This window comes from Homo sapiens, chromosome 19 (assembly GCF_000001405.40).
Source record: "Homo sapiens chromosome 19, GRCh38.p14 Primary Assembly".
Lineage (NCBI taxonomy): Eukaryota > Metazoa > Chordata > Mammalia > Primates > Hominidae > Homo > Homo sapiens.
Window position 1 is genome coordinate 26,603,784 of NC_000019.10, and position 72,089 is coordinate 26,675,872.

General features: G+C 39.2%; 1 annotated feature.

Annotated features, from left to right (window-relative positions):
- Positions 1-72,089: part of a centromere (Linear centromere model derived predominantly from reads generated in PMID: 17803354. This region does not represent an actual centromere sequence, as long-range ordering of repeats and unmapped WGS contigs is not provided by the model. For details of model production, see http://arxiv.org/abs/1307.0035.) that runs on past both edges of the window.

Here is a 72,089-nt window from a genome sequence, read left to right on the forward strand (position 1 = left end):
ACTCTGTTTGTAAAGTCTGCACGTGGAAATTTTGACCACTTAGAGGCCTTCGTTGGAATCGGGTTTTTTTCATGTAAGGCTAGACAGAAGAATTCCCAGTAACTTCCTTGTGTTGTGTGCATTCAACTCACAGAGTTGAACGTTCCCTTAGACAGAGCAGATTTGAAACACTCTATTTGTGCAATTTGCAAGTGTAGATTTCAAGCGCTTTAAGGTCAATGGCAGAAAAGGAAATAACTTCGTTTCAAAACTAGACAGAATCATTCCCACAAACTGCCTTGTGATGTGTTCGTTCAACTCACAGAGTTTAACCTTTCTATTCATAGAGCAGTTAGGAAACACTCTGTAACGTCTGTAAGTGGATATTCTGACATCTTGTGGCCTTCGTTGGAAACGGGATTTCTTCATATTCTGCTAGACAGAAGAATTCTCAGTAACTTCCTTGTGTTGTGTGTATTCAACTCACAGAGTTGAAGGATCCTTTACAGAGAGCAGGCTTCAAACACTCTTTTTGTCGAATTTGCAAGTGGAGATTTCAGCCGCTTTGAGGTCAATGGTAGAATAGGAAATATCTTCGTATAAAGAATAGACAGAATGATTCTCAGAAACTCCTTTGTGATGTGTGCGTTCAACTCACAGAGTTTAACCTTTCTTTTCATAGAGCAGTTAGGAAACACTCTGTTTGTAAAGTCTGCAAGTGGATATTCAGACCTCTTTGAGGCCTTCGTTGGAAACGGGTTTTTTTCATATAAGGCGAGACAGAAGAATTCTCAGTAACTTCCTTGTGTTGTGTGTATTCAACTGACAGAGTTGAACTTTCATTTAGAGAGAGCAGATTTGAAACACTCTTTTTGTGGAATTTGCAAGTGGAGATTTCAAGCGCTTTGGGGCCAAGGGCAGAAAAGGAAATATCTTCGTATAAAAACTAGACAGAATCATTCTCAGAAACTGCTGCGTGATGTGTGCGTTCAACTCTCAGAGTTTAACTTTTCTTTTCATTCAGCGGTTTGGAAACACTCTGTTTGTAAAGTCTGCACGTGGATATTTTGACCACTTAGAGGCTTCGTTGGAAACGGGTTTTTTTCATGTAAGGCTAGACAGAAGAATTCCCAGTAACTTCCTTGTGTTGTGTACATTCAACTCACAGAGTTGAACGTTCCCTTAGACAGAGCAGATTTGAAACACTCTTTTTGTGCAATTGGCAAATGGAGATTTCAAGCGCTTTAAGGTCAATGGCAGAAAAGGAAATATCTTCCTTTCAAAACTAGACAGAATCATTCCCACAAGCTGCGTTGTGATGTGTTCGTTCAACTCACAGAGTTTAACCTTTCTGTTCATAGAGCAGTTAGGAAACCCTCTGTTTGTAAAGTCTGCAAGTGGATATTCAGACCTCTTTGAGGCTTTCGTTGGAAACGGGATTTCCTCATATTCTGCTAGACAGAAGAATTCTCAGTAACTTCCTTGTATTGTGTGTATTCAACTCACAGAGTTGAACGATCCTTTACACAGAGCAGACTTGAAACACTCTTTTTGTGGAATTTGCAAGTGGAGATTTCAGCCGCTTTGTGATCAATGGTAGAATAGGAAATATCTTCCTATAGAAACTAGACAGAATGATTCTCATAAACTCCTTTGTGATGTGTGCGTTCAACTCACAGAGTTTAACTTTTCTTTTCATAGAGCAGTTAGGAAACACTCTGTTTGTAAAGTCTGCAAGTGGATATTCAGACCTCCTTGAGGCCTTCGTTGGAAACGGGATTTCTTCATATTATGCTAGACAGAAGAATTCCCAGTAACTTCCTTGTGTTGTGTGTGTTCAACTCACAGAGTTGAACTTTCATTTACACAGAGCAGATTTGAAACACTCTTTTTGTGGAATTTGCAAGTGGAGATTTCACGCGCTTTGAGGCCAAAGGCAGAAAAGGAAATATCTTCGTTTGAAAACTAGACAGAATCATTCTCAGAAACTGCTCTGCATTGTGTGCGTTCAACTCTCAGAGTTTAACTTTTCTTTTCATTCAGCAGTTTGAAAACACTCTGTTTGTAAAGTCTGTACGTGGATAATTTGACCACATAGAGGCCTTCGTTGGAAACGGGTTTTTTTCATGTAAGGCTAGACAGAAGAATTCCCAGTAACTTCCTTGTGTTGTGGACATTCAACTCACAAAGTTGAACGTTCCCTTAGACAGAGCAGACTTGTAACACTCTTTTTGTGGAATTTGCAAGTGGAGTTTTCAGCCGCTTTTAAGTCAATGGTAGAAAAGGTAATATCTTCCAATAAAAACTAGACAGAATCATTCCCACAAACTGCGTTGTGATGTGTTCGTTCAACTCACAGAGTTTAACCTTTCTGTTCATAGAGCAGTTAGGAAACACTCTGTTTGTAAAGTCTGCAAGTGGATATTCAGACCTCTTTGAAGCCTTCGTTGGAAACGGGATTTCTTCATATTCTGCTAGACAGAAGAATTCTCAGTAACTTCCTTGTGTTGTGTGTATTCAACTCACAGAGTTGAACGATCCTTTACACAGAGCAGACTTGAAACACTTTTTTTGTGGAATTTGCAAGTGGAGGTTTCAGCCGCTTTGAGGTCAATAGTAGAAAAGGAAATATCTTCGTAGAAAAAGTAGACAGAATGATTCTCAGAAACTCCTTTGTGATGTGTGCGTTCAACTCACAGAGTTTAACCTTTCTTTTCATAGAGCAGTTAGGAAACACTCTGTTTGTAAAGTCTGCAAGTGGATATTCAGACCTCCTTGAGGCCTTCGTTGGAAACGGTATTTCTTCATATTCTGCTAGACAGAAGAATTCCCAGTAACTTTCCTTGTGTTGTGTGTGTTCAACTCACAGAGTTGAACTTTCATTTACACAGAGCAGATTTGAAACACTCTTTTTGTGGAATTTGCAAGTGGAGATTTCAAGCGCTTTGAGGCCAAAGGCAGAAAAGGAAATAGTCTTCGTTTCAAAACTAGACAGAATCACTCTCAGAAACTGCTCTGCGATGTGTGCGTTCAACTCTCAGAGTTTAACTTTTCTTTTCATTCAGCAGTTTGGAAACACTCTGTTTGTAAAGTCTGCACGTGGATATTTTGACCACTCAGAGGCCTTCGTTGGAAACGGGTTTTTTTCCTGTAAGGCTAGACAGAAGAATTCCCAGTAACTTCCTTGTGTTGTGTACATTCAACTCACAGAGTTGAACGTTCCCTTAGACAGAGCAGATTTGAAACACTCTTTTTGTGCAATTGGCAAGTGGAGATTTCAAGAGATTTAAGGTCAATGGCAGAAAAGGAAATATCTTCGTTTCAAAACTAGACAGAATCATTCCCACAAACTGCGTTGTGATGTGTTCGTTCAACTCACAGAGTTTAACCTTTCTGTTCATAGAGCAGTTAGGAAACACTCTGTTTGTAAAGTCTGTAAGTGGATATTCTGACATCTTGTGGCCTTCGTTGGAAAGGGGATTTCTTCATATTCCGCTAGACAGAAGAATTCTCAGTAACTTCCTTGTGTTGTGTGTATTCAACTCACAGTAGTTGAACGACCCTTTACACAGAGCAGACTTGTAACACTCTTTTTGTGGAATTTGCAAGTGGAGATTTCAGCCACTTTGAAGTCAAAGGTAGAAAAGGAAATAACTTCCTATAAAAACTAGACAGAATGATTCTCAGAAACTCCTTTGTGATGTCTGCGTTCAACTCACAGAGTTTAACCTTTCTTTTCATAGAGCAGTTAGGAAACACTCTGTTTGTAAAGTCTGCAAGTGGATATTCAGACCTCCTTGAGGCCTTCGTTGGAAACGGGATTTCTTCATATTCTGCTATACAGAAGAATTCCCAGTAACTTCCTTGTGTTGTGTGTGTTCAACTCACAGAGTTGAACTTTCATTTACACAGAGCAGATTTGAAACACTCTTTTTGTGGAATTTGCAAGTGGAGATTTCAAGCGCTTTGAGGCCAAAGGCAGAAAAGGAAATATCTTCGTATATAAACTAGACAGAATCATTCTCAGAAACTGCTCTGTGATGTGTGCGTTCAACTCTCAGAGTTTAACTTTTCTTTTCATTCAGCAGTTTGGAAACACTCTGTTTGTAAAGTCTGCACGTGGATAATTTGATCACTTAGAGGCCTTCGTTGGAAACGGGTTTTTTTCATGTAAGGCTAGACAGAAGAATTCCCAGTAACTTCCTTGTGTTGTGTGCATTCAACTCACAGAGTTGAACGTTCCCTTAGACAGAGCAGATTTGAAACACTCTATTTGTGCAATTTGCAAGTGTAGATTTCAAGCGCATTAAGGTCAATGGCAGAAAAGGAAATATCTTCGTTTCAAAATTAGACAGAATCATTCCCACAAACTGCGTTGTGATGTGTTCGTTCAACTCACAGAGTTTAACCTTTCTGTTCATAGAGCAGTTAAGAAACACTCTGTTTGTAAAGTCTGCAAGTGGATATTCAGACCTCCTTGAGGCCTTCGTTGGAAACGGGATTTCTTCATATTCTGCTAGACAGAAGAATTCTCAGAAACTTCCTTGTGTTGTGTGTTTTCAACTCACAGAGTTGAACGATCCTTTACACAGAGCAGACTTGAAACACTCCTTTTGTGGAATTTGCAAGTGGAGATTTCAGCCGCTTTGAGGTCAATGATAGAATAGGAAATATCTTCCTATAGAAAGTAGACAGAGAACGATTCTCAGAAACTCCTTTGTGATGTGTGCGTTGAACTCACAGAGTTTAACCTTTCTTTTCATAGAGCAGTTAGGAAACACTCTGTTTGTAAAGTCTGCAAGTGGATATTCAGACCTCTTTGAGGCCTTCGTTGGAAACGGGATTTCTTCATATTCTGCTAGACAGAAGAATCCCCAGTAACTTCCTTGTGTTGTGTGTGTTCAACTCACAGAGTTGAACTTTGATTTACACAGAGCAGATTTGAAACACTCTTTTTGTGGAATTTGCAAGTGGAGATTTCAAGCGCTTTGAGGCCAAAGGCAGAAAAGGAAATATCTTCGTATAAAAACTAGACAGAATCATGCTCAGAAACTGCTCTGCGATGTGTGCGTTCAACTCTCAGAGTTTAACTTTTCTTTTCATTCAGCAGTTTGGAAACACTCTGTTTGTAAAGTCTGCACGTGGATAACTTGACCACTTAGAGGCCTTCGTTGGAAACGGGTTTTTTTCATGTAAGGCTAGACAGAAGAATTCCCAGTAACTTCCTTGTGTTGTGTGCATTCAACTCATAGAGTTGAACGTTCCCTTAGACAGAGCAGATTTGAAACACTCTATTTGTGCAATTTGCAAGTGTAGTTTTCAAGCTCTTTAAGGTCAACGGCAGAAAAGGAAATATCTTGGTTTCAAAACTAGACAGAATCATTCCCACAAACTGCGTTGTGATGTGTTCGTTCAACTCACAGAGTTTAACCTTTCTTTTCATAGAACAGTTAGGAAACAGTCTGTTTGTAAATTCTGTAAGTGGATATTCTGACATCTTGTGACCTTCGTTGGAAACGGGATTTCTTCATATTCTGCTAGACAGAAGAATTCTCAGAATCTTCCTTGTGTTGTGTGTATTCAACCCACAGTAGTTGAACGATAGTTTACACAGAGCAGATTTGAAACACTCATTTGGTGGAATTTGCAAGTGGAGATTTCAGCCGCTTTGAGGTCAATGGTAGAAAAGGAAATATCTTCGTATAACAACTAGACAGAATGATTCTCAGAAACTTCTTTGTGATGTGTGTGTTCAACTCACAGAGTTTAACCTTTCTTTTCATAGAGCAGTTAGGAAACACTGTGTTTTTAAACTCTGCAAGTGGATATTCAGACCTCTTTGAGGCCTTCGTTGGAAACGGGTTTCTTCATACTGTGCTAGACAGAAGAATTCCCAGTAACTTCCTTGTGTTGTGTGTGTTCAACTCACAGAGTTGAACTTTCATTTACACAGAGCAGATTTGAAACACTCTTTTTGTGGAATTTGCAAGTGGAGATTTCAAGAGCTTTGAGGCCAAAGGCAGAAAAGGAAATATCTTCGTATAAAAACTAGACAGAATGATTCTCAGAAACTGCTCTGCGATGTGTGCGTTCAACTCCCAGAGTTTAACTTTTCTTTTCATTCAGCAGTTTGGAAACACTCTGTTTGTAAAGTCTGCACGTGGATAACTTGACCACTTAGAGGCCTTCGTTGGAAACGGGTTTTTTTCATGTAAGGCTAGACAGAAGAATTCCCAGTAACTTCCTTGTGTTGGGTGCATTCAACTCACAGAGTTGAACGTTCCCTTAGACAGAGCAGATTTGAAACAGCCTATTTGTGCAATTTGCAAGTGTAGATTTCAAGCGCTTTAAGGTCAACGGCAGGAAAGGAAATATCTTCCTTTCAAAACTAGACAGAATCATTCTCAGAAACTGCTCTGCGATGTGTGCGTTCAACTCTCAGAGTTTAACTTTGCTTTTCATTCAGCAGTTTGGAAACACTCTGTTTCTAAAGTCTGCACGTGGATAATTTGACCACTTAGAGGCCTTCGTTGGAAACGGGTTTTTTTCATGTAAGGCTAGACAGAAGAATTCTCAGTAACTTCCTTGTGTTGTGTGTATTCAACTCACAGAGTTGAACGATCCTTTACACAGAGCAGACTTGTAACACTCTTTTTGTGGAATTTGCAAGTGGAGATTTCAGCCGCTTTGAAGTCAAAGGTAGAAAAGGAAATATCTTCCTATAAAAACTACACAGAATGATTCTCAGAAACTCCTTTGTGATGTGTGCGTTCAACTCACAGAGTTTAACCTTCCTTTTCATAGTGCAGTTAGGAAACACTCTGTTTGTAAAGTCTGCAAGTGGATATTCAGACCTCTTTGAGGCCTTCGTTGGAAACGGGTTTTTTTCATATAAGGCTAGACAGAAGAATTCCCAGTAACTTCCTTGTGTTGTGTGTGTTCAACTCACAGAGTTGAACTTTCATTTACACAGAGCAGATTTGAAACACTCTTTTTCTGGAATTTGCAAATGGAGATTTCAAGGGATTTGAGGCCAAAGGCAGAAATGGAAATATCTTCGTATAAAAACTAGACAGAATCATTCTCAGAAACTGCTGCGTGATGTGTGCGTTCAACTCTCAGAGTTTAACTTTTCTTTTCATTCAGCGGTTTGGAAACACTCTGTTTGTAAAGTCTGCACGTGGACATTTTGACCACTTAGAGGCCTTCGTTGGAAACGGGTTTTTTTCATGTAAGGCTAGACAGAAGAATTCCCAGTAACTTGCCTTGTGTTGTGTACATTCAACTCACAGAGTTGAACGTTCCCTTAGACAGAGCAGATTTGAAACACTCTTTTTGTGCAATTGGCAAATGGAGATTTCAAGCGCTTTAAGGTCAATGGCAGAAAAGGAAATTGTTCGTTTCAAAACTAGACAGAATGATTCTCAGAAACTCCTTTGTGATGTGTGCGTTCAACTCACAGAGTTTAACCTTTCTGTTCATAGAGCAGTTAGGAAACACTCTGTTTGTAAAGTCTGCAAGTGGATATTCAGACCACCTTGAGGCCTTCGGTGGAAACGGGATTTCTTCATATTCTGCTAGACAGAAGAATTCTCAGTAACTTCCTTGTGTTGTGTGTATTCAACTCACAGAGTTGAACGATCCTTTACACAGAGCAGAGTTGAAACACTCTTTTTGTGGAATTTGCAAGTGGAGATTTCAGCCGCTTTGAGGTCAATGGTAGAAAAGGAAATATCTTCGTATAAAGACTAGACAGAGTGTTTCTCAGAAACTCCTTTGTGATGTCTGCGTTCAACTCACAGAGTTTAACCTTTCTTTTCATAGAGCAGTTAGGAAACACTCTGTTTGTAAAGTCTGCAAGTGGATATTCAGACCTCCTTGAGGCCTTCGTTGGAAACGGGATTTCTTCATATTCTGCTATACAGAAGAATTCTCAGAAACTTCCTTCTATTGTGTGTATTCAACTCACAGAGTTGAACGATCGTTTACACAGAGCAGACTAGAGACACTCTTTTTGTGGAATTTGTAAGTGGAGATTTCAGCCGCTTTGAGGTCAATGGTAGAAAAGGAAATATCTTCGTATAAAAACTAGACAGAATCATTCTCAGAAACTGCTCTGCGATGTGTGCGTTCAACTCTCAGAGTTTAACTTTTCTTTTCATTCAGCAGTTTGGAAACACTCTGTTTGTAAAGTCTGCACGTGGATAACTTGACCACTTAGAGGCCTTCGTTGGAAACGGGTTTTTTTCATGTAACGCTAGACAGAAGAATTCCCAGTAACTTCCTTGTGTTGTGTACATTCAACTCACAGAGTTGAACGTTCCCTTAGACAGAGCAGATTTGAAACACTCTTTTTGTGCAATTGGCAAATGGAGATTTCAAGCGCTTTAAGGTCAATGGCAGAAAAGGAAATATCTTCGTTTCAAAACTAGACAGAATCATTCCCACAAACTGCGTTGTGATGTGTTCGTTCAACTCACAGAGTTTAACCTTTCTTTTCATAGAGCAGTTAGGAAACAGTCTGTTTGAAAATTCTGTAAGTGGATATTCTGACATCCTTGTGGCCTTCGTTGGAAACGGGATTTCTTCATATTCTGCTAGACAGAAGAATTCTCAGTAACTTCCTTGTGTTGTGTGTATTCAACTCACAGAGTTGAACGATCCTTTACACAGAGCATACTTGAAACACTCTTGTTGTGGAATTTGCAAGTGGAGATTTCAGCCGCTTTGAGGTCAATGGTAGAATAGGAAACATCTTCCTATAGAAACTAGACAGAATGATTCTCAGAAACTCCCTTGTGATGTGTGCGTTCAACTCACAGAGTTTAACCTTTCTTTTCATAGAGCAGTTAGGAAACACTCTGTTTGTAAAGTCTGCAAGTGGATATTCAGACCTCTTTGAGGCCTTCGTTGGAAACGGGATTTCTTCATATTATGCTAGACAGAAGAATTCTCAGTAACTTCCTTGTGTTGTGTGTTTTCAACTCACAGAGTTCAACGATCCTTTACATAGAGTAGACTTGAAACACTCTTTTTGTGGAATTGGCAAGTGGAGATTTCAGCCGCTTTGAGGTCAATGGTAGAAAAGGAAATATCTTCGTATAAAAAATAGACAGAAATGATTCTCAGAAACTCCTTTGTGATGTCTGCGTTCAACTCACAGAGTTTAACCTTTCTTTTCATAGAGCAGTTAGGAAACACTCTGTTTGTAAAGTCTGCAAGTGGATATTCAGACATCCTTGAGGCCTTCGTTGGAAACGGGATTTCTTCATGTTCTGCTAGACAGAAGAATTCCCAGTAACTTCCTTGTGTTGTGTGTGTTCAACTCACAGAGATGAACTCTCATTTACACAGAGCAGATTTGAAACACTCTTTTTGTGGAATTTGCAAATGGAGATTTCAAGCGCTTTGAGGCCAAAGGCAGAAGAGGAAATATCTTCGTATAAAAACTAGACAGAATCATTCTCAGAAACAGCTCTGCGATGTGTGCGTTCAACTCTCAGAGTTTAACTTTTCTTTTCATTCAGCAGTTTGGAAACACTCTGTTTGTAAAGTCTGCACGTACATAATTTCACCACTTAGAGGCCTTCGTTGGAAACAGGTTTTTTTCATGTAAGGCTAGACAGAAGAATTCTCAGTAACTTCCTTGTGTTGTGTGTATTCAACTCACAGAGTTGAACGATCCTTTACACAGAGCAGACTTGAAACACTCTATTTGTAGAATTTGCAAGTGGAGATTTCAGCTGCTTTGAGGTCAATAGTAGAAAAGGAAATATCTTCGTAGAAAAACTAGACAGAAAGATTCTCAGAAACTCCTTTGTGATGTGTGCGTTCAACTCACAGAGTTTAACCTTTCTTTTCATAGAGCAGTTAGGAAACACTCTGTTTGTAAAGTCTGCAAGTGGATATTAAGACCTCCTTGAGGCCTTCGTTGGAAACGGGATTTCTTCATATTCTGCTAGACAGAAGAATTCTCAGTAACTTCCTTGTGTTCTGTGTATTCAACTGACAGAGTTGAACTTTCATTTAGAGAGAGCAGATTTGAAACACTGTTTTTGTGGAATTTGCAAGTGGAGATTTCAAGCGCTTTGGGGCCAAAGGCAAAAAAGGAAATATCTTCGTATAAAAACTAGACAGAATGATTCTCAGAAACTCCTTTGTGATGTGTGCGTTCAACTCACAGAGTTTAACCTTTCTTTTCATAGAGCAGTTAGGAAACACTCTGTTTGTAAAGTCTGCACGTGGATATTTTGACCACTTAGAGGCCTTCGTTGGAAACGGGTTTTTTTCCTGTAAGGCTAGACAGAAGAATTCCCAGTAACTTCCTTGTGTTGTGTACATTCAACTCACAGAGTTGAACGTTCCCTTAGACAGAGCAGATTTGAAACACTCTTTTTGTGCAATTGGCAAATGGAGATTTCAAGCGCTTTAAGGTCAATGGCAGAAAAGGAAATATCTTCGTTTCAAAACTAGACAGAATGATTCTCAGAAACTCTTTTGTGATGTGTGCGTTCAACTCACAGAGTTTAACTTTTCTTTTCATAGAGCAGTTAGGAAACACTCTGTTTGTAAAGTCTGCAAGTGGATATTCAGACCTCCTTGTGGCCTTCGTTGGAAACGGGATTTCTTCATATTCTGCTAGACGGAAGAAATCTCAGTAACTTCCTTGTGTTGTGTGTATTCAACTCACAGAGTTGAACGATCCTTTACACAGAGCAGACTTGAAACACTCTTTTTGTGGAATTTGCAAGTGGAGATTTCAGCCGCTTTGAGGTCAATGGTAGAATAGGAAATATCTTCCTATAGAAACTAGACAGAATGATTCTCATAAACTCCTTTGTGATGTGTGCGTTCAACTCACAGAGTTTAACGTTTCTTTTCATAGAGCAGTTAGGAAAAACTCTGTTTGTAAAGTCTGCAAGTGGATATTCAGACCTCTTTGAGGCCTTCGTTGGAAACGGGATTTCTTCATATTATGCTAGACAGAACAATTCTCAGTAACTTCCTTGTGTTGTGTGTATTCAACTCACAGAGTTGAACGATCCTTTACACAGAGCAGACTTGAAACACTCTTTTTGTGGAATTTGCAAGTGGAGATTTCAGCCGCTTTGAGGTCAATGGTAGAAAAGGAAACTATCTTCGTATAAAGACTAGACAGAATCATTCTCAGAAACTGCTGCGTGATGTGTGCGTTCAACTCTCAGAGTTTAACTTTTCTTTTCATTCAGCGGTTTGGAAACACGCTGTTTGTAAAGTCTGCACGTGGAAATTTTGACCACTTAGAGGCCTTCGTTGGAAACGGGTTTTTTTCATGTAAGGCTAGACAGAAGAATTCCCAGTAACTTCCTTGTGTTGTGTGCATTCAACTCACAGAGTTGAACGTTCCCTTAGACAGAGCAGATTTGAAACACTCTATTTGTCCAATTTGCAAGTGTAGATTTCAAGCGCTTTAAGGTCAACGGCAGAAAAGGAAATATCTTCGTTTCAAAACTAGACAGAATCATTCCCACAAACTGCGTTGTGATGTGTTCGTTCAACTCACAGAGTTTAACCTTTCTGTTCATAGAGCAGTTAGGAAACACTCTGTTTGTACAGTCTGTAAGTGGATATTCTGACATCTTGTGGCCTTCGTTGGAAACTGGATTTCTCCATATTCTACTAGACAGAAGAATTCTCACAATCTTCCTTGTGTTGTGTGTATTCAACTCACAGAGTTGAACGATGGTTTACACAGAGAAGATTTGAAACACTCTTTTTGTGGAATTTGCAAGTGGAGATTTCACCCGCTTTGAGGTCAATGGTAGAAAAGGAAATATCTTCGTATAAAAACTAGACAGAATGATTCTCAGAAACTCCTTTGTGATGTGTGCGTTCAACTCACAGAGATTAACCTTTCTTTTCATAGAGCAGTTAGGAAACACTCTGTTTGTAAAGTCTGCAAGTGGATATTCAGACCTCTTTGAGGCCTTCGTTGGAAACGGGATTTCTTCATATTCTGCTAGACAGAAGAATTCCCAGTAACTTCCTTGTGTTGTGTGTGTTCAACTCACAGAGTTGAACTTTCATTTACACAGAGCAGATTTGAAACACTCTTTTTGTGGAATTTGCAACTGGAGATGTCAAGCGCTTTGAGGCCAAAGGCAGAAAAGGAAATATCTTCGTTTCAAAACTAGACAGAATCATTCTCAGAAAATGCTCTGTGATGTGTGCGTTCAACTCTCAGAGTTTAACTTTTCTTTTCATTCAGCAGTTTGGAAACACTCTGTTTGTAAAGTCTGCACGTGGATATTTTGACCACTTAGAGGCCTTCGTTGGAAACGGGTTTTTTTCATGTAAGGGTAGACAGAAGAATTCCCAGTAACTTCCTTGTGTTGTGTGCATTCAACTCACAGAGTTGAACGTTCCCTTAGACACAGCAGATTTGGAACACTCTATTTGTGCAATTTGCAAGTGTAGATTTCAAGCGCTTTAAGGTTAACGGCAGAAAAGGAAATATCTTCGTTTCAAAACTAGACAGAATGATTCTCAGAACCTCCTTTGTGATGTGTGCGTTCAACTCACAGAGTTGAACCTTTCTTTTCATAGAGCAGTTAGGAAACACACTGTTTGTAAAGTCTGCAAGTGGATATTCAGACATCCTTGAGGCTTTCGTTGGAAACGGGATTTCTTCATATTCTGCTAGAAAGAAGAATTCTCAGTAACTTCCTTGTGTTGTGTGTATTCAACTCACAGAGTTGAACGATCCTTTACACAGAGCAGACTTGAAACACTCTTTTTGTGGAATTTGCAAGTGGAGATTTCAGCCGCTTTGAGGTCAATGGAAGAATAGGAAATATCTTCCTATAGAAACTAGACAGAATGATTCTCAGAAACTCCTTTGTGATGTGTGTGTTCAACTCACAGAGTTTAACCTTTCTTTTCATAGAGCAGTTAGTAAACACTCTGTTTATAAAGTCTGCAAGTGGATATTCAGACCCCTTTGAGGCCTTCGTTGGAAACGGGATTTCTTCATATTCTGCTAGACAGAAGAATTCTCAGTAACTTCCTTGTGTTGTGTGTATTCAACTCACAGAGTTGAAGGATCCTTTACAGAGAGCAGCCTTGAAACACTCTTTTTGTCGAATTTGCAAGTGGAGATTTCAGCCGCTTTGAGGTCAATGGTAGAATAGGAAATATCTTATTATAGAAACTAGACAGAATCATTCTCAGAATCTGCTGCGTGATGTGTGCGTTCAACTCTCAGAGTTTAACTTTTCTTTTCATTCAGCGGTTTGGAAACACTCTGTTTGTAAAGTCTGCACGTGGATATTTTGACCACTTAGAAGCCTTCTTTGGAAACGGGTTTTCTTCATGTAAGGCTAGACAGAAGAATTCCCAGTAACTTCCTTGTGTTGTGTGCATTCAACTCACAGAGTTGAACGTTCACTTAGACAGAGCAGATTTGAAACACTCTATTTGTGCAATTTGCAAGTGTAGATTTCAAGCGCTTTAAGGTCAATGGCAGAAAAGGAAATTTCTTCGTTTCAAAACTAGACAGAAATCATTCTCAGAAACTGCTCTGCGATGTGTGCGTTCAACTCTCAGAGTTTAACTTTGCTTTTCATTCAGCAGTTTGGAAACACTCTGTTTGTAAAGTCTGCACGTGGATAATTTGACCACTTAGAGGCCTTCGTTGGAAACGGGTTTTTTTCATGTAAGGCTAGACAGAAGAATTCTCAGTAACTTCCTTGTGTTGTGTGTATTCAACTCACAGAGTTGAACGATCCTTTACACAGAGCAGACTTGGAACACTCTTTTTGTGGAATTTGCAAGTGGAGATTTCAGCCGCTTTGAAGTCAAAGGTAGAAAAGGAAATATCTTCCTATAAAAACTAGACAGAATGATTCTGAGAAACTCCTTTGTGATGTGTGCGTTCAACTCACAGAGTTTATCCTTTCTTTTCATAGAGCAGTTAGGAAACACTCTGTTTGTGAAGTCTGCAAGTGGATATTCAGACCTCTTTGAGGCCTTCGTTGGAAACGGGATTTCTTCATATTCTGCTAGACAGAAGAATTCCCAGTAACTTCCTTGTGTTGTGTGTGTTCAACTCACAGAGTTGAACTTTCATTTACACAGAGCAGATTTGAAACACTCTTTTTGTGGAATTTGCAATTGGAGATTTCAAGCGCTTTGAGGCCAAAGGCAGAAAAGGAAATATCTTCGGTATAAAAACTAGACAGAATCATTCTCAGAAACTGCTCTGCGATGTGTGCGTTCAACTCTCAGAGTTTAACTTTGCTTTTCATTCAGCAGTTTGGAAACACTCTGTTTGTAAAGTCTTCACGTGGATATTTTGACCACTTAGAGGCCTTCGTTGGAAACGGGTTTCTTTCCTGTAAGGCTAGACAGAAGAATTCCCAGTAACTTCCTTGTGTTGTGTACGGTTCAACTCACAGAGTTGAACGTTCCCTTAGACAGAGCAGATTTGAAACACTCTTTTTGTGCAATTGGCAAGTGGAGATTTCAAGCGCTTTAAGGTCAATGGCAGAAAAGGAAATATCTTCGTTTCAAAACTAGACAGAATCATTCCCACAAACTGCGTTGTGATGTGTTCGTTCAACTCACAGACTTTAACCTTTCTTTTCATAGAGCAGTTAGGAAACAGTCTGTTTGTAAATTCTGTAAGTGGATATTCTGACATACTTGTGGCCTTCGTTGGAAACGGGATTTCTTCATATTCTGCTAGACAGAAGAATTCTCAGTAACTTCCTTGTGTTGTGTGTATTCAACTCACAGAGTTGAACGATCCTTTACACAGAGCAGACTTGAAACACTCTTTTTGTGGAATTTGCAAGTGGAGATTTCAGCCGCTTTGAGGTCAATGGTAGAATAGGAAATATCATCCTATAGAAACTAGACAGAATGATTCTCAGAAACTCCTTTGTGATGTGGGCGTTCAACTCACAGAGTTTAACCATTCTTTTCATAGAGCAGTTAGGAAACACTCTGTTTGTAAAGTATGCATGTGGATATTTGGACTTCTTTGAGGCCTTCGTTGGAAACGGGTTTTTTTCATGTAAGGCTAGACAGAAGAATTCTCAGTAACTTCCTTGTGTTGTGTGTATTCAACTCACAGAGTTGAACGATCCTATACACAGAGCAGACTTGAAACACTCTTTTTGTGGAATTTGCAAGTGGAGATTTCAGCCGCTTTGAGGTCAATGGTAGAATAGGAAATATCTTCCTATAGAAACTAGACAGAATCATTCTCAGAAACTGCTGCGTGATGTGTGCGTTCAACTCTCAGAGTTTAACTTTTCTTTTCATTCAGCGGTTTGGAAACACTCTTTTTGTAAGTCTGCACGTGGATATTTTGACCACTTAGAGGCCTTCGTTGGAAACGGGTTTTTTTCATGTAAGGCTAGACAGAAGAATTCCCAGTAACTTCCTTGTGTTGTGTACATTCAACTCACAGAGTTGAACGTTCCCTTAGACAGAGCAGATTTGAAACACTCTTTTTGTGCAATTGGCAAATGGAGATTTCAAGCGCTTTAAGTTCAATGGCAGAAAAGGAAATATCTTCGTTTCAAAACTAGACAGAATCATTCCCACAAACTGCGTTGTGATGTGTTCGTTCAACTCACAGAGTTTAACCTTTCTGTTCATAGAGCAGTTAGGAAACACTCTGTTTGTAAAGTCTGAAAGTGGATATTCTGACATCTTGTGGCCTTCGTTGGAAACGGGATTTCTTCATATTCTGCTAGACAGAAGAATTGTCAGTAACTTCCTTGTGTTGTGTGTATTCAACTCACAGAGTTGAACGATCCTTTACACAGAGCAGACTTGAAACACTCTTTTTGTGGAATTTGCAAGTGGAGATTTCAGCCGCTTTGAGTTCAATGGTAGAATAGGAAATATCTTCCTATAGAAACTAGACAGAACGATTCTCAAAAACTCCTTTGTGATGTGTGCGTTCAACTCACAGAGTTTAACCTTTCTTTTCATAGAGCAGTTAGGAAACACTCTGTTTATAAAGTCTGCAAGTGGATATTCAGACCCCTTTGAGGCCTTCGTTGGAAACGGGATTTCTTCATATTATGCTAGACAGAAGAATTCTCAGTAACTTCCTTGTGTTGTGTGTATTCAACTGACAGAGTTGAACTTTCATTTAGAGAGAGCAGATTTGAAACACTGTTTTTGTGGAATTTGCAAGTGGAGATTTCAAGCGCCTTGGGGCCAAAGGCAGAAAAGGAAATATCTTCGTATAAAAACTAGACAGAATCATTCTCAGAAACTGCTCTGCGATGTGTGCGTTCAACTCTCAGAGTTTAACTTTTCTTTTCATTCAGCAGTTTGGAAACACTCTGTTTGTAAAGTCTGCACGTGGATAATTTGACCACTTAGAGACCTTCGTTGGAAACGGGTTTTTTTCATGGAAGGCTAGACAGAAGAATTCCCAGTAACTTCCTTGTGTTGTGTACATTCAACTCACAGAGTTGAAAGTTCCCTTAGACAGAGCAGATTTGAAACACTCTTTTTGTGCAATTGGCAAATGGAGATTTCAAGCGCTTTAATGTCAATGGCAGAAAAGGAAATATCTTCGTTTCAAAACTAGACAGAATCATTCCCACAAACTGCGTTGTGATGTGTTCGTTCAACTCACAGAGTTTAACCTTTCTTTTCATAGAGCAGTTAGGAAACAGTCTGTTTGTAAATTCTGTAAGTGGATATTCTGACATTTTGTGGCCTTCGTTGGAAACGGGATTTCTTCATATTCTGCTAGACAGAAGAATTCTCAGTAACTTCCTTGTGTTGTGTGTATTCAACTCACAGAGTTGAACGATCCTTTACACAGAGCAGACTTGTAACACTCTTTTTGTGGAATTTGCAAGTGGAGATTTCAGCCGCTTTGAGGTCAACGGTAGAAAAGGAAATCTCTTCGTATAAAAACTAGACAGAATGATTCTCAGAAACTTCTTTGTGATGTGTGTGTTCAACTCACAGAGTTTAACCTTTCTTTTCATAGAGCAGTTAGGAAACACTCTGCCTGTAAAGTCTGCAAGTGGATATTCAGACCTCGTTGAGGCCTTCGTTGGAAACGGGATTTCTTCATATTCTGCTAGACAGAAGAATTCTCAGTAACTTCCTTGTGTTGTGTGTATTCAACTGACAGAGTTGAACTTTCATTTAGAGAGAGCAGATTTGAAACACTGTTTTTGTGGAATTTGCAAGTGGAGATTTCAAGCGCTTTGGGGCCAAAGGCAGAAAAGGATATATCTTCGTATAAAAACTAGACAGAATCATTCTCAGAAACTGCTGCGTGATGTGTGCGTTCAACTCTCAGAGTTTAAAGTTTCTTTTCATTCAGCGGTTTGGAAACACTCTGTTTGTAAAGTCTGCAAGTGGATATTCAGACCTCTTGGAGGCTTTCGTTGGAAACGGGATTTCTTCATATTCTGCTAGACAGAAGTAATTCCCAGTAACTTCCTTGTGTTGTGTGCATTCAACTCACAGAGTTGAACGTTCCCTTAGACAGAGCAGATTTGAAACACTCTATTTGTGCAATTTGCAAGTGTAGATTTCAAGCGCTTTAAGGTCAATGGCAGAAAAGGAAATATCTTCGTTTCAAAACTAGACAGAATCATTCCCACAAACTGCGTTGTGATGTGTTCGTTGAACTCACAGAGTTTAACCTTTCTTTTCATAGAGCAGTTAGGAAACAGTCTGTTTGTCAATTCTGTAAGTGGATATTCTGACATCTTGTGGCCTTCGTTGGAAACGGGATTTCTTCATATTCTGCTAGACAGAAGAATTCTCAGTAACTTCCTTGTGTTGTGTGTATTCAACTCACAGAGTTGAACGATCTTTTACACAGAGCAGACTTGAAACACTCTTTTTGTGGAATTTGCAAGTGGAGATTTCAGCCGCTTTGAGGTCAATGGTAGAAAAGGAAATATCTTCGTATAAAGACTAGACAGAATGATTCTTAGAAACTCCTTTGTGATGTGTGCGTTCAACTCACAGAGTTTAACCTTTCTGTTCATAGAGCAGTTAGGAAACACTCTGTTTGTAAAGTCTGCAAGTGGATATTCAGACCTCCTTTAGGCCTTCGTTGGAAACGGGATTTCTTCATATTCTGCTAGACAGAAGAATTCTCAGTAACTTCCTTGTGTTGTGTGTATTCAACTCACAGAGTTGAACTATCCTTTACACAGAGCAGACTTGAAACACTCTTTTTGTGGAATTTGCAAGTGGAGATTTCAGCCGCTTTGAGGTCAATGGTAGAAAAGGAAATATCTTCGTATAAAAACTAGACAGAATCATTCTCAGAAACTGCTCTGTGATGTGTGCGTTCAACTCTCAGAGTTTACCTTTTCTTTTCATTCAGCAGTTTGGAAACACTCTGTTTGTAAAGTCTGCACGTGGATAATTTGACCACTTAGAGGCCTTCGTTGGAAACGGGTTTTTTTCATGTAAGGCTAGACAGAAGAATTCCCAGTAACTTCCTTGTGTTGTGTGCATTCAACTCACAGAGTTGAACGTTCCCTTAGACAGAGCAGATTTGAAACACTCTATTTGTGCAATTTGCAAGTGTAGATATCAAGCGCTTTAAGGTCAATGGCAGAAAAGGAAATGTCTTAGTTTCAAAACTAGACAGAATGATTCTCAGAAACTTCTTTGTGATGTGTGCGTTCAACTCACAGAGTTTAACCTTTCTTTTCATAGAGCAGTTAGGAAACACTCTGTTTGTAAACTCTGCAAGTGGATATTCAGACCTCTTGGAGGCCTTCGTTGGAAACGGGATTTCTTCATAGTATGCTAGACAGAAGAATTCTCAGTAACTTCCTTGTGTTGTGTGTATTCAACTCACAGAGTTGAAAGATCCTTTACACAGAGCAGACTTGAAACACTCTTTTTGTGGAATTTGCAAGTGGAGATTTCAGCCGCTTTGAGGTCAATAGTAGAAAAGGAAATATCTTCGTAGAAAAACTAGACAGAATGATTCTCAGAAACTCCTTTGTGATGTGTGCGTTCAACTCACACAGTTTAACCTTTCTTTTCATAGAGCAGTTGGGAAACACTCTGTTTGTAAAGTCTGCAAGTTGATATTCAGACCTCTTTGAGGCCTTCGTTTGAAACGGGATTTCTTCATATTCTGCTAGAAAGAAGAATTCTCAGTAACTTCCTTGTGTTGTGTGTATTCAACTGACAGAGTTCAACTTTCACTTAGAGAGAGCAGATTTGTAACACTGTTTTTGTGGAATTTGCAAGTGGAGATTTCAAGCGCTTTGGGGCCAAAGGCAGAAAACGAAATATCTTCGTATAAAAACTAGACAGAATCATTCTCAGAAAATCCTCTGTGATGTGTGGGTTCAACTCTCAGAGTTTAACTTTTCTTTTCATTCAGCAGTTTGGAAACACTCTGTTTGTAAAGTCTGCACGTGGATATTTTGACCACTTAGAGGCCTTCGTTGGAAACGGGTTTTTTTCATGTAAGGGTAGACAGAAGAATTCCCAGTAACTTCCTTGTGTTGTGTGCATTCAACTCACAGAGTTGAACGTTCCCTTAGACAGAGCAGATTTGAATCACTCTATTTGTGCAATTTGCAAGTGTAGATTTCAAGCGATTTAAGGTCAATGGCAGAAAAGGAAATATCTTCGTTTCAAAACTAGACAGAAATCATTCCCACAAACTGCGTTGTGATGTGTTCGTTCAACTCACAGAGTTTAACCTTTCTGTTCATAGAGCAGTTAGGAAACACTCTGTTTGTAAAGTCTGTAAGTGGATATTCTGACATCTTGTGGCCTTCGTTGGAAACGGGATTTCTTCATATTCTGCTAGACAGAAGAATTCTCAGTAACTTCCTTGTGTTGTGTGTATTCAACTCACAGAGTTGAACGATCCTTTACACAGAGCAGACTTGAAACACTCTTCTTGTGGAATTTGCAAGTGGAGATTTCAGCCGCTTTGAGGTCAATGGTAGAAAAGTAAATATCTTCGTATAAAGACTAGACAGAATGATTCTCAGAAACTCCTTTGTGATGTGTGCGTTCAACTCACAGAGTTTAACCTTTCTTTTCATAGAGCAGTTAGGAAACACTCTGCTTGTAAAGTCTGCAAGTGGATATTCAGACCTCTTTGAGGCCTTCGTTGGAAACGGGTTTTTTTCATATAAGGCTACACAGAAGAATTCCCAGTAACTTCCTTGTGTTGTGTGTGTTCAACTCACAGAGTTGAACTTTCATTTACACAGAGCAGATTTGAAACACTCTTTTTGTGGAATTTGCAAGTGGAGATTTCAAGGGCTTTGAGGCCAAAGGCAGAAAAGGAAATATCTTCGTATAAAAACTAGACAGAATCATTCTCAGAAACTGCTCTGCGATGTGTGCGTTCAACTCTCAGAGTTTAACTTTTCTTTTCATTCAGCAGTTTGGAAACACTCTGTTTCTAAAGTCTGCACGTGGATAATTTGACCACTTAGAGGCCTTCGTTGGAAACGGGTTTTTTTCCTGTAAGGCTAGACAGAAGAATTCCCAGTAACTTCCTTGTGTTGTGTACATTCAACTCACAGAGTTGAACGTTCCCTTAGACAGAGCAGATTTGAAACACTCTTTTTGTGCAATTGGCAAGTGGAGATTTCAAGCGCTTTAAGGTCAATGGCAGAAAAGGAAATATCTTCGTTTCAAAACTAGACAGAATCATTCCCACAAACTGCGTTGTGATGTGTTCGTTCAACTCACAGAGTTTAACCTTTCTGTTCATAGAGCAGTTAGGAAACACTCTGTTTGTAAAGTCTGCAAGTGGATATTCAGACCTCCTAGAGGCCTTCGTTGGAAACGGGATTTCTCCATATTCTGCTAGACAGAAGAATTCTCAGTAACTTCCTTGTGTTGTGTGTATTCAACTCACAGAGTTGAACGATCCTTTACAAAGAGCAGACTTGAAACATTCTTTTTGTGGAATTTGCAAGTGGAGATTTCAGCCGCTTTGAGGTCAATGGTAGAATAGGAAATATGTTCCTATAGAAACTAGACAGAATGATTCTCAGAAACTCCATTGTGATGTGTGCGTTCAACTCAAAGAGTTTAACTTTTCTTTTCATAGAGCAGTTAGGAAACACTCTGTTTGTAAAGTCTGCAAGTGGATATTCAGACCCCTTTGAGGCCTTCGTTGGAAACGGGATTTCTTCATATTATGCTAGACAGAAGAATTCCCAGTAACTTCCTTGTGTTGTGTGTGTTCAACTCACAGCAGTTGAACTTTCATTTACACAGAGCAGATTTGAAACACTCTTTTTGTGGAATTTGCAAGTGGAGATTTCAAGCGCTGTGAGGCCAAAGGCAGAAAAGGAAATATCTTCGTATAAAAACTAGACAGAATCATTCTCAGAAACTGCTCTGCGATGTGTGCGTTCAACTCTCAGAGTTTAACTTTTCTTTTCATTCAGCAGTGTGGAAACACTCTGTTTGTAAAGTCTGCACGTGGATATTTTGACCACTTATAGGCCTTCGTTGGAAACGGGTTTTTTTCCTGTAAGGCTAGACAGAAGAATTCCCAGTAACTTCCTTGTGTTGTGTACATTCAACTCACAGAGTTGAACGTTCCCTTAGACAGAGCAGATTTGAAACACTCTTTTTGTGCAATTGGCAAATGGAGATTTCAAGCGCTTTAAGGTCAATGGCAGAAAAGGAAATATCTTCGTTTCAAAACTAGACAGAATCATTCCCACAAACTGCGTTGTGATGTGTTCGTTCAACTCACAGAGTTTAACCTTTCTGTTCATAGAGCAGTTAGGAAACACTCTGTTTGTAAAGTCTGTAAGTGGATATTCAGACATCTTGTGGCCTTCGTTGGAAACGGGATTTCTTCATATTCTGCTAGACAGAAGAATTCTCAGTAACTTCCTTGTGTTGTGTGTATGCAACTCACAGAGTTGAACGATCCTTTACACAGAGCAGACTTGAAACACTCTTTTTGTGGAATTTGCAATTGGAGATTTCAGCCGCTTTGAGGTCAATGGTAGAAAAGGAAACTATCTTCATATAAAGACTAGACAGAATGATTCTCAGAAACTCCTTTGTGATGTGTGCGTTCAACTCACAGAGTTTAACCTTTCTTTTCATAGACCAGTTAGGAAACACTCTGTAAAGTCTGCAAGTGGATATTCAGACATCCTTGAGGCCTTCGTTGGAAGCGGGATTTCTTCATATTCTGCTACAAAGAAGAATTCTTAGTAACTTCCTTGTGTTGTGTGTATTCAACTCACAGAGTTGAACGATCCTTTACACAGAGCAGACTTGAAACATTCTTTTTGTGGAATTTGGAAGTGGAGATTTCAGCCGCTTTGAGGTCAATGGTAGAATAGGAAATATCTTCCTATAGAAACTAGACAGAATCATTCTCAGAAACTGCTGCGTGATGTGTGCGTTCAACTCTCAGAGTTTAACTTTTCTTTTCATTCAGCGGTTTGGAAACACTCTGTTTGTAAAGTCTGCACGTGGATATTTTGACCACTTAGAGGCCTTCGTTGGAAACGGGTTTTTTTCATGTAAGGCTCGACAGAAGAATTCCCAGTAAATTCCTTGTGTTGTGTACATTCAACTCACAGAGTTGAACGTTCCCTTAGACAGAGCAGATTTGAAACACTCTTTTTGTGCAATTGGCAAGTGGAGATTTCAAGCGCTTTAAGGTCAATGGCAGAAAAGGAAATATCTTCGTTTCAAAACTGGACAGAATCATTCCCACAAACTGCGTTGTGATGTGTTCGTTCAACTCACAGAGTTTAACCTTTCTTTTCATAGAGCAGTTAGGAAAGAGTCTGTTTGTAAATTCTGTAAGTGGATATTCTGACATCTTGTGGCCTTCGTTGGAAACGGGATTTCTTCATATTCTGCTAGACAGAAGAATTCTCAGAAACTTCCTTGTGTTGTGTGTTTTCAACTCACAGAGTTGAACGATCCTTTACACAGAGCAGACTTGAAACACTCTTTTTGTGGAATTTGCAAGTGGAGATTTCAGCCGCTTTGAGGTCAATGGTAGAATAGGAAATATCTTCCTATAGAAACTAGACAGAACGATTCTCAGAAACTCCTTTGTGATGTGTGCGTTCAACTCACAGAGTTTAACCTTTCTTTTCATAGAGCAGTTAGGAAACACTCTGTTTGTAAAGTCTGCAAGTGGATATTCAGACCTCTTTGAGGCCTTCGTTGTAACGGGATTTCTTCCTATTCTGCTAGACAGAAGAATTCCCAGTAACTTCCATGTGTTGTGTGTGTTCAACTCACAGAGTTGAACTTTCATTTACACAGAGCAGATTTGAAACACTCTTTTTGTGGAATTTGCAAATGGAGATTTCAAGCGCTTTGAGGCCAGAGGCAGAAAAGGAAATATCTTCGTATAAAAACTAGACAGAATCATTCTCAGAAACTGCTCTGCGATGTGTGCGTTCAACTCTCAGAGTTTAACTTTTCTTTTCATTCAGCAGTTTGGAAACACTCTGTTTGTAAAGTCTGCATGTGGATAATTTGACCACTTAGAGGTCTTCGTTGGAAACGGGTTTTTTTCATGTAAGGCTAGACAGAAGAATTCCCAGTAACTTCCTTGTGTTGTGTGCATTCAACTCACAGAGTTGAACGTTCCCTTAGACAGAGCAGATTTGAAACACTCTATTTGTGCAATTTGCAAGTGTAGTTTTCAAGCTCTTTAAGGTCAACGGCAGAAAAGGAAATATCTTGGTTTCAAAACTAGACAGAATCATTCCCACAAACTGCGTTGTGATGTGTTCGTTCAACTCACAGAGTTTAACCTTTCTGTTCATAGAGCAGTTAGGAAACACTCTGTTTGTAAAGTCTGCAAGTGGATATTCAGACCTCCTTGAGGCCTTCGGTGGAAACGGGATTTCTTCATATTCTGCTAGACAGAAGAATTCTCAGTAACTTCCTTGTGTTGTGTGTATTCAACTCACAGAGTTGAACGATCCTTTACACAGACCAGACTTGAAACACTCTTTTTGTGGAATTTGCAAGTGGAGATTTCAGCCGCTTTGAGGTCAATGGTAGAAAAGGAAATATCTTCGTATAAAGACTAGACAGAATGATTCTCAGAAACTCCTTTGTGATGTGTGTGTTCAACTCACAGAGTTTAACCTTTCTTTTCATAGAGCAGTTAGGAAACACTCTGTTTGTAAAGTCTGCAAGTGGATATTCAGACCTCTTTGAGGCCTTCGTTGGAAACAGTTTTTTTTCATATAAGGCTAGACAGAAGAATTCCCAGTAACTTCCTTGTGTTGTGTGTGTTCAACTCACAGAGTTGAACTTTCATTTACACAGAGCAGATTGGAAACACTCTTTTTGTGGAATTTGCAAGTGGAGATTTCAAGCGCTTTGAGGCCAAAGACAGAAAAGGAAATATCTTCGTATAAAAACTAGACAGAATCATTCTCAGAAACTGCTCTGCGATTTGTGCGTTCAACTCTCAGAGTTTAACTTTGCTTTTCATTCAGCAGTTTGGAAACACTCTGTTTGTAAAGTCTGCACGTGGATATTTTGACCACTTAGAGGCCTTCGTTGGAAACGGGTTTCTTTCCTGTAAGGCTAGACAGAAGAATTCTCAGTAACTTCCTTGTGTTGTGTGTATTCAACTCACAGAGTTGAACGATCCTTTACAGAGAGCAGACTTGAAACACTCTTTTTGTGGAATTTGCAAGTGGAGATTTCAGCCGCTTTGTGGTCAATGGTAGAATAGGAAATATCTTCCTATAGAAACTAGACAGAATGATTCTCAGAAACTCCTTTGTGATGTGTGCGTTCAACTCACAGAGTTTAACCTTTCTTTTCATAGAGCAGTTAGGAAACACTCTGTTTGTAAAGTCTGCAAGTGGATATTCAGACCTCTTTGAGGCCTTCGTTGGAAACGGGATTTCTTCATGTTCTGCTACACAGAAGAATTCTCAGTAACTTCCTTGTGTTGTGTGTATTCAACTCACAGAGTTGAACGATCCTTTACACAGAGCAGACTTGAAACACTCTTTTTGTAGAATTTCCAAGTGGAGATTTCAGCCGCTTTGAGGTCAATAGTGGAAAAGGAAATATCTTCGTAGAAAAACTAGACAGAATGATTCTCAGAAACGCCTTTGTGATGTGTGCGTGCAACTCACAGAGTTTAACCTTTCTTTTCATAGAGCAGTTAGGAAACACTCTGTTTGTAAAGTCTGCAAGTGGATATTCAGACCTCTTTGAGGCCTTCGTTGGAAACGGGTTTTTTTCATATAAGGCTAGACAGAAGAATTCTCAGTAACTTCCTTGTGTTGTGTGTATTCAACTGACAGAGTTGAACTTTCATTTAGAGAGAGCAGGTTTGAAACACTGTTTTTGTGGAATTTGCAAGTGGAGATTTCAAGCGCTTTGGGGCCAAAGGCAGAAAAGGAAATATCTTCGTATAAAAACTAGACAGAATCATTCTCAGAATCTGCTGCGTGATGTGTGCGTTCAACTCTCAGAGTTTAACTTTTCTTTTCATTCAGCGGTTTGGAAACACTCTGTTTGTAAAGTCTGCACGTGGATATTTTGACCACTTAGAGGCCTTCGTTGGAAACGGGTTTTTTTCATGTAAGGCTAGACAGAAGAATTCCCAGTAACTTCCTTCTGTTGTGTGCATTCCACTCACAGAGTTGAACGTTCCCTTAGACAGAGCAGATTTGAAACACTCTATTTGTGCAATTTGCAAGTGTAGATTTCAAGCGCTTTAAGGTCAATGGCAGAAAAGGAAATATCTTCGTTTCAAAACTAGACAGAATCATTCCCACAAACTGCGTTGTGATGTGTTCGTTCAACTCACAGAGTTTAACCTTTCTGTTCATAGAGCAGTTAGGAAACACTCTGTTTGTAAAGTCTGTAAGTGGATATTCTGACATTTTTTGGCCTTCGTTGGAAAAGGGATTTCTTCATATTCTCCTAGACAGAAGAATTCTCAGTAACTTCCTTGTGTTGTGTGTATTCAACTCACAGAGTTGAACGATCCTTTACACAGAGTAGACTTGAAACACTCTTTTTGTGGAATTTGCAAGTGGAGATTTCAGCCGCTTTCAGGTCAATAGTAGAAAAGGAAATATCTTCGTAGAAAAACTAGACAGAATGATTCTCAGAAACTCCTTTGTGATGTGTGCGTTCAACTCACAGAGTTTAACCTTTCTTTTCATAGCGCAGTTGGGAAACACTCTGTTTGTAAAGTCTGCAAGTGGATATTCAGACCTCCTTGAGGCTTTCGTTGGAAACGGGATTTCTTCATATTCTGCTAGAAAGAAGAATTCCCAGTAACTTCCTTGTGTTGTGTGTGTTCAACTCACAGAGTTGAACTTTCATTTACACAGAGCAGACTTGAAACACTCTTTTTGTGGAATTTGCAAGTGGAGATTTCAAGCGCTTTGAGGCCAAAGGCAGAAAAGGAAATATCTTCGTTTCAAAACTAGACAGAATCATTCTCAGAAACTGCTCTGCGATGTGTGCGTTCAACTCTCAGAGTTTAACTTTTCTTTTCATTCAGCAGTTTGGAAACACTCTGTTTGTAAAGTCTGCACGTGGATATTTTGACCACTTAGAGGCCTTCATTGGAAACGGGTTTTTTTCCTGTAAGGCTAGACAGAAGAATTCCCAGTAACTTCCTTGTGTTGTGTGCATTCAACTCACAGAGTTGAACGTTCCCTTAGACAGAGCAGATTTGAAACACTCTATTTGTGCAATTTGCAAGTGTAGTTTTCAAGCGCTTTAAGGTCAACGGCAGAAAAGGAAATTCTTCGTTTCAAAACTAGACAGAATGATTCTCAGAAACTCCTTTGTGATGTGTGCGTTCAACTCACAGAGTTCAACCTTTCTTTTAATAGAGCAGTTGGGAAACACTCTGTTTGTAAAGTCTGCAAGTGGATATTCAGACCTCCTTGAGGCCTTCGTTGGAAACGGGATTTCTTCATATTATGCTAGACAGAATAATTCTCAGTAACTTCCTTGTGTTGTGTGTATTCAACTCACAGAGTTGAACGATCCTTTACACAGAGCAGACTTGAAACATTCTTTTTGTGGAATTTGCTAGTGGAGATTTCAGCCGCTTTGAGGTCAATGGTAGAATAGGAAATATCTTCCTATAGAAACTAGACAGAATGATTCTCAGAAACTCCTTTGTGATGTGTGCGTTCAACTCACAGAGTTTAACCTTTCTTTTCATAGAGTAGTTAGGAAACACTCTGTTTGTAAAGTCTGCAAGTGGATATTCAGACATCCTTGAGGCTTTCGTTGGAAACGGGATTTCTTCATATTCTGTTAGAAAGAAGAATTCCCAGTAACTTCCCTTGTGTTGTGTGTGTTCAACTCACAGAGTTGAACTTTCATTTACACAGAGCAGATTTGAAACACTCTTTTTGTGGAATTTGCAAATGGAGGTTTCAAGCGCTTTGAGGCCAAAGGCAGAAAAGGAAATATCTTCGTATAAAAACTAGACAGAATCATTCTCAGAAACTGCTGCGTGATGTGTGCGTTCAACTCTCAGAGTTTAACTTTTCTTTTCATTCAGCGGTTTGGAAACACTCTGTTTGTAAAGTCTGCACGTGGATATTTTGACCACTTAGAGGCCTTCGTTGGAAACGGGTTTTTTGCATGTAAGGCTAGACAGAAGAATTCCCAGTAACTTCCTTGTGTTGTGTACATTCAACTCACAGAGTTGAACGTTCCCTTAGACAGAGCAGATTTGAAACACTCTTTTTGTGCAATTGGCAAATGGAGATTTCAAGCGCTTTAAGGTCAATGGCAGAAAAGGAAATATTCTTCGTTTCAAAACTAGACAGAATGATTCTCAGAAAATCTTTTGTGATGTGTGCGTTCAACTCACAGAGTTTAACTTTTCTTCTCATAGAGCAGGTAGGAAACACTCTGTTTGTAAAGTCTGCAAGTGGATATTCAGACCTCTTTGAGGCCTTCGTTGGAAACGGGATTTCTTCATATTATGCTAGACAGAATAATTCTCAGAAACTTCCTTGTGTTGTGTGTATTCAACTCACAGAGTTGAAGGATCCTTTACAGAGAGCAGGCTTGAAACACTCTTTTTGTCGAATTTGCAAGTGGAGATTTCAGCCGCTTTGAGGTCAATGGTAGAATAGGAAATATCTTCTTATAGAAACTAGACAGAATGATTCTCAGAAACTCCCTTGTGATGTGTGCGTTCAACTCACAGAGTTTAAGCTTTCTTTTCATAGAGCAGTTAGGAAACACTCTGTTTGTAAAGTCTGCAAGTGGATATTCAGACCTCCTTGAGGCCTTCGTTGGAAACAGGATTTCTTCATATGATGCTAGACAGAAGAATTCCCAGTAACTTCCTTGTGTTGTGTGTGTTCAACTCACAGAGTTGAACTTTCATTTACCCAGAGCAGATTTGAAACACTCTTTTTGTGGAATTTGCAAGTGGAGATTTCAAGCGCTTTGAGGCCAAAGGCAGAAAAGGAAATATCTTCGTTTCAAAACTAGACAGAATCATTCTCAGAAACTGCTCTGCGATGTGTGCGTTCAACTCTCAGAGTTTAACTTTTCTTTTCATTCAGCAGTTTGGAAACACTCTGTTTGTAAAGTCTGCACGTGGATATTTTGACCACTTAGAGGCCTTCGTTGGAACCGGGTTTTTTTCCTGTAAGGCTAGACAGAAGAATTCCCAGTAACTTCCTTGTGTTGTGTACATTCAACTCACAGAGTTGAACGTTCCCTTAGACAGAGCAGATTTGAAACACTCTTTTTGTGCAATTGGCAAATGGAGATTTCAAGCGCTTTAAGTTCAATGGCAGAAAAGGAAATATCTTCGTTTCAAAACTAGACAGAATGATTCTCAGAAACTCCTTTGTGATGTGTGCGTTCAACTCACAGAGTTTAACCTTTCTGTTCATAGAGCAGTTAGGAAACACTCTGTTTGTAAAGTCTGCAAGTGGATATTCAGACCTCCTTGAGGCTTTCGTTGGAAACGGGATTTCTTCATATTCTGCTAGACAGAAGAATTCTCAGAAACTTCCTTGTGTTGTGTGTATTCAACTCACAGAGTTGAACGATCGTTTACACAGAGCAGACTTGAGACACTCTTTTTGTGGAATTTGTAAGTGGAGATTGCAGCCGCTTTGAGGTCAATGGTAGAAAAGAAAATATCTTCATATAAAAACTAGACAGAATGATTCTCAGAAACTCCTTTGTGATGTGTGCGTTCAACTCACAGAGTTTAACTTTTGTTTTCATAGAGCAGTTAGGAAACACTCTCTTTGTATAGTCTTCAAGTGGATATTCAGACCTCTTTGAGGCCTTCGTTGGAAACGGGATTTCTTCATATTCTGCTAGACAGAAGAATTCCCAGTAACTTCCTTGTGTTGTGTGTGTTCAACTCACAGAGTTGAACTTTCATTTACACAGAGCAGATTTGAAACACTCTTTTTGTGGAATTTGCAAGTGGAGATTTCAAGCGCTTTGAGGGCAAAGGCAGAAAAGGAAATATCTTCGTTTCAAAACTAGACAGAATCATTCTCAGAAACTGCTGCGTGATGTGTGCGTTCAACTCTCAGAGTTTAAATTTTCTTTTCATTCAGCGGTTTGGAAACACTCTGTTTGTAAAGTCTGCACGTGGAAATTTTGACCACTTAGAGGCCTTCGTTGGAAACGGGATTTTTTCATGTAAGGCTAGACAGAAGAATTCCCAGTAACTTCCTTGTGTTGTGTGCATTCAACTCACAGAGTTGAACGTTCCTTAGACACAGCAGATTTGAAACACTCTATTTGTGCAATTTGCAAGTGTAGATTTCAAGCGCTTTAAGGTCAATGGCAGAAAAGGAAATATCTTCGTTTCAAAACTAGACAGAATGATTCTCAGAAACTCCTTTGTGATGTGTGTGTTCAACTCACAGAGTTTAACTTTTCTTCTCATAGAGCAGTTAGGAAACACTCTGTTTGTAAAGTCTGTAAGTGGATATTCTGACATCTTGTGGCCATCGTTGGAAACGGGATTTCTTCATATTCTGCTAGACAGAAGAATTCTCAGTAACTTTCCTTGTGTTGTGTGTATTCAACTCACAGAGTTGAACGATCCTTTACACAGAGCAGACTTGAAACACTCTTTTTGTGGAATTTGCAAGTGGAGATTTCAGCCGCTTTGAGGTCAATGGTAGAAAAGGAAACTATCTTCATATAAAGACTAGACAGAATGATTCTCAGAAACTCCTTTGTGATGTGTGCGTTCAACTCACAGAGTTTAACCTTTCTTTTCATAGAGCAGTTAGGAAACACTCTGTTTGTAAAGTCTACAAGTGGATATTCAGACCTCCTTGAGGCCTTCGTTGGAAACGGGATTTCTTCATATTATGCTAGACAGAATAATTCTCAGTAACTTCCTTGTGTTGTGTGTATTCAACTCACAGAGTTGAAGGATCCTTTACAGAGAGCAGGCTTGAAATACTCTTTTTGTCGAATTTGCAAGTGGAGATTTCAGCCGCTTTGAGGTCAATGGTAGAATAGGAAATATCTTCTTATAGAAACTAGACAGAATCATTCTCAGAAACTGCTGCGTGATGTGTGCGTTCAACTCTCAGAGTTTAACTTTTCTTTTCATTCAGCGGTTTGGAAACACTCTGTTTGTAAAGTCTGCACGTGGGTATTTTGACCACTTAGAGGCCTTCGTTGGAAACGGGTTTTTTTCATGTAAGGCTAGACAGAAGAATTCCCAGTAACTTCCTTGTGTTGTGTGCATTCAACTCACAGAGTTGAACGTTCCCTTAGACAGAGCAGATTTGAAACACTCTATTTGTGCAATTTGCAAGTGTAGATTTCAAGCGCTTTAAGGTCAATGGCAGAAAAGGAAATATCTTCGTTTCAAAACTAGACAGAATGATTCTCAGAAAATCCTTTGTGATGTGTGCGTTCAACTCACAGAGTTTAACTTTTCATATAGCAGTTAGGAAACACTTTGTTTGTAAAGTCTGCAAGTGGATATTCAGACCTCTTTGAGGCATTCGTTGGAAACGGGATTTCTTCATATTCTGCTAGACAGAAGAATTCTCAGAAACTTCCTTGTGTTGTGTGTATTCAACTCAGAGAGTTGAACGATCCTTTACACAGAGCAGACTTGAAACACACTTTTTTTGGTATTTTCAAGTGGAGATTTCAGCCACTTTGAGGTCAATGGTAGAAAAGGAAATATCTTCGTATAAAAACTAGACAGAATGATTCTCAGAAACTCCTTTGTGATGTGTGCGTTCAACTCACAGAGTTTAACTTTTCTTTTCATAGAGCAGTTAGGAAACACTCTGTAAAGTCTGCAAGTGCATATTCAGACCTCTTTGAGGCCTTCGTTGGAAACGGGATTTCTTCATATTATGCTAGACAGAATAATTCTCAGTAACTTCCTTATGTTGTGTGTATTCAACTCACAGAGTTGAACGATCCTTTACAAAGAGCAGACTTGAAACACTCTTTTTGTGGAATTCGCAAGTGGAGATTTCAGCCGCTTTGAGGTCAACAGTAGAAAAGGAAATATCTTCGTAGAAAAACTAGACAGAATCATTCTCAGAAACTGCTGTGTGATGTGTGCTTTCAACTCAGAGAGTTTAACTTTTCTTTTCATTCAGCAGTTTGGAAACACTCTGTTTGTAAAGTCTGCAAGTGGATATATTGACCTCTTAGGGTCCTTCGTTGGAAACGGGTTTTTTTTCATGTAAGGCTAGACAGAAGAATTCTCAGTAACTTCCTTGTGTTGTGTGTATTCAACTCACAGAGTTGAACGATCCTTTACACTGAGCAGACTTGTAACACTCTTTTTGTGGAATTTGCAAGTGGAGATTTCAGCCGCTTTGAAGTCAAAGGTAGAAAAGGAAATATCTTCCTATAAAGACTAGACAGAACGATTCTCAGAAACTCCTTTGTGATGTGTGCGTTCAACTCACAGAGTTTAACCTTTCTTTTCATAGAGCAGTTAGGAAACACTCTGTTTGTAAAGTCTGCAAGTGGATATGCAGACCTCTTTGAGGCCTTCGTTGGAAACGGGATTTCTTCATATTCTGCTAGACAGAAGAATTCTCAGTAACTTACCTTGTGTTGTGTGTATTCAACTCACAGAGTTCAACGATCCTTTACACAGAGCAGACTTGAAACACTCTTTTTGTGGAATTTGCAAGTGGAGATTTCAGCCGCTTTGAGGTCAATGGTAGAAAAGGAAATATCTTCGTATAAAAACTAAACAGAACGATTCTCAGAAACTCCTTTGTGATGTGTGCGTTCAACTCACAGAGTTTAACCTTTCTTTTCATAGAGCAGTTAGGAAACACTCTGTTTGTAAAGTCTGCAAATGGATATTCAGACCTCTTTGAGGCCTTCGGTGGAAACGGGATTTCTTCATATTCTGCTAGACAGAAGAATTCTCAGTAACTTTCCTTGTGTTGTGTGTATTCAACTGACAGAGTTGAACTTTCATTTAGAGAGAGCAGATTTGAAACACTGTTTTTGTGGAATTTGCAAGTGGTGATTTCAAGCGCTTTGGGGCCAAAGGCAGAAAAGGAAATATCTTCGTATAAAAACTAGACAGAATCATTCTCAGAAACTGCTGCGTGATGTGTGCGTTCAACTCTCAGAGTTTAACTTTTCTTTTCATTCAGCGGTTTGGAAACACTCTGTTTGTAAAGTCTGCACGTGGAAATTTTGACCACTTAGAGGCCTTCGTTGGAAACGGGATTTTTTCATGTAGGGCTAGACAGAAGTATTCTCAGTAACTTCCTTGTGTTGTGTGTATTCAACTCACAGAGTTAAACGATCCTTTACACAGAGCAGACTTGTAACACTCTTTTTGTGGAATTTGCAAGTGGAGATTTCAGCCGCTTTGAAGTCAAAGGTAGAAAAGGAAATAACTTCCTATAAAAACTAGACAGAATGATTCTCAGAAACTTCTTTGTGATGTGTGCGTTCAACTCACAGAGTTTAACATTTCTTTTCATAGAGCAGTTAGGAAACACTCTGTTTGTAAACTCTGCAAGTGGATATTCAGACCTCTTTGAGGCCTTCGTTGGAAACGGGATTTCTTCATACTGTGCTAGACAGAAGAATTCTCAGTAATTTCCTTGTGTTGTGTGTATTCAACTCACAGAGTTCAACGATCCTTTACACAGAGCAGACTTGAAACACTCTTTTTGTGGAATTTGCAAGTGGAGATTTCAGCCGCTTTGAGGTCAATGGTAGAAAAGTAAATATCTTCGTATAAAAACTAGACAGAATGATTCTCAGAAACTCCTTTGTGATGTGTGCGTTCAACTCACAGAGTTTAACTTTTCTTTTCATAGAGCAGTTAGTAAACACTCTGTTTATAAAGTCTGCAAGTGGATATTCAGACCCCTCTGAGGACTTCGTTGGAAACGGGATTTCTTCATATTATGCTAGACAGAAGAATTCCCAGTAACTTCCTTGTGTTGTGTGTGTTCAACTCACAGAGTTGAACTTTCATTTACACAGAGCAGATTTAGAACACACTTTTTGTGGAATTTGCAAGTGGAGATTTCAAGCGCTTTGAGGCCAAAGGCAGAAAAGGAAATATCTTCGTATAAAAACTAGACAGAATAATTCTCAGAAACTGCTGCGTGATGTGTGCGTTCAACTCTCAGAGTTTAACTTTTCTTTTCATTCAGCAGTTTGGAAACACTCTGTTTGTAAAGTCTGCACGTGGATAATTTGACCACTTAGAGGTCTTCGTTGGAAACGGGTTTTTTTCATGTAAGGCTAGACAAAAGAATTCTCAGTAACTTCCTTGTGTTGTGTTTATTCAACTCACAGAGTTGAACGATCCTTTACACAGAGCAGACTTGTAACACTCTTTTTGTGGAATTTGCAAGTGGAGATTTCAGCCGCTTTGAAGTCAAAGGTAGAAAAGGAAATATCTTCCTATAAAAACTAGACAGAATGATTCTGAGAAACTCCTTTGTGATGTGTGCGTTAAACTCACACAGTTTAACCTTTCTTTTCATAGAGCAGTTAGGAAACACTCTGTTTGTAAAGTCTGCAAGTGGATATTCAGACCTCCTTGAGGCCTTCGTTGGAAACGGGATTTCTTCATATTATGCTAGACAGAAGTAATTCTCAGTAACTTCCTTGTGTTGTGTGTATTCAACTCACAGAGTTAAACGATCCTTTACACAGAGCAGACGTGAAACACTCTTTTTGTGGAATTTGGAAGTGGAGATTTCAGCCGCTTTGAGGTCAATGGTAGAAAAGGAAACTATCTTCATATAAAGACTAGACAGAATGATTCTCAGAAACTCCTTTGTGATGTGTGCGTTCAACTCACAGAGTTTAACCTTTCTTTTCAGAGAGCAGTTAGGAAACACTCTGTTTGTAAAGTCTGCAAGTGGATATTCAGACATCTTTGAGGCTTTCGTTGGAAACGGGATTTCTTCATATTCTGCTAGACAGAAGAATTCCCAGTAACTTCCTTGTGTTGTGTGTGTTGAACTCACAGAGTTGAACTTTCATTTACACAGAGCAGATTTGAAACACTCTTTTTGTGGAATTTGCAAGTGGAGATTTCAAGCGCTTTGAGGCCAAAGGCAGAGAAGGAAATATCTTCGTTTGAAAACTAGACAGAATCATTCTCAGAAACTGCTCTGCGATGTGTGCGTTCAACTCTCCGAGTTTAACTTTTCTTTTCATTCAGCAGTTTGAAAACACTCTGTTTGTAAAGTCTGCACGTGGATAATTTGACCACTTAGAGGCCTTCGTTGGAAACGGTTTTTTTTTCATGTAAGGCTAGACAGAAGAATTCCCAGTAACTTCCTTGTGTTGTGTACATTCAACTCACAGAGTTGAACGTTCCCTTAGACAGAGCAGATTTGAAATACTCTTTTTGTGCAATTGGCAAGTGGAGATTTCAAGCGCTTTAAGGTCAATGGCAGAAAAGGAAATATCTTAGTTTCAAAACTAGACAGAATCATTCCCACAAACTGCGTTGTGATGTGTTCGTTCAACTCACAGAGTTTAACCTTTCTTTTCATAGAGCAGTTAGGAAACACTCTGTTTGTAAAGTCTGTAAGTGGATATTCTGACATCTTGTGGCCTTCGTTGGAAACGGGATTTCTTCATATTCTGCTAGACAGAAGAATTCTCAGTAACTTCCTTGTGTTGTGTGTATTCAACTCACAGAGTTGAACGATCCTTTACACAGAGCAGACTTGGAACACTCTTTTTGTGGAATTTGCAAGTGGAGATTTCAGCCGCGTTGAAGTCAATGGTAGAAAAGGAAATATCTTCGTATAAAAACTAGACAGAATGATTCTCAGAAACTCCTTTGTGATGTGTGCGTTCAACTCACAGAGTTTAACTTTTCTTTTCATAGAGCAGTTAGGAAACACTCTGTTTATAAAGTCTGCAAGTGGATATTCAGACCTCTTTGTGGCCTTCGTTGGAAACGGGATTTCTTCATATTATACTAGACAGAAGAATTCTCAGTAACTTCCTTGTGTTGTGTGTATTCAACTGACAAAGTTGAACTTTCATTTAGAGGGAGCAGATTTGAAACACTGTTTTTGTGGAATTTGCAAGTGGAGATTTCAAGCGCTTTGGGGCCAAAGGCAGAAAAGGATATATCTTCGTATAAAAACTAGACAGAATCATTCTCAGAAACTGCTGCGTGATGTGTGCGTTCAACTCTCAGAGTTTAACTTTTCTTTTCATTCAGCGGTTTGGAAACACTCTGTTTGTGAAGTCTGCCCGTGGATATTTTGACCCCTTAGAGGCCTTCGTTGGAAACGGGTTTTTTTCATGTAAGGCTAGACAGAAGAATTCCCAGTAACTTCCTTGTGTTGTGTACATTCAACTCACAGAGTTGAACGTTCCCCTTAGACAGAGCAGATTTGAAACACTCTTTTTGTGCAATTGGCAAGTGGAGATTTCAAGCGCTTTAAGGTCAATGGCAGAAAAGGAAATATCTTCGTTTCAAAACTAGACAGAATGATTCTCAGAAACTACTTTGTGATGTGTGCGTTCAACTCACAGAGTTTAACCTTTCTTTTCATAGAGCAGTTAGGAAACACTCTGTTTGTAAAGTCTGCAAGTGGATATTCAGACCTCCTTGAGGCCTTCGTTGGAAACGGGATTTCTTCATATTATGCAAGACAGAAGAATTCTCAGTAACTTCCTTGTGTTGTGTGTATTCAACTCACAGAGTTGAACGATCCTTTACACAGAGCAGACTTGAAACACTCTTCTTGTGGAATTTGCAAGTGGAGATTTCAGCCGCTTTGAGGTCAATGGTAGAATAGGAAATATCTTCGTATAGAAACTAGACAGAATGATTCTCAGAAACTCCTTTGTGATGTGTGCGTTCAACTCACAGACTTTAACCTTTCTTTTCATAGAGCAGTTAGGAAACACTCTGTTTGTAAAGTCTGCAAATGGATATTCAGACCTCTTTGAGGCCTTCGTTGGAAACGGGTTTTTTTCATATAAGGCTAGACAGAAGAATTCCCAGTAACTTCCTTGTGTTGTGTGTGTTCAACTCACAGAGTTGAACTTTCATTTACACAGAGCAGATTTGAAACACTCTTTTTGTGGAATTTGCAAGTGGAGATTTCAAGCGCTTTGAGGCCAAAGGCAGAAAAGGAGATATCTTCGTATAAAAACTAGACAGAATCATTCTCAGAAACTGCTGCGTGATGTGTGCGATCAACTCTCAGAGATTAACTTTTCTTTTCATTCAGCGGTTTGGAAACACTCTGTTTGTAAAGTCTGCACGTGGAAATTTTGACCACTTAGAGACCTTCGTTGGAAACGGGATTTTTTCATGTAAGGCTAGACAGAAGAATTCCCAGTAACTTTCCTTGTGTTGTGTGCATTCAACTCACAGAGTTGAACGTTCCCTTAGACAGAGCAGATTTGAAACACTCTATTTGTGCAATTTGCAAGTGTAGATTTCAAGCGCTTTAAGGTCAATGGCAGAAAAGGAAATGTCTTCGTTTCAAAACTAGACAGAATCATTCCCAAAAACTGCGTTGTGATGTGTTCGTTCAACTCACAGCAGTTTAACCTTTCTTTTCATAGAGCAGTTAGGAAACAGTCTGTTTGTAAATTCTGTAAGTGGATATTCTGACATCTTGTGGCCTTCGTTGGAAACGGGATTTCTTCATATTCTGCTAGACAGAATAATTCTCAGTAACTTCCTTGTGTTGTGTGTATTCAACTCACAGAGTTGAACGATCCTTTACACAGAGCAGACTTGAAACACTGTTTTTGTGGAATTTGCAAGTGGAGATTTCAGCCGCTTTGAGCTCAATGGTAGAATAGGAAATATCTTCCTATAGAAACTAGACAGAATGATTCTCAGAAACTCCTTTGTGATGTGTGCGTTCAACTCACAGAGTTTAACCTTTCTTTTCATAGAGCAGTTAGGAAACACTCTGTTTGTAAAGTCTGCAAGTGGATATTCAGACCTCTTTGAGGCCTTCGTTGGAAACGGGATTTCTTCATATTCTGCCAGACAGAAGAATTCCCAGTAACTTCCTTGTGTTGTGTGTGTTCAACTCACAGAGTTGAACTTTCATTTACACAGAGCAGATTTGAAACACTCTTTTTGTGGAATTTGCAAGTGGAGATTTCAAGCGCTTTGAGGCCAAAGGCAGAAAAGGAAATATCTTCGTATAAAAACTACACAGAATCATTCTCAGAAACTGCTGCGTGATGTGTGCGTTCAACACTCAGAGTTTAACTTTTCTTTTCATTCAGCGGTTTGGAAACACTCTGTTTGTAAAGTCGGAACGTGCATATTTTGACCACTTAGAGGCCTTCGTTGGAAACGGGTTTTTTTCATGTAAGGCTAGACAGAAGAATTCCCAGTAACTTCCTTGTGTTGTGTACATTCAACTCACAGAGTTGAACGTTCCCTTAGACAGAGCAGATTTGAAACACTCTTTTTGTGCAATTGGCAAGTGGAGATTTCAAGCGCTTTAAGGTCAATGGCAGAAAAGGAAATAACTTCGTTTCAAAACTAGACAGAATCATTCCCACAAACTGCGTTGTGATCTGTTAGGTAAACTCACAGAGTTTAACCATTCTTTTCATAGAGCAGTTAGGAAACAGTCTGTTTGTAAATTCTGTAAGTGGATATTCTGACATCTTGTGGCCTTCGTTGGAAACGGGATTTCTTCATATTCTGCTAGACAGAAGAACTCTCAGAATCTTCCTTGTGTTGTGTGTATTCAACTCACAGAGTTGAACGATGGTTTACACAGAGCAGATTTGAAACACTCTTTTTGTGGAATTTGCAAGTGGAGATTTCAGCCGCTTTGAGGTCAATGGTAGAAAAGGAAATATCTTCGTATAAAAACTAGACAGAATGATTCTCAGAAACTCCTTTGTGATGTGTGTGTTCAACTCACAGAGTTTAACCTTTCTATTCATAGAGTAGTTAGGAAACACTCTGTTTGTAATGTCTGCAAGTGGATATTTTGACCTCTTTGAGGCCTTCGTTGGAAACGGGTTTTTTTCATGTAAGGCTAGACAGAAGAATTCTCAGTAACTTCCTTGTGTTGTGTGTATTCAACTGACAGAGTTGAACTTTCATTTAGAGAGAGCAGATTTGAAACACTGTTTTTGTGGAATTTGCAAGTGGAGATTTCAAGCGCTTTGGGGCCAAAGGCAGAAAACGAAATATCTTCGTATAAAAACTAGACAGAATCATTCTCAGAAACTGCTGCGTGATGTGTGCGTTCAACTCTCAGAGTTTAACTTTTCTTTTCATTCAGCGGTTTGGAAACACTCTCGTTTGTAAAGCCTGCACGTGGATATTTTGACCACTTAGAGGCCTTCGTTGGAAACGGGTTTTTTTCATGTAAGGCTAGACAGAAGAATTCCCAGTAACTTCCTTGTGTTGTGTGCATTCAACTCACAGAGTTGAACGTTCCCTTAGACAGAGCAGATTTGAAACACTCTATTTGTGCAATTTGTAAGTGTAGTTTTCAAGCTCTTTAAGGTCAACGGCAGAAAAGGAAATATCTTCGTTTCAAAACTAGATCAGAATCATTCCCACAAACTGCGTTGTGATGTGTTCGTTCAACTAACAGAGTTTAACCTTTCTTTTCATAGAGCAGTTAGGAAACACTCTGTTGGTAAATTCTGTAAGTGGATATTCTGACATCTTGTGGCCTTCGTTGGAAACGGGATTTCTACATATTCTGCTAGACAGAGGAATTCTCAGTAACTTCCTTGTGTTGTGTGTATTCAACTCACGGAGTTGAACGATCCTTTACACAGAGCAGACTTGAAACACTCTTTTTGTGGAATTTGCAAGTGGAGATTTCAGCCGCTTTGAGGTCAATAGTAGAAAAGGAAATATCTTCGTAGAAAAACTAGACAGAATGATTCTCAGAAACTCCTTTGTGATGTGTGTGTTCAACTCACAGAGTTTAACCTTTCTTTTCATAGAGCAGTTAGTAAACACTCTGTTTATAAAGTCTGCAAGTGGATATTCAGACCCATTTGAGGCCTTCGTTGGAAACGGGATTTCTTCATATTCTGCTAGACAGAAGAATTCCCAGTAACTTCCTTGTGTTGTGTGTGTTCAACTCACAGAGTTGAACTTTCATTTACACAGAGCAGATTTGAAACACTCTTTTTGTGGAATATGCAAGTGGAGATTTCAAGCGCTTTGAGACCAAAGGCAGAAAAGGAACTATCTTCGTTTGAAAACTAGACAGAATCATTCTCAGAAACTGCTCTGCGATGTGTGCGTTCAACTCTCAGAGTTTAACTTTTCTTTTCATTCAGCAGTTTGGAAACACTCTGTTTGTAAAGTCTGCACGTGGATATTTTGACCACTTAGAGGCCTTCGTTGGAAACGGGTTTTTTTCCTATAAGGCTAGACAGAAGAATTCCCAGTAACTTCCTTGTGTTGTGTACATTCAACTCACAGAGTTGAACGTTCCCTTAGACAGAGCAGATTTGAAACACTCTTTTTGTGCAATTGGCAAGTGGAGATTTCAAGCGCTTTAAGGTTAATGGCAGAAAAGGAAATATCTTCGTTTCAAAACTAGACAGAATCATTCCCACAAACTGCGTTGTGATGTGTTCGTTCAACACACAGAGTTTAACCTTTCTTTTCATAGAGCAGTTAGGAAACAGTCTGTTTGTAAATTCTGTAAGTGGATATTCTGACATCTTGTGGCCTTCGTTGGAAACGGGATTTCTTCATATTCTGCTAGACAGAAGAATTCTCAGTAACTTCCTTGTGTTGTGTGTATTCAACTCACAGAGTTGAACGATCCTTTACACAGAGCAGATTTGAAACACTCTTTTTCTGGAATTTGCAAGTGGAGATTTCAGCCGCTTTGTGGTCAATGGTAGAAAAGGAAATATCTTCATATAAAAACTAGACAGAATGATTCTCAGAAACTCCTTTGAGATGTGTGTGTTCAACTCACAGAGTTTAACCTTTCTTTTCATAGAGCAGTTAGGAATCACTCTGTTTGTAAAGTCTGCAAGTGGATATTCAGACCTCTTTGAGGCCTTCGTTGGAAAAGGGTTTTTTTCATATAAGGCTAGAGAGAAGAATTCCCAGTAACTTCCTTGTGTTGTGTGTGTTCAACTCACAGAGTTGAACTTCCATTTACACAGAGCAGATTTGAAACACTCTTTTTGTGGAATTTGCAAGTGGAGATTTCAAGCGCTTTGAGGCCAAAGGCAGAAAAGGAAATATCTTCGTTTCAAAACTAGACAGAATCATTCTCAGAAACTGCTCTGCGATGTGTGCGTTCAACTCTCAGAGTTTAACTTTTCTTTTCATTCAGCAGTTTGGAAACACTCTGTTTGTAAAGTCTGCACGTGGATATTTTGACCACTTAGAGGCCTTCGTTGGAAACGGGTTTTTTTCCTGTAAGACTAGACAGAAGAATTCCCAGTAACTTCTTTGTGTTGTGTACATTCAACTCACAGAGTTGAACGTTCCCTTAGACAGAGCAGATTTGAAACACTCTTTTTGTGCAATTGGCAAGTGGAGATTTCAAGCGCTTTAAGGTCAATGGCAGAAAAGGAAATATCTTCGTTTCAAAACTAGACAGAATGATTCTCAGAAACTCCTTTGTGATGTGTGCGTTCAACTCACAGAGTTTAACCTTTGTTTTCATAGAGCAGTTAGGAAACACTCTGTTTGTAAAGTCTGAAAGTGGATATTCAGACCTCTTTGAGGCCTTCGTTGGAAACGGGTTTTTTTCATATAAGGCTAGAGAGAAGAATTCCCAGTAACTTCCTTGTGTTGTGTGTATTCAACTCACAGAGTTGAACGATCCTTTACACAGAGCAGACTTGTAACACTCTTTTTGTGGAATTTGCAAGTGGAGATTTCTGCCGCTTTGAAGTCAAAGGTAGAAAAGGAAATATCTTCCTATAAAAACTAGACAGAATGATTCTCAGAAACTCCTTTGTGATGTGTGCGTTCAACTCACAGAGTTTACCCTTTCTTTTCATAGAGCAGTTAGGAAACACTCTGTTTGTAAAGTTTGCAAGTGGATATTCAGACATCCTTGAGGCTTTCGTTGGAAACGGGATTTCTTCATATTCTGCCAGAAAGAAGAATTCCCAGTAACTTCCTTGTGTTGTGTGTGTTCAACTCACAGAGTTGAACATTCATTTACACAGAGCAGATTTGAAACACTCTTTTTGTGGAATTTGCAAGTGGAGATTTCAAGCGCTTTGAGGCCAAAGGCAGAAAAGGAAATATCTTCGTTTCAAAACTAGACAGAATCATTCTCAGAAACTGCTCTGCGATGTGTGCGTTCAACTCTCAGAGTTTAACTTTTCTTTTCATTCAGCAGTTTGGAAACACTCTGTTTGTAAAGTCTGCACGTGGATATTTTGACCACTTAGAGGCCTTCGTTGGAAACGGTTTTTTTTCCTGTAAGGCTAAAAAGAAGAATTCTCAGTAACTTCCTTGTGTTGTGTGTATTCAACTCACACAGTTGAACGATCCTTTACACAGAGCAGACTTGTAACACTCTTTTTGTGGAATTTGCAAGTGGGGATTTCAGCCGCTTTGAAGTCAAAGGTAGAAAAGGAAATATCTTCCTATAAAAACTAGACAGAATGATTCTCAGAAACTCCTTTGTGATGTGTGCTTTCAACTCACAGAGTTTAACCTTTCTTTTCATAGAGCAGTTAGGAAACACTCTGTTTGTAAAGTCTGCAAGTGGATATTCAGACCTCTTTGAGGCCTTCGTTGGAAACGGGTTTTTTTCATATAAGGCTAGACAGAAGAATTCTCAGTAACTTCCTTGTGTTGTGTGTATTCAACTCACAGTGTTGAACGATCCTTTACACAGAGCAGACTTGAAACACTCTTTTTGTGGAATTTGCAAGTGGAGATTTCAGCCGCTTTGAGGTCAATAGTAGAAAAGGAAATATCTTCGTAGAAAAACTAGACAGAATGATTCTCAGAAACTCCTTTGTTATGTGTGCGTTCAACTCACAGAGTTTAACCTTTCTTTTCATAGAGCAGTTAGGAAACACTCTGTTTGTAAAGTCTGCAAGTGGATATTCAGACATCCTTGAGGCTTTCGTTGGAAACGGGATTTCTTCATATTCTGCTAGAAAGAAGAATTCCCAGTAACTTCCTTGTGTTGTGTGTGTTCAACTCACAGAGTTGAACTTTCATTTACACAGAGCAGATTTGAAACACTCTTTTTGTGGAATTTGCAAATGGAGATTTCAAGCGCTTTGAGGCCAAATGCAGAAAAGAAAATATCTTCGTATAAAAACTAGACAGAATCATTCTCAGAAACTGCTCTGCGATGTGTGCGTTCAACTCTCAGAGTTTAACTTTTCCTTTCATTCAGCAGTTTGGAAACACTCTGTTTGTAAAATCTGCACGTGCATAATTTGACCACTTAGAGGCCTTCGTTGGAAACGGGTTTTTTCCATGTAAGGCTAGACAGAAGAATTCCCAGTAACTTCCTTGTGTTGTGTTCATTCAACTCACAGAGTTGAACGTTCCCTTAGACAGAGTAGATTTGAAACACTCTTTTTGTGCAATTGGCAAGTGGAGATTTCAAGCGATTTAAGGTCAATGGCAGAAAAGGAAATATCTTCGTTTCAAAACTAGACAGAATCATTCCCACAAACTGCGTTGTGATGTGTTCGTTCAACTCACAGAGTTTAACCTTTCTGTTCATAGAGCAGTTAGGAAACACTCTGTTTGTAAAGTCTCTAAGTGGATATTCTGACATCTTGTGGCCTTCGTTGGAAACGGGATTTCTTCATATTCTGCTAGACAGAAGAATTCTCAGTAACTTCCTTGTGTTGTGTGTATTCAACTCACAGAGTTGAACGATCCTTTACACAGAGCAGACTTGAAACACTCTTTTTGTGGAATTTGCAAGTGGAGATTTCAGCCGCTTTGAGGTCAATGGTAGAAAAGGAAATCTCTTCGTATAAAGACTAGACAGAATGATTCTCAGAAACTCCTTTGTGATGTGTGCGTTCAACTCACAGAGTTTAACCTTTCTTTTCATAGAGCAGTTAGGAAACACTCTGTTTGTAAAGTCTGCAAGTGGATATTCAGACTTCTTTGAGGCTTTCGTTGGAAACGGGATTTCTTCATATTCTGCTATACAGAAGAATTCCCAGTAACTTCCTTGTGTTGTGTGTGTTCAACTCACAGAGTTGAACTTTCATTTACACAGAGCAGATTTGAAACACTCTTTTTGTGGAATTTGCAAATGGAGATTTCAAGCGCTTTGAGGCCAAAGGCAGAAAAGGAAATATCTTCGTATAAAAACTCGACAGAATCATTCTCAGAAACTGCTCTGCGATGTGTGCGTTCAACTCTCAGAGTTTAACTTTTCTTTTCATTCAGCAGTTTGGAAACACTCTGTTTGTAAAGTCTGCACATGGAAAACTTGACCACTTAGAGGCCTTCGTTGGAAACGGGTTTTTTTTATGTAAGGCTAGACAGAAGAATTCTCAGTAACTTCCTTGTGTTGTGTGTATTCAACTCAAAGAGTTGAACGATCCTTTACACAGAGCAGACTTGTAACACTCTTTTTGTGGAATTTGCAAGTGGAGATTTCAGCCGCTTTGAAGTCAAAGGTAGAAAATGAAATATCTTCCTATAAAAACTAGACAGAATCATTCCCACAAACTGCGTTGTGATGTGTTCGTTCAACTCACAGAGTTTAACCTTTCTGTTCATAGAGCAGTTAGGAAACACTCTGTTTGTAAAGTCTGTAAGTGGATATTCTGACATCTTGTGGCCTTCGTTGGAAACGGGATTTCTTCGTATTCTGCTAGACAGAAGAATTCTCAGTAACTTCCTTGTGTTGTGTGTATTCAACTCACAGGATTTGAACGATCCTTTACACAGAGCGGACTTGAAACACTCTTTTTGTGGAATTTGCAAGTGGAGATTTCAGCCGCGTTGAGGTCAATGGTAGAAAAGGAAATATCTTCGTATAAAAACTAGACAGAGTGATTCTCAGAAACTCCTTTGTGATGTCTGCGTTCAACTGACAGAGTTTAACCTTTCTTTTCATAGAGCAGTTAGGAAACACTCTGTTTGTAAAGTCTGCAAGTGGATATTCAGACCTCCTTGAGGCCTTCGTTGGAAACGGGATTTCTTCATATTCTGCTATACAGAAGAATTCCCAGTAACTTCCTTGTGTTGTGTGTGTTCAACTCACAGAGATGAACTCTCATTTACACAGAGCAGATTTGAAACACTCTTTTTGTGGAATTTGCAAGTGGAGATTTCAAGCGCTTTGAGGCCAAAGGCAGAAAAGGAAATATCTTCGTATAAAAACTAGACAAAATCATTCTCAGAAACTGCTCTGCGATGTGTGTGTTCAACTCTCAGAGTTTAACTTTTCTTTTCATTCAGCAGTTTGGAAACACTCTGTTTGTAAAGTCTGCACGTGGATAATTTGACCACTTAGAGGCCTTCGTTGGAAACGGGTTTTTTTCATGTAAGGCTAGACAGAAGAATTCCCAGTAAATTCCTTGTGTTGTGTACATTCAACTCACAGAGTTGAACGTTCCCTTAGACAGAGCAGATTTGATACACTCTTTTTGTGCAATTGGCAAGTGGAGATTTCAAGCGCTTTAAGGTCAATGGCAGAAAAGGAAATATCTTCGTTTCAAAACTAGACAGAATGATTCTCAGAAACTCCTTTGTGATGTGTGCGTTCAACACACAGAGTTTAACTTTTCTTTTCATAGAGCAGTTAGGAAACACTCTGTTTGTAAAGTCTGCAAGTGGATATTCAGACCTCTTTGAGGCCTTCTTTGGAAACGGGATTTCTTCATATTATGCTAGACAGAATAATTCTCAGTAACTTCCTTGTGTTGTGTGTATTCAAGTCACAGAGTTGAACGATCCTTTACAGAGAGCAGACTTGAAACACTCTTTTTGTGGAATTTGCAAGTGGAGATTTCAGCCGCTTTGAGGTCAATAGTAGAAAAGGAAATATCTTCGTAGAAAAACTAGAAAGAATGATTCTCAGAAACTCCTTTGTGATGTGTGTGTTCAACTCACAGAGTTTAACCTTTCTTTTCATAGAGCAGTTTGGAAACACTCTGTTTGTAAAGTCTGCAAGTGGATATTCAGACCTCGTTGAGGCCTTCGTTGGAAACGGGATTTCTTCATATTCTGCTAGACAGAAGAATTCCCAGTAACTTCCTTGTGTTGTGTGTGTTCAACTCACAGAGTTGAACTTTGATTTACACAGAGCAGATTTGAAACACTCTTTTTGTGGAATTTGCAAGTGGAAATTTCAAGCGCTTTGAGGCCAAAGGCAGAAAAGGAAATATCTTCGTATAAAAACTAGACAGAATCATTCTCAGAAACTGCTGTGTGATGTGTGCGTTCAACTCTCAGAGTTTAACTTTTCTTTTCATTCAGCGGTTTGGAAACACTCTGTTTGTAAAGTCTGCACGTGGATATTTTGACCACTTAGAGGCCTTCGTTGGAAACGGGTTTTTTTCATGTAAGGCTAGACAGAAGAATTCCCAGTAACTTCCTTGTGTTGTGTGCATTCAACTCACAGAGATGAACGTTCCCTTAGACAGAACAGATTTGAAACACTCTATTTGTGCAATTTGCAAGTGTAGATTTCAAGCGCTTTAAGGTCAATGGCAGAAAAGGAAATATCTTCGTTTCAAAACTAGACAGAATCATTCCCACAAACTGCGTTGTGATGTGTTCGTTCAACTCACAGAGTTTAACCTTTCTGTTCATAGAGCAGTTAGGAAACACTCTGTTTCTAAAGTCTGTAAGTGGATATTCTGACATATTGTGGCCTTCGTTGGAAACGGGATTTCTTCATATTCTGCTAGACAGAAAAATTCTCAGTAACTTCTTTGTGTTGTGTGTATTCAACTCACAGAGTTGAACGATCCTTTACACAGAGCAGACTTGAAACACTCTTTTTGTGGAATTTGCAAGTGGAGATTTCAGCCGCTTTGAGGTCAACGGTAGAATAGGAAATATCTTCCTATAGAAACTAGACAGAATTATTCTCAGAAACTCCTTTGTGATGTGTGCGTTCAACTCACAGAGTTTAACCTTTCTTTTCATAGAGCAGTTAGGAAACACTCTGTTTGTAAGGTCTGCAAGTGGATATTCAGAGCTCCTTGAGGCCTTCTTTGGAAACGGGATTTCTTCATATTATGCTGGACAGAAGAATTCTCAGTAATTTCCTTGTGTTGTGTGTATTCAACTCACAGAGTTGAACGATCCTTTACACAGAGCAGACTTGAAACACTCTTTTTGTGGAATTTGCAAGGAGATTTCAGCCGCTTTGAGGTCAATGGTAGAATAGGAAATATGTACCTATAGAAACTAGACAGAATGATTCTCAGAAACTCCTTTGTGATGTGTGCGTTCAACTCACAGAGGTTAACCTTTCTTTTCATAGAGCAGTTAGGAAACACTCTGTTTGTAAAGTCTGCAAGTGGATATTCAGACCTCCTTGAGGCCTTCGTTGGAAACGGGATTTCTTCATATTATGCTAGACAGAAGAATTCCCAGTAACTTCCTTGTGTTGTGTACATTCAGCTCACAGAGTTGAACGTTCCCTTAGACAGAGCAGATTTGAAACACTCTTTTTGTGCAATTGGCAAATGGAGATTTCAAGCGCTTTAAGGTCAATGGCAGAAAAGGAAATATCTTCGTTTCAAAACTAGACAGAAGCATTCCCACAAACTGCGTTGTGATGTGTTCGTTCAACTCACAGAGTTTAACCTTTCTTTTCATAGAGCAGTTAGGAAACAGTCTGTTTGTCAATTCTGTAAGTGGATATTCTGACATCTTGTGGCCTTCGTTGGAAACGGGATTTCTTCATATTCTGCTAGACAGAAGAATTCTCAGTAACTTCCTTGTGTTGTGTGTATTCAACTCACAGAGTTGAACGATCCTTTACACAGAGCAGACTTGAAACACTCTTTTTGTGGAATTTGCAAGTGGAGATATCAGCCGCTTTGAGGTCAATGGTAGAATAGGAAATATCTTCCTATAGAAAATAGACAGAATGATTCTCAGAAACTCCTTTGTGATGTGTGTGTTCAACTCACAGCAGTTTAACCTTTCTTTTCATAGAGCAGTTAGTAAACACTCTGTTTATAAAGTCTGCAAGTGGATATTCAGACCCCTTTGAGGCCTTCGTTGGAAACGGGATTTCTTCATATTATGCTAGACAGAAGAATTCCCAGTGACTTCCTTGTGTTGTGTGTGTTCAACTCACAGAGTTGAACTTTCATTTACCCAGAGCAGATGTGAAACACTCTTTTTGTGGAATTTGCAAGTGGAGATTTCAAGCGCTTTGAGGCCAAAGGCAGAAAAGGAAATATCTTCGTTTCAAAACTAGACAGAATCATTCTCAGAAACTGCTGCGTGATGTGTGCGTTCAACTCTCAGAGTTTAACTTTTCTTTTCATTCAGCGGTTTGGAAACACTCTGTTTGTAAAGTCTGCACGTGGATATTTTGACCACTTAGAGGCCTTCGTTGGAAACGGAATTTTTTCATGTGAGGCTAGACAGAAGAATTCCCAAGTAACTTCCTTGTGTTGTGTACATTCAACTCACAGAGTTGAACGTTCCCTTAGACAGAGCAGATTTGAAACACTCTTTTTGTGCAATTGGCAAATGGAGATTTCAAGCGCTTTAAGGTCAATGGCAGAAAAGGAAATATCTTCGTTTCAAAACTAGACAGAATCATTCCCACAAACTGCGTTGTGATGTGTTCGTTCAACTCACAGAGTTTAACCTTTCTGTTCATAGAGCAGTTAGGAAACACTCTGTTTGTAAAGTCTGTAAGTGGCTATTCTGACATCTTGTGGCCTTTGTTGGAAACGGGATTTCTTCATATTCTGCTAGACAGAAGAATTCTCAGTAACTTCCTTGTGTTGTGTGTATTCAACTCACAGAGTTGAACGATCCTTTACACAGAGCAGACTTGAAACACACTTTTTGTGGAATTTGCAAGTGGAGATTTCAGCCGCTTTGAGGTCAATGGTAGAAAAGGAAATATCTTCGTATAAAGACTAGACAGAATGATTCTCAGAAACGCCTTTGTGATGTGTGCTTTCAACTCACAGAGTTTAACTTTTCTTTTCATAGAGCAGTTAGGAAACACTCTGTTTATAAAGTCTGCAAGTGGATATTCAGACCTCTTTGAGGTCTTCGTTGGAAACGGGATTTCTCCATACTATGCTAGACAGAAGAATTCCCAGTAACTTCCTTGTGTTGTGTGTGTTCAACTCACAGAGTTGAACTTTCATTTACACAGAGCAGATTTGAAACACTCTTTTTGTGGAATTTGCAAGTGGAGATGTCAAGCGCTTTGAGGCCAAAGGCAGAAAAGGAAATATCTTCGTTTCAAAACTAGACAGAATCATTCTCAGAAACTGCTCTGCGATGTGTGCGTTCAACTCTCAGAGTTTAACTTTTCTTTTCATTCAGCAGTTTGGAAACACTGTGTTTGTAAAGTCTGCACGTGGATAATTTGACCACTTAGAGGTCTTCGTTGGAAACGGGTTTTTTTCATGTAAGGCTAGACAGAAGAATTCTCAGTAACTTCCTTGTGTTGTGTGTATTCAACTCACAGAGTTGAACGATCCTTTACACAGAGCAGACTTGTAACACTCTTTTTGTGGAATTTGCAAGTGGAGATTTCATCCGCTTTGAAGTCAAAGGTAGAAAAGGAAATCTCTTCGTATAAAAACTAGACAGAATGATTCTCAGAAACTTCTTTGTGATGTGTGCGTTCAACACATAGAGTTTAACCTTTCTTTTCATAGAGCAGTTAGGAAACACTCTGTTTGTAAAGTCTGCAAGTGGATATTCAGACCTCTTTGGGGCCTTCGTTGGAAAAGAGATTTCTTCATACTGTGCTAGACAGAAGAATTCTCAGTAACTTCCTTGTGTTGTGTGTATTCAACTCACAGAGTTGAACGATCCTTTACACAGAGCAGACTTGTCACACTCTTTTTGTGGAATTTGCAAGTGGAGATTTCAGCCGCTTTGAAGTCAAAGGTAGAAAAGGAAATATCTTCCTATAAAAACTAGACAGAATGATTCTCAGAAACTCCTTTGTGATGTGTGCGTTCAACTCACAGAGTTTAACCTTTCTTTTCATACAGCAGTTAGGAAACACTCTGTTTCTAAAGTCTGCAAGTGGATATTCAGACCTCCTTGAGGCCTTCGTTGGAAACGGGATTTCTTCATATTATGCTAGACAGAAGAATTCTCAGTAACTTCCTTGTGTTGTGTGTATTCAACTGACAGAGTTGAACTATCATTTACAGAGAGCAGATTTGAAACACTGTTTTTGTGGAATTTGCAAGTGGAGATTTCAAGCGCTTTGGGGCCAAAGGAAGAAAAGGAAATATCTTCGTATAAAAACTAGACAGAATCATTCTCAGAAACTGCTCTGCGATGTGTGCGTTCAACTCTCAGAGTTTAACTTTTCTTTTCATTCAGCAGTTTGGAAACACTCTGTTTGTAAAGTCTGCACGTGGATATTTTGACCACTTAGAGGCCTTCGTTGGAAACGGGTTTTTTTCTTGTAAGGCTAGACAGAAGAATTCCTAGTAACTTCCTTGTGTTGTGTACATTCAACTCACAGAGTTGAACGTTCCCTTAGACAGAGCAGATTTGAAACACTCTTTTTGTGCAATTGGCAAGTGGAGATTTCAGCCGCTTTGAGGTCCATGGTAGAAAAGGAAATATCTTCGTATAAAAACTAGACAGAATCATTCCCACAAACTGCGTTGTGATGTGTTCGTTCAACTCACAGAGTTTAACCTTTCTGTTCATAGAGCAGTTAGGAAACACTCTGTTTGTAAAGTCTGTAAGTGGATATTCTGACATCTTGTTGCCTTGTTGGAAAAGGGATTTCTTCATATTCTGGTAGACAGAAGAATTCTCAGTAACTTCCCTTGTGTTGTGTGTATTCAACTCACAGAGTTGAACGATCCTTTACACAGAGCAGACTTGAAACACTCTTTTTGTGGAATTTGCAAGTGGAGATTTCAGCCGCTTTGAGGTCAATGGTAGAATAGGAAATATCTTCCTATAGAAACTAGACAGAATGATTCTCAGAAACTCCTTTGTGATGTGTGCGTTCAACTCAAAGAGTTTAACCTTTCTTTTCATAGAGCAGTTAGGAAACACTCTGTTTGTAAAGTCTGCAAGTGGATATTCAGACATCCTTGAGGCTTTCGTTGGAAACGGGATTTCTTCATATTCTGCTAGAAAGAAGAATTCCCAGTAACTTCGTTGTGTTGTGTGTGTTCAACTCACAGAGTTGAACTTCCATTTACACAGAGCAGATTTGAAACACTCTTTTTGTGGAATTTGCAAGTGGAGATTTCAAGCACTTTGAGGCCAAAGGCAGAAAAGGAAATATCTTCGTTTCAAAACTAGACAGAATCATTCTCAGAAACTGCTGCGTGATGTGTGCGTTCAACTCTCAGAGTTTAACTTTTCTTTTCATTCAGCGGTTTGGAAACACTCTGTTTGTAAAGTCTGCACGTGGATATTTTGACCACTTAGAGGCCTTCGTTGGAAACGGGTTTTTTTTATGTAAGGCTAGACAGAAGAATTCCCAGTAACTTCCTTGTGTTGTGTGCATTCAACTCACAGAGTTGAACGTTCCCTTAGACAGAGCAGATTTGAAACACTCTATTTGTGTAATTTGCAAGTGTAGATTTCAAGCGCTTTCAGGTCAACGGCAGAAAAGGAAATATCTTCGTTTCAAAACTAGACAGAATCATTCCCACAAACTGCGTTGTGATGTGTTCGTTCAACTCACAGAGTTTAACCTTCCTGTTCATAGAGCAGTTAGGAAACACTCTGTTTGTAAAGTCTGCAAGTGGATATTCAGACCTCCTTGAGGCCTTCGTTGGAAACGGGATTTCTTCATATTCTGCTAGACAGAAGAATTCTCAGTAACTGCCGTCTGTTGTGTGTATTCAACTCACAGAGTTGAACGATCCTTTACACAGAGCAGACTTGAAACACTCTTTTTGTGGAATTTGCAAGTGGAGATTTCAGCCGCTTTGAGGTCAATGGTAGAATAGGAAATATCTTCCTATAGAAACTAGACAGAATGATTCTCAGTAAACTCCTTTGTGATGTGTGTGTTCAACTCACAGAGTTTAACCTTTCTTTTCATAGAGCAGTTAGGAAACACTCTGTTTGTAAAGACTGCAGGTGGATATTCAGGCCTCTTTGAGGCCTTCGTTGGAAACGGGTTTTTTTCATATAAGGCTAGACAGAAGAATTCCCAGTAACTTCCTTGTGTGTGTTCAACTCACAGAGTTGAACTTTCATTTACACAGAGCAGATTTGAAACACTCTTTTTGTGGAATTTGCAAATGGAGATTTCAAGCGCTTTGAGGCCAAAGGCAGAAAAGGAAATATCTTCGTATAAAAACGAGACAGAATCATTCTCAGAAACTCCTTTGTGATGTGTGCGTTCAACTCTCAGAGTTTAACTTTTCTTTTCATTCAGCGGTTTGGAAACACTCTGTTTGTAAAGTCTGCACGTGGAAATTTTGACCACTTAGAGGCCTTCGTTGGAAACGGGTTTTTTTCATGTAAGGCTAGACAGAAGAATTCCCAGTAACTTCCTTGTGTTGTGTGCATTCAACTCACAGAGTTGAACGTTCCCTTAGACAGAGCAGATTTGAAACACTCTATTTGTGCAATTTGCAAGTGTAGTTTTCAAGCTCTTTAAGGTCAACGGCAGAAAAGGAAATATCTTCGTTTCAAAACTAGACAGAATGATTCTCAGAAACTCCTTTGTGCTGTGTGCGTTCAGCTCACAGAGTTTAACCTTTCTTTTCATAGAGCAGTTAGGAAACACTCTGTTTGTAAAGTCTGCAAGTGGATATTCAGACATCTTTGAGGCCTTCGTTGGAAACGGGATTTCTTCATATTCTGCTAGACAGAAGAATTCTCAGAAACTTCCTTGTGTTGTGTGTTTTCAACTCACAGAGTTGAACGATGCTTTACACAGAGTAGACTTGAAACACTCTTTTTGTGTAATTTGCAAGTGGAGATTTCAGCCGCTTTGAGGTCAATGCTAGAAAAGGAAATATCTTCGTATAAAAACTAGACAGAATGATTCTCAGAAACTCCTTTGTGATGTGTGCGTTCAACTCACAGAGTTTAACCTTTCTTTTCATAGAGCAGTTAGGAAACACTCTGTAAAGTCTGCAAGTGGATATTCAGACCTCCTTGAGGCCTTCGTTGGAAACGGGATTTCTTCATATTTTGCTAGACAGAAGAATTCCCAGTAACTTCCTTGTGTTGTGTGCGTTCAACTCACAGAGTTGAACTTTCATTTACACAGAGCAGATTTGAAACACTCTTTTTGTGGAATTTGCAAGTGGAGATTTCAAGCGCTTTGAGGCCAAAGGCAGAAAAGGAAATATCTTGGTATAAAAACTAGACAGAATGATTCTCAGAAACTCCTTTGTGATGTGTGCGTTCAACTCATCAGAGTTTAACTTTTCTTTTCATTCAGCAGTTTGGAAACACTCTGTTTGTAAAGTCTGCACGTGGATATTTTGACCACTTAGAGGCCTTCGTTGGAAACGGGTTTTTTTCATGTAAGGCTAGACAGAAGAATTCCCAGTAACTTCCTTGTGTTGTGTACATTCAACTCACAGAGTTGAACGTTCCCTTAGACAGAGCAGATTTGAAACACTCTTTTTGTGCAATTGGCAAATGGAGATTTCAAGCGCTTTAAGGTCAATGGCAGAAAAGGAAATATCTTCGTTTCAAAACTAGACAGAATCATTCCCACAAACTGCGTTGTGATGTGTTCGTTCAACTCACAGAGTTTAACCTTTCTTTTCATACAGCAGTTAGGAAACAGTCTGTTTGTCAATTCTGTAAGTGGATATTCTGACATCTTGTGGCCTTCGTTGGAAACGGGATTTCTTCATATTCTGCTAGACAGAAGAATTCTCAGTAACTTCCTTGTGTTGTGTGTATTCAACTCACAGAGTTGAATGATCCTTTACACAGAGCAGACTTGAAACACTCTTTTTGTGGAATTTGCAAGTGGAGATTTCAGCCGCTTTGAAGTCAATGGTAGAAAAGAAAATATCTTCGTATAAAGACTAGACAGAATGATTCTGAGAAATCCTTTGTGATGTGTGCGTTCAACTCACAGAGTTTAACCTTTCTTTTCATAGAGCAGTTAGGAAACACTCTGTTTGTAAAGTCTGCAAGTGGATATTCAGACCTCCTTGAGGCCTTCGTTGGAAACGGGATTTCTTCATATTATGCTAGACAGAAGAATTCTCAGTAACTTCCTTGTGTTGTGTGTATTCAACTGACAGAGTTGAACTTTCATTTAGAGAGAGCAGGTTTGAAACACTGTTTTTGTGGAATTTGCAAGTGGAGATTTCAAGCGCTTTGGGGCCAAAGGCAGAAAACGAAATATCTTCGTTTAAAAACTAGACAGAATCATTCTCAGAAACTGCTCTGCGATGTGTGCGTTCAACTCTCAGAGTTTAACTTTTCTTTTCATTCAGCAGTTTGGAAACACTCTGTTTGTAAAGTCTGCAGGTGGATATTTTGACCACTTAGAGGCCTTCGTTGGAAACGGGTTTTTTTCCTGTAAGGCTAGACAGAAGAATTCCCAGTAACTTCCTTGTGTTGTGTGCATTCAACTCACAGAGTTGAACGTTCCCTTAGACAGAGCAGATTTGAAACACTCTATTTGTGCAATTTGCAAGTGTAGATTTCAAGCGCTTTAAGGTCAATGGCAGAAAAGGAAATATCTTCGTTTTAAAACTAGACAGAATCATTCCCACAAACTGCGTTGTGACGTGTTCGTTCAACTCACAGAGTTTAACCTTTCTGTTCATAGAGCAGTTAGGAAACACTCTGTTTGTAAAGTCTGCAAGTGGATATTCAGACCTCCTTGAGGCCTTCGTTGGAAACGGGATTTCTTCATATTCTGCTAGACAGAATAATTCTCAGTAACTTCCTTGTGTTTTGTGTTTTCAACTCACCGAGTTGAAGGATCCTTTACAGAGAGCAGGCTTGAAACACTCTTTTTCTCGAATTTGCAAGTGGAGATTACAGCCGCTTTGAGGTCAATGGTAGAAAAGGAAATATCTTCGTATAAAGACTAGACAGAATGATTCTCAGAAACTCCTTTGTGATGTGTGCGTTCAACTCACAGAGTTTAACCTTTCTTTTCATAGAGCAGTTAGGAAACACTCTGTTTGTGAAGTCTGCAAGTGGATATTCAGACATCCTTGAGGCTTTCGTTGGAAACGGGATTTCTTCATATTCTGCTAGAAAGAAGAATTCTCAGTAACTTCCTTGTGTTGTGTGTATTCAACTGACAGAGTTGAACTTTCATTTAGAGTGAGCAGATTTGAAACACTGTTTTTGTGGAATTTGCAAGTGGAGATTTCAAGCGCTTTGGGGCCAAAGGCAGAAAAGGAAATATCTTCGTATAAAAACTAGACAGAATCATTCTCAGAAACTGCTGCGTGATGTGTGCGTTCCACTCTCAGAGTTTAACTTTTCTTTTCATTCAGCGGTTTGGAAACACTCTGTTTGTAAAGTCTGCACGTGGATATTTTGACCACTTAGAGGCCTTCGTTGGAAACGGGTTTTTTTTCATGTAAGGCTAGACAGAAGAATTCCCAGTAACTTCCTTGTGTTGTGTGCATTCAACTCACAGAGATGAACATTCCCTTAGACAGAGCAGATTTGAAACACTCTATTTGTGTAATTTGCAAGTGTAGATTTCAATCGCTTTAAGGTCAATGGCAAAAAAGGAAATATCTGCGTTTCAAAACTAGACAGACTCATTCCCAAAAACTGCGTTGTGATGTGTTCGTTAAACTCACAGAGTTTAACCTTTCTGTTCATAGAGCAGTTAGGAAACACTCTGTTTGTGAAGTCTGTAAGTGGATATTCAGACCTCCTTGAGGCCTTCGTTGGAAACGGGATTTCTTCATATTCTGCTAGACAGAAGAATTCTCAGAATCTTCCTTGTGTTGTGTGTATTCAACTCACAGAGTTGAACGATCCTTTACACAGAGCAGACTTGAAACACTCTTTTTGTGGAATTTGCAAGTGGAGATTTCAAGCGCTTTGAGGCCAAAGGCAGAAAAGGAAATATCTTCGTTTCAAAACTAGACAGAATGATTCTCAGAAACTCCTTTGTGATGTGTGCGTTCAACTCACAGAGTTTAACCTTTCTTTTCATAGAGCAGTTAGGAAACACTCTGTTTGTAAAGTCTGCAAGTGGATATTCAGACATCCTTGAGGCTTTCGTTGGAAACGGGATTTCTTCATATTCTGCCAGAAAGAAGAATTCCCAGTAACTTCCTTGTGTTGTGTGTGTTCAACTCACAGAGTTGAACTTTCATTTACACAGAGCACATTTGAAACACTCTTTTTGTGGAATTTGCAAGTGGAGATTTCAAGCGCTTTGAGGCCAAAGGCAGAAAAGGAAATATCTTCGTATAAAAACTAGACAGAATCATTCTCAGAAACTGCTCTGCGATGTGTGCGTTCAACTCTCAGAGTTTAACTTTTCTTTTCATTCAGCAGTTTGGAAACACTCTGTTTGTAAAGTCTGCACGTGGATATTTTGACCACTTAGAGGCCTTCGTTGGAAAGGGGTTTTTTTCCTATAAGGCTAGCCAGAAGAATTCCCAGTAACTTCCTTGTGTTGTGTGCATTCAACTCACAGAGTTGAACGTTCCCTTAGACAGAGCAGATTTGAAACACTCTATTTGTGCAATTTGCAAGTGTAGTTTTCAAGCTCTTTAAGGTCAACGGCAGAAAAGGAAATATCTTGGTTTCAAAACTAGACAGAATCATTTCCACAAACTGCGTTGTGATGTGTTCGTTCAACTCACAGAGTTTAACCTTTCTGTTCATAGAGCAGTTAGGAAACACTCTGTTTGTAAAGTCTGTAAGTGGATATTCTGACATCTTGTGGCCTTCGTTGGAAACGGGATTTCTTCATATTCTGCTAGACAGAAGAATTCTCAGTAACTTCCTTGTGTTGTGTGTATTCAACTCACAGAGTTGAACGATCCTTTACACAGAGCGGACTTGAAACACTCGTTTTGTGGAATTTGCAAGTGCAGATTTCAGCCGCGTTGAGGTCAATGGTAGAAAAGGAAATATCTTCGTATAAAAACTAGACAGAATGATTCTCATAAACTCCTTTGTGATGTGTGCGTTCAACTCACAGAGTTTAACCTTTCTTTTCATAGAGCAGTTAGGAAACACTCTGTTTGTAAAGTCTGCAAGTGGATATTCAGACCTCCTTGAGTCCTTCGTTGGAAACGGGATTTCTTCATATTCTGCTAGACAGAAGAATTCTCAGTAACTTCCTTCTGTTGTGTGTATTCAACTGACAGAGTTGAACTTTCATTTAGAGAGAGCAGATTTGAAACACTGTTTTTGTGGAATTTGCAAGTGGAGATTTCAAGCGCTTTGGGGCCAAAGGCAGAAAAGGAAATAACTTCGTATAAAAACTTGACAGAATCATTCTCAGAAACTGCTGCGTGATGTGTGCGTTCAACTCTCAGAGTTTAACTTTTCTTTTCATTCAGCGGTTTGGAAACACTCTGTTTGTAAAGTCTGCACGTGGATATTTTGACCACTTAGAGGCCTTCGTTGGAAACGGGTTTTTTTCATGTAGGGCTAGACAGAAGAATTCCCAGTAACTTCCTTGTGTTGTGTACATTCAACTCACAGAGTTGAACGTTCCCTTAGAGCAGATTTGAAACACTCTTTTTGTGCAATTGGCAAGTGGAGATTTCAAGCGCTTTAAGGTCAATGGCAGAAAAGGAAATATCTTCGTTTCAAAACTAGACAGAATCATTCCCACAAACTGCGTTGTGAGGTGTTCGTTCAACTCACAGAGTTTAACCTTTCTTTTCATAGAGCAGTTAGGAAACAGTCTGTTTGTAAATTCTGTAAGAGTATATTCTGAAATATTGTGGCCTTCGTTGGAAACGGGATTTCTTCATATTCTGCTAGACAGAAGAATTCTCAGTAACTTCCTTGTGTTGTGTGTATTCAACTCACAGAGTTGAACGATCCTTTCCAGAGAGCAGACTTGAAACACTTTTTGTGGAATTTGCAAGTGGAGATTTCTGTCGCTTTGAGGTCAAAGGTAGAATAGGAAATATCTTCCTATAGAAACTAGACAGAGTGATTCTCAGAAACTCCTTTGTGATGTCTGCGTTCAACTCACAGAGTTTAACCTTTCTTTTCATAGAGCAGTTAGGAAACACTCTGTTTGTAAAGTCTGCAAGTGGATATTCAGACCTCCTTGAGGCCTTCGTTGTAAACGGGATTTCTAAATATTATGCTAGACAGAAGAATTCTCAGTAAATTCCTTGTGTTGTGTGTATTCAACTGACAGAGTTGAACTTTCATTTGGAGAGAGCAGATTTGAAACACTGTTTTTGTGGAATTTGCAAGTGGAGATTTCAAGCGCTTTGGGGCCAAAGGCAGAAAAGGAAATATCTTCGTATAAAAACTAGACAGAATCATTCTCAGAAAATGCTCTGTGATGTGTGCGTTCAACTCTCAGAGTTTAACTTTTGTTTTCATTCAGCAGTTTGGAAACACTCTGTTTGTAAAGTCTGCACGTGGATATTTTGACCACTTAGAGGCCTTCGTTGGAAACGGGTTTTTTTCATGAAAGGGTAGACAGAAGAATTCCCAGTAACTTCCTTGTGTTGTGTGCATTCAACTCACAGAGTTGAACGTTCCCTTAGACAGAGGAGATTTGAAACACTCTATTTGTGCAATTTGCAATTGTAGATTTCAAGCGCTTTAAGGTCAATGGCAGAAAAGGAAATATCTTCGTTTCAAAACTAGACAGAATCATTCCCACAAACTGCATTGTGATGTGTTCGTTCAACTCACAGAGTTTAACCTTTCTTTTCATAGAGCAGTTAGGAAACAGTCTGTTTGTCAATTCTGTAAGTGGATATTCTGACATCTTGTGGCCTTCGTTGGAAACGGGATTTCTTCATATTCCGCTAGACAGAAGAATTCTCAGTAACTTCCTTGTGTTGTGTGTATTCAACTCACAGAGTTGAACGATCCTTTACACAGAGCAGACTTGTAACACTCTTTTTGTGGAATTTGCAAGTGGAGAATTCAGCCGCTTTGAAGTCAAAGGTAGAAAAGGAAATAACTTCCTATAAAAACTAGACAGAAGAATTCCCAGTAACTTCCTTGTGTTGTGTGTGTTCAACTCACAGAGTTGAACTTTCATTTACACAGAGTAGATTTGAAACACTCTTTTTGTGGAATTTGCAAGTGGAGATTTCAAGCGCTTTGAGGCCAAAGGCAGAAAAGGAAATATCTTCGTATAAAAACTAGACAGAATCATTCTCAGAAACTGCTGCGTGATGTGTGCGTTAAACTCTCAGAGTTTAACTTTTCTTTTCATTCAGCGGTTTGGAAACACTCTGTTTGTAAAGTCTGCACGTGGATATTTTGACCACTTAGAGGCCTTCGTTGGAAACGGGTTTTTTTCATGTAAGGCTAGACAGAAGAATTCCCAGTAACTTCCTTGTGTTGTGTGCATTCCACTCACAGAGTTGAACGTTCCCTTAGACAGAGCAGATTTGAAACACTCTATTTGTGCAATTTGCAAGTGTAGATTTCAAGCGCTTTAAGGTCAATGGCAGAAAAGGAAATATCTTCGTTTCAAAACTAGACAGAATCATTCCCACAAACTGCGTTGTGATGTGTTCGTTCAACTCACAGAGTTTAACCTTTCTTTTCATAGAGCAGTTAGGAAACAGTCTGTTTGTAAATTCTCTAAGTGGATATTCTGACATCTTGTGGCCTTCGTTGGAAACGGGATTTCTTCATATTCTGGTAGACAGAAGAATTCTCAGTAACTTCCTTGTGTTGTGTGTATTCAACTCACAGAGTTGAATGATCCTTTACACAGAACAGACTTGAAACACTCTTTTTGTGGAATTTGCAAGTGGAGATTTCAGCCGCTTTGAGGTCAATGGTAGAATAGGAAATATCTTCCTATAGAAACTAGACAGAATGATTCTCAGAAACTCCTTTGTGATGTGTGCGTTCAACTCACAGAGTTTAACCTTTCTGTTCATAGAGCCGTTAGGAAACACACTGTTTGTAAAGTCTGCAAGTGGATATTCAGACCTCTTTGAGGCCTTCGTTGGAAACGGGATTTCTTCATATTATGCTAGACAGAAGAATTCTCAGTAACTTCCTTGTGTTGTGTGTATTCAACTGACAGAGTTGAACTTTCATTTAGAGAGAGAAGATTTGAAACACTGTTTTTGTGGAATTTGCAATTGGAGATTTCAAGCGCTTTGGGGCCAAATGCAGAAAAGGATATATCTTCGTATAAAAACTAGACAGAATGATTCTCAGAAACTTCTTTGTGATGTGTGCGTTCAACTCACAGAGTTTAAACTTTCTTTTCATAGAGTAGTTAGGAATCACTCTGTTTGTAAAGTCTGCAAGTAGATATTTTGACCTCTTTGAGGCCTTCGTTGGAAACGGGTTTTTTTCCAGTAAGGCTAGACAGAAGAATTCCCAGTAACTTCCTTGTGTTGTGTACATTCAACTCACAGAGTTGAACGTTCCCTTAGACAGAGCTGATTTGAAACACTCTTTTTGTGCAATTGGCAAGTGGAGATTTCTAGCGCTTTAAGGTCAATGGCAGAAAAGGAAATATCTTCGTTTCAAAACTAGACAGATAATCATTCCCACAAACTGCGTTGTGATGTGTTCGTTCATCTCACAGAGTTTAACCTTTCTTTTCGTAGAGCAGTTAGGAAACAGTCTGTTTGTAAATTCTGTAAGTGGATATTCTGACATCTTGTGGCCTTCGTTGGAAACGGGATTTCTTCATATTCTGCTAGACAGAAGAATTCTCAGAATCTTCCTTGTGTTGTGTGTATTCAACTCACACAGTTGAACGATGGTTTACACAGAGCAGATTTGAAACACTCTTTTTGTGGAATTTGCAAGTGGAGATTTCAGCCGCTTTGAGGTCAATGGTAGAAAAGGAAATATCTTCGTATAAAAACTAGACAGAATGATTCTCAGAAACTCCTTTGTGATGTGTGTGTTCAACTCACAGAGTTTAACCTTTCTTTTCATAGAGCAGTTAGTAAACACTGTTTATAAAGTCTGCAAGTGGATATTCAGACCCCTTTGAGGCCTTCGTTGGAAACGGGATTTCTTCATATTATGCTAGACAGAAGAATTCCCAGTAACTTTCCTTGTGTTGTGTGTGTTCAACTCACAGAGTTGAACTTTCATTTACACAGAGCAGATTTGAAACACTCTTTTTGTGGAATTTGCAAGTGGAGATTTCAAGCGCTTTGAGGCCAAAGGCAGAAAAGGAAATAGTCTTCGTTTCAAAACTAGACAGAATCATTCTCAGAAACTGCTCTGCGATGTGTGCGTTCAACTCTCAAAGTTTAACTTTTCTTTTCATTCAGCAGTTTGGAAACACTCTGTTTGTAAAGTCTGCACGTGGATAACTTGACCACTTAGAGGCCTTCGTTGGAAACAGGTTTTTTTCCTGTAAGGCTAGACAGAATAATTCCCAGTAACTTCCTTGTGTTGTGTACATTCAACTCACAGAGTTGAACGTTCCCTTAGAGAGAGCAGATTTGAAACACTCGTTTTGTGAAATTGGCAAGTGGAGATTTCAAGGGCTTTAAGGTCAATGGCAGAAAAGGAAATATCTTCGTTTCAAAACTAGACAGAATCATTCCCACAAACTGCGTTGTGATGTGTTCGTTCAACTCACAGAGTTTAACCTTTCTTTTCATAGAGCAGTTAGGAAACACTCTGTTTGTAAATTCTGTAAGTGGATATTCTGACATCTTGTGGCCTTCGTTGGAAACGGGATTTCTTCATATTCTGCTAGACAGAAGAATTCTCAGTAACTGCCTTGTGTTGTGTGTATTCAACTCACAGAGTTGAACGATCCTTTACACAGAGCAGACTTGAAACACTCTTTTTGTGGAATTTGCAAGTGGAGATTTCAGCCGCTTTGACGTCAATGGTAGAATAGGAAATATCTTCCTATAGAAACTAGACAGAATGATTCTCAGAAACTCCTTTGTGGTGTGTGTGTTCAACTCACAGAGTTTAACCTTTCTTTTCATAGAGCAGTTAGTAAACACTCTGTTTATAAAGTCTGCAAGTGGATATTCAGACCCCTTTGAGGCCTTCGTTGGAAACGGGATTTCTTCATATTATGCTAGACAGAAGAATTCTCAGTAACTTCCTTGTGTTGTGTGTATTCAACTGACAGATTTGAACTTTCATTTAGAGAGAGTAGATTTGAAACACTGTTTTTGTGGAATTTGCAAGTGGAGATTTCAAGCGCTTTGGGGCCAAAGGCAGAAAAGGAAATATCTTCGTATAAAAACTAGACAGAATCATTCTCAGAAACTGCTGCGTGATGTGTGCGTTCACCTCTCAGAGTTTAACTTTTCTTTTCATTCAGCGGTTTGGAAACACTCTGTCTGTAAAGTCTGCACGTGGATATTTTGACCACTTAGAGGCCTTCGTTGGAAACGGGTTTTTTTCATGTAAGGCTAGACAGAAGAATTCTCAGTAACTTCCTTGTGTTGTGTGTATTCAACTCACACAGTTGAACGATCCTTTACACAGAGCAGACTTGTAACACTCCTTTTGTGGAATTTGCAAGTGGAGATTTCAGCCGCTTTGAAGTCAAATGTAGAAAAGGAAATATCTTCCTATAAAAACTAGACAGAATGATTCTCAGAAACCCCTTTGTGATGTGTGCGTTCAACTCACAGAGTTTAACCTTTCTGTTCATAGAGCAGTTAGGAAACACTCTGTTTGTAAAGTCTGTAAGTGGATATTCTGACATCTTGTGGCCTTCGTTGGAAAAGGGATTTCTTCCTATTCTGCTAGACAGAAGAATTCTCAGAATCTTCCTTGTGTTGTGTGTATTCAACTCACAGAGTTGAACGATCCTTTACACAGAGCAGACTTGAAACACTCTTTTTGTGGAATTTGCAAGTGGAGATTTCAGCCGCTTTGAGGTCCATGGTAGAAAAGGAAATATCTTCGTACAAAAACTAGACAGAAATGATTCTCAGAAACTCCTTTGTGATGTGTGTGTTCAACTCACAGAGTTTCACCTTTCTTTTCATAGAGCAGATAGGAAACACTCTGTTTGTAAAGTCTGCAAGTGGATATTCAGACCTCTTTGAGGCCTTCGTTGGAAACGGGTTTTTTTCATATAAGGCTAGACAGAAGAATTCCCGGTAACTTCCTTGTGTTTTGTGTGTTCAACTCACAGAGTTGAACTTTCATTTACACAGAGCAGATTTGAAACACTCTTTTTGTGGAATTTGCAAGTGGAGATTTCAAGCGCTTTGAGGCCAAAGGCAGAAAAGGAAATATCTTCGTTTCAAAACTAGACAGAATCATTCTCAGAAACTGCTCTGCGATGTGTGCGTTCAACTCTCAGAGTTTAACTTTTCTATTCATTCAGCAGTTTGGAAACACTCTGTTTGTAAAGTCTGCACGTGGATATTTTGACCACTTAGAGGCCTTCGTTGGAAACGGGTTTCTTTCCTGTAAGGCTAGACAGAAGAATTCCCAGTAACTTCCTTGTGTTGTGTACATTCAACTCACAGAGTTGAACGTTCCCTTAGACAGAGCAGATTTGAAACACTCTTTTTGTGCAATTGGCAAGTGGTGATTTCAGCCGCTTTGAGGTCAATGGTAGAAAAGGAAATATCTTCGTATAAAAACTAGACAGAATGATTCTCAGAAACTCCTTTGTGATGTGTGCGTTCAACTCACAGAGTTTAACCTTTCTTTTCATAGAGCAGTTAGGAAACACTCTGTTTGTAAAGTCTGCAAATGGATATTCAGACCTCCTTGAGGCCTTCGTTGGAAACGGGATTTCTTCATATTATGCTAGACAGAAGAATTCTCAGTAACTTCCTTGTGTTGTCTGTATTCAACTCACAGAGTTCAACGATTCTTTACACAGAGCAGACTTGAAACAGTCTTTTTGTGGAATTTGCAAGTGGAGATTTCAGCCGCTTTGAGGTCAATTGTAGAAAAGGAAATATCTTCGTATAAAAACTGGACAGAATGATTCTCATAAACTCCTTTGTGATGTGTGCGTTCAACTCACAGAGTTTAACCTTTCTTTTCATAGAGCAGTTAGTAAACACTCTGTTTATAAAGTCTGCAAGTGGATATTCAGACCCCTTTGAGGCCTTCGTTGGAAACGGGATTTCTTCATATTATGCTAGACAGAAGAATTCTCAGTAACTTCCTTGTGTTGTGTGTATTCAACTGACAGAGTTGAACTTTCATTTAGAAAGAGCAGATTTGAAACACTGTTTTTGTGGAATTTGCAAGTGGAGATTTCAAGCGCTTTGGGGCCAAAGGCAGAAAAGGAAATATCTTCGTATAAAAACTAGACAGAATCATTCTCAGAAACTGCTGCGTGATGTGTGCGTTCAACTCTCAAGAGTTTAACTTTTCTTTTCATTCAGCGGTTTGGAAACACTCTGTTTGTAAAGTCTGCACGTGGATATTTTGACCACTTAGAGGCCTTCGTTGGAAACGGGTTTTTTTCATGTAAGGCTAGACAGAAGAATTCCCAGTAACTTCCTTGTGTTGTGTACATTCAACTCACAGAGTTGAACGTTCCCTTAGACAGAGCAGATTTGAAACACTCTTTTTGTGCAATTGGCAAATGGAGATTTCAAGCGCTTTAAGGTCAATGGCAGAAAAGGAAATATCTTCGTTTCAAAACTAGACAGAATGATTCTCAGAAACTCCTTTGTGATGTGTGGGTTCAACTCACAGAGTTTAACCTTTCTTTTCATAGAGCAGTTAGGAAACACTCTGTTTGTAAAGTCTGCAAGTGGATATTCAGACATCCTTGAGGCTTTCGTTGGAAACGGGATTTCTTCATATTCTGCTAGAAAGAAGAATTCTCAGTAACTTCCTTGTGTTGTGTGTATTCAACTCACAGAGTTGAACGATCCTTTACACAGAGCAGACTTGAAACACTCTTTTTGTGGAATTTGCAAGTGGATATTTCAGCCGCTTTGAGTTCAATGGTAGAATAGGAAATATCTTCCTATAGAAACTAGACAGAATGATTCTCAGAAACTCCTTTGTGATGTGTGTGTTCAACTCACAGAGTTTAACCTTTCTTTTCATAGAGCAGTTAGTAAACACTCTGTTTATAAAGTCTGCAAGTGGATATTCAGACCCATTTGAGGCCTTCGTTGGAAACGGGATTTCTTCATATTATGCTAGACAGAAGAATTCCCAGTAACTTCCCTTGTGTTGTGTGTGTTCAACTCACAGAGTTGAACTTTCATTTACACAGAGCAGATTTGAAACACTCTTTTTGTGCAATTTGCAAGTGGAGATTTCAAGCGCTTTGAGGCCAAAGGCAGAAAAGGAAATATCTTCGTTTCAAAACTAGACAGAATCATTCTCAGAAACTGCTGCGTGATGTGTGCGTTCAACTCTCAGAGTTTAACTTTTCTTTTCATTCAGCGGTTTGGAAACACTCTGTTTGTAAAGTCTGCACGTGGATATTTTGACGACTTAGAGGCCTTCGTTGGAAACGGGTTTTTTTCATGTAAGGCTAGACAGAAGAATTCCCAGTAACTTCCTTGTGTTGGGTGCATTCAACTCACAGAGTTGAACGTTCCCTTAGACAGAGCAGATTTGAAACACTCTATTTGTGCAATTTGCAAGTGTAGATTTCAAGCGCTTTAAGGTCAATGGAAGAAAAGGAAATATCTTCGTTTCAAAACTAGACAGAATCATTCCCACAAACTGCGTTGTGATGTGTTCGTTCAACTCACAGAGTTTAACCTTTCTGTTCATAGAGCAGTTAGGAAACACTCTGTTTTTAAAGTCTGTAAGTGGATATTCTGACATCTTGTGGCCATCGTTGGAAACGGGATTTCTTCATATTCTGCTAGACAGAAGAATTCTCAGTAACTTCCTTGTGTTGTGTGTATTCAACTCACAGAGTTGAACGATCCTTTACACAGAGCAGACTTGAAACACTCGTTTTGTGGAATTTGCAAGTGGAGATTTCAGCTGCTTTGAGGTCAATGGTAGAAAAGGAAATATCTTCGTATAAAAACTAGACAGAATGATTCTCAGAAACTCCTTTGTGATGTAAGCGTTCAACTCACAGAGTTTAACCTTTCTTTACATAGAGCAGTTAGGAAACACTCTGTTTGTAAAGTCTGCAAGTGGATATTCAGACCTCCTTGAGGCCTTCGTTGGAAACGGGATTTCTTCATATTATGCTAGACAGAAGAATTCCGAGTAACTTCCTTGTGTTGTGTGTGTTCAACTCACAGAGTTGAACTTTCATTTACACAGAGCAGATTTGAAACACTCTTTTTGTGGAATTTGCAAGTGGAGATTTCAAGCGCTTTGAGGCCAAAGGCAGAAAAGGAAATATCTTCGTATAAAAACTAGACAGAATCACTCTCAGAAACTGCTCTGCGATGTGTGCGTTCAACTCTCAGAGTTTAACTTTTCTTTTCATTCAGCAGTTTGGAAACACTCTGTTTGTAAAGTCTGCACGTGGATAACTTGACCACTTAGAGGCCTTCGTTGGAAACGGGTTTTTTTCCTGTAAGGCTAGACAGAAGAATTCCCAGTAACTTCCTTGTGTTGTGTACATTCAACTCACAGAGTTGAACGTTCCCTTAGACAGAGCAGATTTGAAACACTCTTTTTGTGCAATTGGCAAATGGAGATTTCAAGCGCTTTAAGGTCAATGGCAGAAAAGGAAATATCTTCGTTTCAAAACTAGACAGAATCATTCCCACAAACTGCGTTGTGATGTGTACGTTCAACTCACAGAGTTTAACCTTTCTGTTCATAGAGCAGTTAGGAAACACGCTGTTTGTAAAGTCTGTAAGTGGATATTCTGACATCTTGTGGCCTTCGTTGGAAACGGGATTTCTTCATATTCTGCTAGACAGAAGAATTCTCAGTACCTTCCTTGTGTTGTGTGTATTCAACTCACAGAGTTGAACGATCCTTTACACAGAGCAGACTTGTAACACTCTTTTTGTGGAATTTGCAAGTGGAGATTTCAGCCGCTTTGAAGTCAAAGGTAGAAAAGGAAATATCTTCCTATAAAAACTAGACAGAATGATTCTGAGAAACTCGTTTGTGATGTGTGCGTTCAACTCACAGAGTTTAACCTTTCTTTTCATAGAGCAGTTAGGAAACACTCTGTTTGTAAAGTCTGCAAGTGGATATTCAGACCTCCTTGAGGCCTTCGTTGGAAACGGGATTTCTTCATATTATGCTAGACAAAAGAATTCTCAGTAACTTCCTTGTGTTGTGTGTATTCAACTGAAAGAGTTGAACTTTCATTTAGAGAGAGCAGATTTGAAACACTGTTTTTATGGAATTTGCAAGTGGAGATTTCAAGCGCTTTGGGGCCAAAGGCAGAAAAGGAAATATCTTCGTATAAAAACTAGACAGAATCATTCTCAGAAACTGCTGCGTGATGTGTGCGTTCAACTCTCAGAGTTTAACTTTTCTTTTCATTCAGCGGTTTGGAAACACTCTGTTTGTAAAGACTGCAGGTGGATATTTTGACCACTTAGAGGCCTTCGTTGGAAACGGGTTTTTTTTCATGTAAGGCTAGACAGAAGAATTCCCAGTAACTTCCTTGTGTTGTGTGCATTCAACTCACAGAGTTGAACGTTCCCTTAGACAGAGCAGATTTGAAACACTCTATTTGTGCAATTTGCAAGTGTAGATTTCAAGCGCTTTAAGGTCAATGGCAGAAAAGGAAATATCTTCGTTTCAAAACTAGACAGAATCATTCCCACAAACTGCGTTGTGATGTGTTCGTTCAACTCACAGAGTTTAACCTTTCCGTTCATAGAGCAGTTAGGAAACACTCTCTAAAGTCTGTAAGTGGATATTCAGACCTCCTTGAGGTCTTCGTTGGAAACGGGATTTCTTCATATTCTGCTAGACAGAAGAATTCTCAGTAACTTCCTTGTGTTGTGTGTATTCAACTCACAGAGTTGAACGATCCTTTACACAGAGCAGACTTGAAACACTCTTTTTGTGGAATTTGCAAGTGGAGATTTCAGCCGCTTTGAGGTCAATGGTAGAAAAGAAAATATCTTCGTATAAAGACTAGACAGAATGATTCTCAGAAACTCCTTTGTGATGTGTGCGTTGAACTCACACAGTTTAACCTTTCTTTTCATAGAGCAGTTAGGAAACACTCTGTTTGTAAAGTCTGCAAGTGGATATTCAGACCTCCTTGAGGCCTTCGTTGGAAACGGGATTTCTTCATATTATGCTAGACAGAAGAAATCCCAGTAACTTCCTTGTGTTGTGTGTGTTCAACTCACAGAGTTGAACTTTCATTTACACAGAGCAGATTTGAAACACTCTTTTTGTGGAATTTGCAAGTGGAGATTTCAAGCGCTGTGAGGCCAAAGGCAGAAAAGGAAATATCTTCGTATAAAAACTAGACAGAATCATTCTCAGAAACTGCTCTGCGATGTGTGCGTTCAACTCTCAGAGTTTAACTTTTCTTTTCATTCAGCAGTTTGGAAACACTCTGTTTGTAAAGTCTGCACGTGGATATTTCGACCACTTAGAGGCCTTCGTTGGAAACGGGTTTCTTTCCTGTAAGGCTAGACAGAAGAATTCCCAGTAACTTCCTTGTGTTGTGTACATTCAACTCACAGAGTTGAACGTTCCCTTAGACAGAGCAGATTTGAAACACTCTTTTTGTGCAATTGGCAAGTGGAGATTTCAAGCGCTTTGAGGTCAATGGCAGAAAAGGAAATATCTTCGTTTCAAACTAGACAGAATCATTCCCACAAACTGCGTTGTGATGTGTTCGTTCAACTCACAGAGTTTAACCTTTCTTTTCATAGATCAGTTAGGAAACAGTCTGTTTGTCAATTCTGTAAGTGGATATTCTGACATCTTGTGGCCTTCGTTGGAAACGGGATTTCTTCATATTCTGCTAGACAGAATAATTCTCAGTAACTTCCTTGTGTTGTGTGCATTCAACTCACAGAGTTGAACGATCCTTTACAGAGAGCAGAGTTGAAACACTTTTTGTGGAATTTGCAAGTGGAGATTTCAGCCGCTTTGAGGTCAAAAGTAGAATAGGAAATATCTTCCTATAGAAACTAGACAGAATGATTCTCAGAAACTCCTTTGTGATGTGTGTGTTCAACTCACAGAGTTTAACCTTTCTTTTCATAGAGCAGTTAGTAAACACTCTGTTTATATAGTCTGTAAGTGGATATTCTGACATTTTGTGGCCTTGGTTGGAAATGGGATTTCTTCATATTCTCCAAGACAGAAGAATTCCCAGTAACTTCCTTGTGTTGTGTGTGTTCAACTCTGTGAGTTGAACTTTCATTTACACAGAGCAGATTTGAAACACTCTTTTTGTGGAATTTGCAAGTGGAGATTTCAAGCGCTTTGAGGCCAAAGGCAGAAAAGGAAATATCTTCGTATAAAAACTAGACAGAATCATTCTCAGAAACTGCTGCGTGATGTGTGCGTTCAACTCTCAGAGTTTAACTTTTCTTTTCATTCAGCGGTTTGGAAACACTCTGTTTGTAAAGTCTGCACGTGGATATTTTGACCACTTAGAGGCCTTAGTTGGAAACGGGTTTTTTGCATGTAAGGCTAGACAGAAGAATTCCCAGTAACTTCATTGTGTTGTGTGAATTCAACTCACAGAGTTGAACGTTCCCTTAGACAGAGCAGATTTGAAACACTCTATTTGTGCAATTTGCAAGTGTAGATTTCAAGCGCTTTAAGGTCAATGGCAGAAAAGGAAATATCTTCGTTTCAAAACTAGACAGAATCATTCCCACAAACTGCGTTGTGATGTGTTCGTTCAACTCACAGAGTTTAACCTTTCTGTTCATAGAGCAGTTAGGAAACACTCTGTTTGTAAAGTCTGCAAGTGGGTATTCAGACCTCCTTGAGGCCTTCGTTGGAAACGGGATTTCTTCATATTCTGCTAGACAGAAGAACTCTCAGTAACTTCCTTGTGTTGTGTGTATTCAACTCACAGAGTTGAACGATCCTTTACACAGAGCAGACTTGAAACACTCTATTTGTGGAATTTGCAAGTGGAGATTTCAGCCGCTTTGAGTTCAATGGTAGAATAGGAAATATCTTCCTATAGAAACTAGACAGAATGATTCTCAGAAACTCCTTTGTGATATGTGCGTTCAACTCACAGAGTTAAACCTTTCTTTTCATAGAGCAGTTGGGAAACACTCTGTTTGTAAAGTCTGCAAGTGGATATTCAGACTTCTTTGAGGCCTTCGTTGGAAGCGGGATTTCTTCATATTCTGCTAGACAGAAGAATTCTCAGTAACTTCCTTGTGTTGTGTGTATTCAACTCACAGAGTTGAACGATCCTTTACACAGAGCGGACTTGAAACACACTTTTTGAGGAATTTGCAAGTGGAGATTTCAGCCGCGTTGAGGTCAATGGTAGAAAAGGAAATATCTTCGTATAAAAACTAGACAGAATCATTCTCAGAAACTGCTGCGTGATGTGTGCGTTCAACTCTCAGAGTTTAACTTTTCTTGTCATTCAGCGGTTTGGAAACACTCTGTTTGTAAAGTCTGCACGTGGATATTTTGACCACTTAGTGGCCTTCGTTGGAAACGGGTTTTTTTTCATGTAAGGCTAGACAGAAGATTTCCCAGTAAATTCCTTGTGTTGTGTACATTCAACTCACAGAGTTGAACGTTCCCTTAGACAGAGCAGATTTGAAACACTCTTTTTGTGCAATTGGCAAGTGGAGATTTCAAGCGCTTTAAGGTCAATGGCAGAAAAGGAAATATCTTCGTTTCAAAACTAGACAGAATCATTCCCACAAACTGCGTTGTGATGTGTTTGTTCAACTCACAGAGTTTAACCTTTCTGTTCATAGAGCAGTTAGGAAACACTCTGTTTGTAAAGTCTGCAAGTGGATATTCAGACCTCCTTGAGGCCTTCGTTGGAAACGGGATTTCTTCATATTCTGCTAGACAGAAGAATTCTCAGAATCTTCCCTTGTGTTGTGTGTATTCAACTCACAGAGTTGAACGATCCTTTACACAGAGCAGACTTGAAACACTCTTTTTGTGGAATTTGCAAGTGGAGATTTCAGCCGCTTTGAGGTCCATGGTAGAAAAGGAAATATCTTCGTATAAAAACTAGACAGAATGATTCTCAGAAACTCCTTTGTGATGTGTGCGTTCAACTCACAGAGTTTAACCTTTCTTTTCATAGAGCAGTTAGGAAACACTCTGTTTGTAAAGTCTGCAAGTGGATATTCAGACCTCTTTGAGGCCTTCGTTGGAAACGGGTTTTTTACATATAAGGCTTGACAGAAGAATTCCCAGTAACTTCCTTGTGTTGTGTGTGTTCAACTGACAGAGTTGAACTTTCATTTACACAGAGCAGATTTGAAACACTCTTTTTGTGGAATTTGCAAGTGGAGATTTCAAGCGCTTTGAGGCCAAAGGCAGAAAAGGAAATATCTTCGCATAAAAACTAGACAGAATCATTCTCAGAAAATCCTCTGTGATGTGTGCGTTCAACTCTCAGAGTTTAACATTTCTTTTCATTCAGCAGTTTGAAAACACTCTGTTTGTAAAGTCTGCACGTGGATATTTTGACCACTTAGAGGCCTTCGTTGGAAACGGGTTTTTTTCATGTAAGTGTAGACAGAAGAATTCCCAGTAACTTCCTTGTGTTGTGTGCATTCAACTCACAGAGTTGAACGTTCCCTTAGACAGAGCAGATTTGAAACAGTCTATTTGTGTAATTTGCAAGTGTAGATTTCAAGCGCTTTCAGGTCAACGGCAGAAAAGGAAATATCTTCGTTTCAAAACTAGACAGAATCATTCCCACAAACTGCGTTGTGATGGGTTCGTTCAACTCACAGAGTTTAACCTTTCTTTTCATAGAGCAGTTAGGAAACAGTCTGTTTGTCAATTCTGTAAGTGGATATTCTGACATCTTGTGGCCTTCGTTGGAAACGGGATTTCTTCATATTCTGCTAGACAGAAGAATTCTCAGTGACTTCCTTGTGTTGTGTGTATTCTACTCACAGAGTTGAACGATCCTTTACACAGAGCAGACTTGAAACACTCTTTTTGTGGAATTTGAAAGTGGAGATTTCAGCCGCTTTGAGGTCAATGGTAGAAAAGGAAATATCTTCGTATAAAGACTAGACAGAATGATTCTCATAAACTCCTTTGTGATGTGTGCGTTCAACTCACAGAGTTTAACTTTTCTTTTCATAGAGCAGTTAGGAAACACTCTGTTTGTAAAGTCTGCAAGTGGATATTCAGACCTCTTTGAGGCCTTCGTTGGAAACGGGATTTCTTCATATTATGCTAGACAGAAGAATTCCCAGTAACTTCCTTGAGTTGTGTGTGTTCAACTCACAGAGTTGAACATTCATTTACCCAGAGCAGATTTGAAACACTCTTTTTGTGGAATTTGCAAGTGGAGATTTCAAGCGCTTTGAGGCCA